Here is a 68,845-nt window from a genome sequence, read left to right as displayed (position 1 = left end):
CCAAACCTATTGGGATCCCAAACTATAAATCTGTCAATTCGTTTCGTTTCGACATGCATCTAAATTCTGGAGTAGAGAATTCATGGACTTGCTTAGCTGGGAAAAACTAATTAAATCTCACCTTTGGAGCGCGATTAGAGTGTTCCAGGCTTCCAGCATCTAAAACTTATCACCTCAGATGTTTGTGTGATTGACTTGACTGGTTATTTCAGTCTTCAGCCTAGCTGAGGGTAGAGTTAGTCGTGCGTTACTGTGCAATATCATGCTGAAGATGAACTGGCAAAAAATGTTGGGGATCCTAAACTGTACATCAGTCAGTTCGTTTCGCTTCGACATGCATCTGAATTCTAAAATAGAGAATTCATGGATTTGCTTAGCTGGGTAAAACTAAATCTCAGCTTTGGTGTGCGATTAGAGTGTTCCAGCTGGCTCTCTGCATCTAAAATTTAGCACCTCAGATGGTGAGTGCATGACGTGTAAACAAAAGTTCAGAGTCATTTTTTTGTGGTAAAAAAGAAACAAATCCTTATATACATGGTTACATAAACATGGATTTGTTTATCCCCTCTCCTTTATTCTTTCGCAAGGTCTATCCGGACCCCCCTCAAAAAAAAAAAGTTCCATCCGGGCCGACAAGCAGGCCGCGTTTGAGGATTGCAACTGTATTAAGGGCAATTTTCGGCTCATGGACCAACATGCAAGCGGAGTAATTCCAGCCAGGCGCTTTTTTCATTTTTATATTTAAAAAAATAAAATTTCAAAAATATATGTCGAATAGGGAAATTTTCAAAAATGGGTGCCTGTCGCCCCCCTAATGGGCGACAGGGTGCCTGTCGCCCATCCAGTGGGCGACAGGACCTAAATGTAAAAAAAATTACATTTAGGTCCTGGAGCCCAGGGCGCATTAAACAGTGAACTTTTAAAATCGATATAAAATTATAGAAAAATTAAAAAATACAAACTCAACTGTTCTGGATTCTATAAAACAAGGTCTACAACTTTTGTTACATAAAGTTTTTCATTTGATCAATGTATCTTGCTCTATTTTAAATACCAGTTTAATGCACTTTTATTTAAATCTCAAGATCCATCCTTTGAATGCATGTCATCTTTGGCCAGAGTGTTGCATATGGTGAGCATAGGTTTGTACAAAATTGGTAGGCACAGAAAACATTTGTAGAATAAGTTTTTAAATTAGATCTTGTAATATGTCTAGTTTAAATGGGTTATTTATCCATGCTGCTATACTGAGTATTAAAAGCCATAACTTTTACAATACTATTATTTTATTTCCTAAGAGCTATAAAAAAAGTTTGGTAAATTTTAGATAGGCACAACTAGACCAAATAAATTAGGGGGGGCAACAGACACATATTTTTGAAAAATTCCTAATTCGACATATATTTTTGAAATTTTGTTTTTTTAATATAAAAATAAAAAAAGCGCTCCAGCTGTCAGTTCAGGACAAATTTTTCCCAGCTGGGCCGATTTATTCATTTCTTTTTCCTACAGCCCAAACTGCTCCTGTTTTGATGGGCCGCCTCACTCTCACCCCGACTCGCACCACACACGACACGACACCTCAACTGCTCCTGCAAGATTTTACGCTCGAGTCATCTACCTAGAAACATTGGTGCTAAAGCAAAGGCCCGAGCTTTACTGTACTCTGGTAATCCAACGGTATCACCAACTGACGTGTGGGGGCAGGCGAGACAACAAATGTAAACCTGGAGCATGAAGCATCAAACATCAACGATCGAGCTAGTTCTGACGTGGGCAGGGGGACCATGGATCGGAGCTGCAGCAAGCAAGCAAGCTCCCGCTGCGCCATTGTCATGAACCCATGCATGATATGCCTATGCTGCTGCTGCTTTCATAAAAGAAAAGGGGAAAAAAATGTATGGCATGATGCCTCCATGTGCAGCTAGCTAGATGTGCTGCTGAGCGGCCTTGCAGCCAGCACTACTGTGCACTCCACACACGACACGCCATTGCACTTTCGGTCTTTCGCTTTTGCACCACACTGCTGGCGGCGGCATTCCTTTCGTTCTGTGGGGGGCGACTCTGCTCTGCTCTGCACCCAAAGTATCTCCTGGAGGCTGGAGCTATAGCTAGTGGAGTAGCTAGTTACATATAGTGTATATACTCCTGCATGCATATACAGCAGCATATGTGGCCCATCATGGATTTGGCTTTCAGAGCGTGCGCACAAGGATCTTCAGTGTCGAGGCCATCAGAATCCCAGATAGATAATCCATCCACCAATCATGGCATCCACATGAGGAGAATTGTTAGTTCCAAGCCACGACATGTAGATGATATGATGATACACAACTATTTAAAATATCCACTGAAGATCTGGTGGAAACCACAATCTTCGTGAAAACTTGTGCAAATCACGACAAAAAAATTATTTAAATTCAAAAAAAAATCACGCATGTAGATGATATAATGATACACAATCATTTAAAAAAATCCTGACCAAACTTGACTTCGTTTGTGAGATATAAAAATAACAAATTTCTTGGCTTGAAATTTGTTATTTTTATATCTCACAAACGAAGTCGAGTTTGGACAGGATATTTTACAAGATTGTGTATCATCATATAATTTACATGTGTGATTTTTTCGTGAATTTAGATAACCTTTTTATCGTGGTTTGTATGGATTTTCACGAAGGTTTAATTTTCACTAGATATGTTCCCCTTGTCCAAAGTCCAAACCAACTTGAGTGGTTCTTACAACAAATGACCATGTCCCACCTTTTTTCAGTAACTTTGTGCATCCAAAGATCATATAACATATCAATCACATTACATCCCCCAACACCAGAAAGACAACAACAAAAAAAACACATAGGAATAGGAGAAGGCAACGTACAGCATCAACAACAAAATGAACAATCAAATGATGAAGGCGAGAGACTGTAGTAATCACAGTTTCGATCAGCTGCGTCGGTTCGATCAGTGGTGGTGGTGGTGGCCGTTGACGACGCGGCAGTGGCTCCTGATCTCCCCCTTGCTGCGCGGCGGCATAGGCAGCTTGCTGAGCTTCACCAGCGCCTCGGAGAAGTCCTCGTCCCACAGCGTCCCGTTCTCGGCGTACTCCTTGACGTGCCCCAGCGCCTCCTTCTCCGTCAGCAGCTGCCAGTCCGAGTTGAAGGTAACGATCCGGGCCAGGTTGTTGTGGTAGTAGCTGTTGTCCAGGAAGTCCCCGCTCCGCCGCAGCTTCTTCAGGAACGACGGGAACGCCGCCGCCACCGCGCGCGGGTCCTCGTCCCGCACGTTGTTCGGCACCACGGGGTCCGGCCCCTCCGCGCACCGCCCGGTCAGCAGGTTCCGGTACGCCGGCACGATCTGGCTCGGCGGCGAGGTCAGCCGCGCGCGGAAGGAGGAGCAGTGGCCCACGCCGACGGCGTGCGCGCCCGACAGGATCACCAGCTCCTCCACCGTGAAGTTCTTGCTCCGGAAGTTGCGGATCAGCTCCGCGATCGTGAAGGTCGAGTCCGGGAGGTCCCGCTGCGCGTCGGCGGCGCGGGAGACCTTGCCGTCCAGCCGCCCCGCCGGCGGGTCGAAGTGCACGTGCCCGTTGCTCAGGATGCTGGACGCGTCCCGGGCCGCCAAGACCACGATGTCCGAGCACGACACCGTGCCGGGGCACCGCTCCTCCAGCGCCGCCTTGATGTCGTCGATCACCTCGAACGCCGCCAGCCCGATGTTGATCGGCGCCGTCTTCTCCGTGTGCGGGTTCGCCGGCGTCGGGTCGAGCAGCACCGACGCGTCGCAACCCTGCGCAACAGTGCCAGGCATCAATTAATGTTGGGTAGCTTAAGCTAAAGGTGGTAATAATGCAGAGATGAACATACGTGATGAGTAGTTGGAAGTGAGATTATTAGTATTATTAAGACAGCATATTAATGAGGATCGGATCGGAGAACCCTACGTACTACCAGTACGTTCTGCGACGATAGATGCAACGAAATTATGGCCCAACTACTAGTTGATAGCAACCAGTATCGTGCTGTTGCTGGAGCGACCAGCGACGTGTCAACTAGTATTGTGCATGGCAAGACATTTCGTCGGGTACTGGGCGTGTAATTATAGCTTTGTATGGACCTCAAACGTCCTCGGCATACATGTTGGAAAAGGATGTTCATATGAAGTAGTGTCGGTAGGGGTGTCTTTTTTTTTAAGAAACGGGAATATATTAATATTCCAGCCGCTGCATGAAACTATGCATATAGTTGTTCATTATTACACTCGAAGTTCTTCCGAACACCAAAAAAGACGACTCAGTTTGAGTGTCTTTTGAATTATTATTGCAACTATTGGACCATTACTCATTGAATTATTGTTCATATGAATATAGATCTTTCTGCAGCAAATAAACTGCTGGTTATATTTCAGGCTTTAACATTGGACGACCGTTTCTTTCAAAAGGGTGTCCACTACTTATAAATAAATACTTCCCGGCCTTTTTTTCAAACAAAAACACTGTTGTTAGTTGGAGCCTTATATAGGTTTCAGATAAATAAACCAGAGTTTTAGGGGCTCGATCTGGAGGACTAGTGCGGTGCGCCCCAATGATTGATGTGGATGTACTAACACAATACTACAAGTGTGTGTGGCTAATGCTAGTCATCTTATTAATATAATTTCTCTTCCTTGTAGCCCTTTCCAGCTCTGCTTTCCATGCTATAAAAGATGAGCAAGGACAAACTAACCAACAGCCTCGTTCCATCTACATCCCATTCATTCCGCGCCACTTGGGTTTGCAAATTAGTGAAGAAACTTGCACATGTGTAACAGCGACATGGCCCGAATGGTATAATGACCAATTCTTGTATGCATAGTGATATGTACTAGCTAGTACTATGTAGTTGATTAGTTCTCAACAAAGATTTACCCCCCCCCCCCCCCCCCCCCCCCCCCCCGCGCCGCGATTGAAAATAAATAATGGAGAATGTATTATAATTAATCAACCCTTGCTTGCATGTTAGTTATAATTTACCGATCAGGAACAGCGCATGCATGTAATGAAGCCGACAAACAGCGAAGGACAAGGACACACCATCCCCGCTGGGGGGCCTACCTAGCTAAAAGAAAGCAGTCCCAATGCAGACTCTACTCGTAGAGTCTTAAAGCCTCAAAGACTCCATCACAAGAAAATATACTTCTCAATGCAAATTGTGTAATAATAATTTCTATACATAAAATTATTTATTATTTTTCTTCTATTACAAGATCCATGGACTCCACGCCCCCTCCACAACGCAAGTCTCCCTGGTTTCTTGGGCATTGAAGGGCGCGTAGACTTAAGGTCTTAGGGCAATCCCAATGCAGACTCCACTCATAGAGTCTAAGCCTCAAAGACTCCATCACAAGAAACTACACTTCACAATGCAAAGTGTGTTACTTTGGTTTATATGGCCTACTTGTCTCTCTCACATTCATTCTTGGTTTGCGTGAAGACTTTGAGTCTAAATAAGACTTGGAGTCTTGGTTTCTCTCCCTTTCTCTTCAATAAATATATTGCAACATCAGCAAAACACAATAAATAGAAGGCTTAGACTCTACGAGTGGAGTCTGCATTGGGACTGCCCTTATCTAAAAACCAAGTCTTGTTTTTTTCCTTCTCTCTTCAATAATTAGGGTGCCACATCTGAGGAACGAGAGTACTCTATCCTGCTTGTGATGAGTGAATTGTCAACACCGCACTGATGAGTGAATTGTCAACCGTGCGGTGTGATCGTGCGCTTGGTCTTTGGATTGCAGGTACACGGGCGTCGAGTGTCGACGGGGAGCTGCCGTGGAGGTGCTGTGGCCGATGGACCGTGCGGTGGACGGCAGTGAAGGGCAGCCGGGACCGGAGCTCGGACCGGGCGGCAGCTGTGGCGTCCACTCCTGGGTCGAGGGCGCAAGCGGCGACGGAAGGCGGGTTTCTTGGTTTGCGCCACAAAACCAAGGAGGCGGACGGCGGTTGAAGACGTCAAGTCGTGGAGGCACGGGCGTTGGTCTCGGGACTGACGGAGGCGACGGGCGTCGACGGCGTCTAGGGCCTCGCTGCGGGCGAGGAGGTGATGGGCGTCGGGTGGCGTCTAGGGCCGTCAGAAGGCCGAGGCTAGAACGGCGTCTAGGGCCACGGCGCGGAGGCGGGAATCTTCCCGCGCGTGAGGTTTTGGCGGTTTTCTCAAAACCGGCCACCTACCCGGGTTTCGCGGACCCTCCAAAACCGCGGACTGGATCTTCATCAAGATGGCGGCATCGCGGAGAAGACTTCGTTTCGAAGAAAGAACCTCGGCCGTCGGATGAGATCATTGTACAGGGGGTGCTGTAGGCCAACCGGTCTGACCGGTCCCTGGCACCGGTCTGACCGGTCCAGCGTACCGGTCTGACCGGTCCCGAGGGTATAAATACCCCTTCACTTGTGTTAGGTCAAGAGCGGCTTTTGTAATCTGTTCGTGGACTCTCTGTTTCTCCAGGCCGCCGCCCCTGTGTTCTCCTCCCCCTGTTTCTCTCTTTAGAGTAGATTTGTCCATGGATTTGTGAAAGTTTGTATTGGATTTGATTGGGAAAGGAGGCTCCATCCTCCTTGTGCCCTCTGGGCTTTTGAATCAATCCAATCCCGTCCCTCTTGTGCTTTTTGTGATGGATTTTCATTTTGGTTTTGATGCACTTGATTGCGACGGTTCGTAGGGCTCTTTGGAGTGATTCCTGTGCTTCTAGCTTCGTGTCAATCCCTCTGGAATCCTGAGCTCTTCAGATTTGAAGTTTTCAAGTAGTTGAGAAAACCCCAATCCCCTTTGATCTCCCCCATAATTCTCAAGAATTGTTGATCTTTAGGACGAGATCTTTTGGGGATATGTTCACGGGGTAGGGGCGAAGCAATCCCTCAAGTTTCACCGATTTTTGTGGTCGTTTGCTCGAGATTCAACGTTTGAATCCAATTTCTCGGGGGTTTTCTGGGTGCTACCGGTCAGACCGGTAGGCACGACCGGTCAGACCGGTCTGCTCTTTTTGAACAGACACGACCGGTCAGACCGGTCCATCGCACCGGTCAGACCGGTCCAGGCAGATCAGTCCTGAAGTTTTGCCACTTTGCTTCCGATTCGCTTCGTGTTTTCGTTCGCTGGTTCGAGGCCTTTTGTGTTGGTTTAGCTCTTCAATAGCTACTCCAAACTTTGGTCAGAACGCTTGAGGGATTGGGCGATTTTGGGATATAGGCCGACGGTTTGAATTTCGGAAGAAATTTTGATCGGCTCCCATTCACCCCCCCTCTGGTCGCCGGCTTCGGTCCCACAACATCAGCAAAAAAAACTATAAATATACTTAGACTCCATGGTAGAGTCAGGATTGGGACTGGCCTAGGTACTCCAAGGAAGGTATAACATTCCTGACGGATCCTCCAGCTAGCTAGCTAAGCCAGAAGGAAGGAAAGGAAAGTAGTCTCTGCGCGCCATGTTGCATTGGGAGTGAACAACCGGCGCACGAAACTCGACCGGCATCAGACTATTCGTGGACGGAAGCGCTAAAGACGACTGGTGAACGAAAGCTGGATGGACGGCGACAGCATGTTGGAGCTAAGCTACAAGGGAGCTTTACTGGGAGGCATGCTTATCGGCAACGAAGCGATGGAGGAGTGTGCTGTTAGGACTCTCTCTCGTCGGTTGTACGTGCTTTAATTTCCAGGTAGGTGCCGTGGTTGTTGAATCGAAGAACAACGGTTGCTATATTATTAGCGTTGACAGTTTCGGTAACCGCTCATGATTAGTACATGGGGTCGTACAATGCAGGGGCTCAGCTTCGGTCGACGGATATGGTGAGTATGGTTAGTCGAAGCCAAAAGGAAAATAAGAGAGAAGGACGGTTTTTGCTCAACAGGCATGTGCATGTATGTACGAGGACTATTTTCGGCGGAACTGTCTTTGCACCTGCGAAAAGGTTTGGTTGCAGTGGACGAAGGTTAGTTACTGCTGCTCAGCTCGCTAGCTAGCTAGTCCCAGCAATTCAGCTGGAAACGATTTGATCTCTGTAGCTAACTAATCAGCTTTATTCGGGTCAATCAACCAAGTCTAGATATATTCTTCTGGAATGGTACAAATTAAATACTTTTTTTTTGTGGAGCTAGCTGAAGTAGGACGGCGGGCGGCGGGGAGCGAGGGATGTATGCACGTACCCTGACGAAGCAGTCGTGGAAGATGAGGCGGACGAGGGCGGCGCCGCTGGCGCGGTTGGCCCGGACGGCCTTGGCGACGTGGTCCTTGACCACGTTCTCCCACCCCCGGCAGGTCTTGGCGTAGTACCCCAGCTTGAGCTCGCTCGCGTCCGCCGCCGAGAGCAGCAGCAGCAGCAGCGCCGCCGCCGCCGCGGCCACCGACACCTTCATCCTCCTCGCCCTGGTAGATCGATGCCGGTCCGCACAACGGCAGGAAAGCGAAGCCGAGCAGCGGAGCGGAAAGCAACTACAGCACCACCGCACTGATGATCACGGCGCGCGGCTGGTTGCGGTTGGTACGGTGGAGCGTGGCGCTTGGCTGCTGCTGCTGCTGCTGGGGCTGGGGGTGTGGGGTATATATCGATCAGCTCGCTGCTGGCTTAGCCGCCGGGCCGGGCTCGGCGTCGTCGCTGCCTGCGGCGGCCCGGCTCGCACCTGCGAATATTTGACGGCTGGAGAGAGAGGAGAGGGGCAGTGGTGACTGGTGAGTCATCTCTCGGGTGACAGGGAACGCCCAACGGCGCGAGGCGCGGCGGACGGGTGCCCAAACGTACGGGTGCGGCGACAAGCGGCACAGTGCAGACAGTGTTGTATCGGTAGTGTACGTGTGGTACGCGTGGTACTAGGACACAATTTGGTACCGGTCCATGCATGGTTTTCTTGGACCTTGGAATCTTGCACTGTCCGTCCCAACAACCCATGCAACTGGATAGCAATCAGAGAAACTCTCTCTCTCTCTCTCTCTCTCTCAAATTTAAATGTTGGGCCAGATGTGGGACCGCCGCGGGCCGGCCGGCAAGATTTCCTCCCGCGCGGGCGGCCGCCGTGGAGTCGCGCGCTTCTCGCTGGCTCCATCGTCTATCGTCGCCGATGCGTGCTAGCTGCCTCCCGGCCTCCATCGGCATCGTCGGTCCGTTCGTTCGTTGGCGCGGCGCCGTCATGCCCCCCGGCCGGCCTGTGCCGCACACACCACCATCACTTGCCTAGCTCCGTCGTCAGCGCGCTAGCTCTTCGTGTTTCATCTGCTGATCCACAGCTGGTGCGGTGGTTGCCACGTTCCGATCCGTCGCGCGTCCCCCCTATCTGCTAGGCCCCCCCCGGCCGCGCGCGTCGTCTCCACGCCCGCCGCGCGCGATCGATCCATCCGTCTCCACATGGCTCGTCTTTCTAGCTCATCGCGACACACACTTTTATTTGGCTGTGCGTCCACGAATGAATTAATGCTTGAATCGACGACGCCGACTCGATCGGGGGCCGTTAGTTGCTCGATTGGTTTTTTTAGAGGAAAGGGTAGCCCCGTTTCATTCAATGAAAGAAACTAGTTCGATACATGGAAGTTCAGGAGTATTCGAAGGCGTGCCCGCCACAGGTTCAACATCAGTAGCTAACATAGTAGTAGGTAACATCCTACTAGGTAGAGCGCCAGTGGTTGATGAACTTTCCGCAATCTCCGGTTGTTGCCAGCTTGGTAGAAGATGAGCATCCAGCGCCAAAGGTTCTCCCCAAGTGATTATCAGTGGTTCTCTGCAGCTTGCATCCAGCCGCACAATAATCTCCTCCAACTGGTGTGCGTTTCCTTCCTTGCCGAGGCAGGTCCATCGTCGGAGCATTCTCACCACCTTGCAGTTTAACATCCTTTCGTCCTTCCATCTTGTCCCCTGAAAACAAATTTCATTCCTCAGTTTCCAGGTCGCCCACATAACAGCAGAGGTGCACATATTCAGAACAAGATGTTTCTTCCTACTAAGCCACCACTTGGCCACACATTCAAAACCTCCCACGAGCTGTACATTAAACAGATCAGAGAAGAAGGACCGGATAGAGTTAACAACACAGCATTCAAAAAAGATATGATTTATGCTTTCAGGATCCGAGCAAAACAAACAAGATTTGTCAGAAACTTCCCTTCTTTTCGCCAGGTTATCTCTTGTTAGCAACTTATTTTTGCTTAGGAGCCATAGGAAAACCTGAACTCTTCGTGGAATGCACAGCCCCCAGACAGCACTAGGATAGATTGGCTTGATTCCACGAAAATTCACCACAGCATAGAGAGATTGGACCGAATAGATACCCTTAGACTTGAAAGACCAGATCGGGCATCAGGTTCATCAGTGAACACAATTGACTCCGCAATCTGGACAATCTCCAGCCAAGCATCAATCTGGACACTTTTATTTGGTTGTGCGTGTCCAGGTTATCAAATGATTGTCTTACCTTTTTCATTTACCAGAACATACAAAGGCCAAAACTGGATAGCTAGGCTAGAGTTCCCAAACCATCTATCCTCCCAAAACCTAATTTTGTTACCATCACCTACATTCCAGGCATACCCCATTTGAGCAGCCTGTTTAGCCCAAAGAACCCCTTTTCAAAAAGAGGAAGTTCCTCTATCAGGGCAGCAAAACAAATTGGGAGCATTGGTTTTATACTTGTAATCAACCATTCTCCTCCACATGGCACTCTCATTCAGGTGATAACGTGAAATCCAAGAGGCCAACAGACACATTCATTTGATGCAAATCAAGAATGCCTAAGCCACCATAATCCTATTTCTGAGAAACTAGCTGCCAATTGGCCAGGTGGTACTTATGTTTCCCCTCCTCTAGATTATTCCAAAGGAAGTGGGCCATTTGGGAATTTACAGACTCAATAGCCCACTTAGGGAACTTGATAATGGACATAAGGTAAGTAGGGATACTGGCTAGACAGGATTTCAAAAGAGTCAGCCGCCCTCCATAAGAGAGTAATTTACCTTTCCAGCCAGCAATCCTCTTTATGACTTTGTCTACCACAGGTTGGATATCAATTCTTCTGAGTTTAGCATGATGCAGGGGAACCCCCCAGTAAGTGAAAGGAAAGCAGTCTACTGGACAACAAAATAAGCTAGCAAAATAGTTACATCTCTCCTCATCTAAGCCTAACATAAGAACATTACTTTTTTCAAAATTAATCTTCATGCCAGAGAGTTTTTCAAAACAGGCCAAAAGCCATTTGAAGTTCCTGGCTTTATCTAAGTCATTTTCCAGGAAAAGGAGAGTATCATCTACATATTGCAGGCTGATAATGCCTCCTGGGAAAGCTTCAGGCATCAAACCTGTTACCAGGTTCTGGTCGGCTGCCTTGATAAGCATTCTGGTAAAAACATCTGCCACCAAGTTAAACAAAAGAGGGGACAGGGGGTCCCCCTGTCTGAGGCCCTTACCAGCTTTAAAGTATGAACTGTCCTCCTCATTAATCCTAACACAAATGGAGCTTCCTCTAACCACATTCCTGATCCAGTCTCTCCACTTTGGACCAAACCATCTAGAGGAGAGCATATCTTCAAAAAACTTCCAATCCACCCTATCATAGGCTTTCTCATAATCAATCTTTAGAACCACACCTTCCTTTTTTTTCCTGGCAATCTCATGAATCAATTCATGAGCTGTCACTACACTTTCCAAGATAAATCTACCTTTTATGAAGGCAGATTGATTTGACGCAATTAATCTGTGGATAATCCTAGTCAATCTATTATTCAAGGCCTTAGAAAAGATCTTAAAACTGTAGTTCAGAAGGCTAATAGGTCTAAATTTCTTCAAGGATTTGGCTTCATTCTCCTTAGGTATCAATACCACAGTGGCATAATTAATTCTTGAGAGATTCAAATCTCCTTTTCCAAAGGCATTAAAAAGCCCCAACAAAATCCTTCTTAATAGTATCCCAGAACTTTTGATAAAAGAGGAAAGGAAGTCCATCAGGACCAGGAGCTCCTTCAGCATAAGAGCCAAAGACAGCCTCCTTTACCTCTGCCTCTGAAAAGTCTGCTTCCAGCAAGGCATTCTCCTCTGCAGTCACTTTCTCTTCCTCTTTCCAAAAAGTATCCTCCAAGCATAACCCTAAATTAGGTTCTGACCCAAAGAGGGTACTATAGTATTCCAGAGCAAGCTTAAACATGCCAGGGGTGTCTTCAACAAGACCATCAGGACCCTCAAGGGCATTGATGGTTTTTTTCCTTCTCCTTTGGTTAGCAACAGCCTGAAAGTAAGTTGTATTCTTATCACCCTCCTTGACATCCCTATCTCTTGATCTTTGTCTTGTCTTTATCTCCTCCATTTTCCAGATCTTATCCAGCTCATCCAGTGTCCTCTCCATATCCTCTCTTTCCATATTTGTGATGGAGCCATTCTCATATTTAATATCTAGCTTGTCATATCTTTCCCTAAGTCTCTGTTTCTCCTTTCTAATGTCAGCATCTACATTCCTTGCCCAACCTCTCAGCTTCTTCCTTAGGAGCCTGATTTTGAACTGCCAGATATCCATAGAATTATCCAGAGAGCAGGGGGAATTCCAAATCTTTTTAACCAGATCAGGGAAGTCAGGTTGGAGAAGCCACCACTTCTCAAATCTAAACGGGCTTTGTTTTGGGGTACTATTGATGCCAAAGTTGATGACCAGGGGAACATGGTCACTACCTGCCCTAGAGGCACTTTTGACACTAGCTAAAGGATACAGCTGGTCAAAGGAAGTGTTAACCAGCACCCTATCCAGGGCAGCCATAATGGGATTCTCTTGGTTATTAAACCAAGTGAAGCCCCTGGAAGGGTCCTTAATCTCTAGCAGGCCTCAAGAATTAATCCAATCATTAAAGGCATCAGTCCAATAATGATCCACAATGCCATTGTTTTTCTCCTCTTGGTGCCTGACTAGATTAAAATCCCCACCTATAATCATAGGACCATTCCAATTATCAAAAATGGAATGAAGATCATCAATGAACTCCTGTTTTCCTTCCTCATAAGGGGAACCATAAACTACACCTAATCTCCAAACTTTCTTGTCCAGCACATTCCTAAAAACTACAGTAGCACAGAATTGAAAATTCTGGCAATCAATAATTTCTAGCAAGCTATTTTTGGCTCCAATCAAGATACCACCAGCTGACCCATTAGCAGGCAGCCAGTGCCAAGAGAAGTAAGGGTTAAAGGCTCTTAAAAGAGCTTCACTAAAGGACTCTTTCTTGGTTTCTTGAAGACCAACAAAACTGAGATTATTGTTAGCAATAAAATCAGCAACACATTTAACCCTACCAGCCTTATTCAGGCCTCTAACATTCCAGAAAGCTCCTATCATTATGACTTATTTTAGAATTAACTAAGTTCTGGCCTACAATCTTGGCCCAGCTCTTTTCCCCAATTTCTAAGCTACCCCCTTTTAAAAGAGGAGATTTAGTGATGTTAACTAGAGGGGGGAACTCCTCAGCATTAATGGATACATCTAGGTTGACAGGCAAGATAATCCCAGGATTACATTCCACAAACTTACTCAATTTAGCACATTTTTCATTAAAGTGATGTTAACATCAGCTCTAGAATTATTGCTACCCATGGACAAGTTAACTTGTCTAGCCATCTCAAGCAAATTGCTATTATTTAAAAGAGAAAAAGAATTACTAGATTTGCTTTCAAAAGCAACTTCCAAGTTCTTGACCATAATGAGATCTTCAGCCTTCTGAAGTATGGTTCTACCATCATCAGTGTGTCTTTTTGGCCTGAGGTCCCTCTGAACAGGGCCCTACTTAGCTTCCTTGGACTTCTTTTTTTCCAGAACTGAAGCAGGAACCTCTTCCTTAGTAATGGAGGTAGGAGGGGGAATGTCCACACAGTTAGAGAATTCTTCAAGCAAATTCTTCCCATGAGAGGTAGGAGATAGATGTTCCTCTGATAAATCCTCGTCCAAATCATCCTCTCCATCAGATGCCACCAACTCCATTTTCTGCAGAAAATCCATACATTCTGCTGATTTCAAATTTTTTTCAGCTTGTTGTTGAAATTCCAGCCATCTAGACACTTGGGACATGTAGTCTTCCTCTTCATCTGGGGCCATCAAAACAGGGCAAATAAGGCTGGCAACTTCATTAGCATTCATACTGTCTTCCAACTGTTTGTCCTGAGCCCTTTCCTCCATAGCAGCATGGGATCTGGAGAAATTGGATCTGTTCAGACTATTATCCTGCTTAGTACCACTGCCTTCAGGTATGTCAACTCTAGCTAGTTTAGGACTCTGGACCCCATCCAGGTCATCAGCTTCTTCATCATCTTCCTTTTCATCATCATTAATATCATTGATCTTTCCTACAGGCATATCAGACTGTTGAATTTGTTCAAAGCCTTCCACAGTCAGAGAGATTAAGAATAGCTTCTTGTTCATCTCATAGAGTCCTTCCTTTGGGATCTTAACCGGATTTCTACACGCAATCTTGACTCTGGCCACCTCATAGAAGGATCTAAAGAGACTTGACCAGTCCATCTCCACCATGATTCCAAAGCCAGAAGCAAGTTGAGCAAAGACCTTCCAAGCACACCATATAGGCGGGATACCTCTGACCTGGACCCAAACCTCCTGTAACTCAGAATAAGGTTCTAGGTTGCCAACCCATTCCAGGACCTCCACTTTGACCCCAGGTTTCCTCAGATCAAAAGATGGGTAATTCTTGATGTCTGTCATTTTCCTATGAGGGGAGAATCTGACAAGGAACTGCTTCACATCCAACTCACGAATCTGCCAGGGCCATTCCTTACAGAATATCTCAGAAAGCTCATTCTCCAACTCAGCAAGAGAAATATCACCTTCCTTAATCTTAACCACCCCACAGTTCTGCAAGTTAAGCCACTTTATAGTCTCACTGTCAGGGACATCCAAATGATAAAAGCCCAGCCCCAGACCAGCACTACCCATGTAAGAGGCCATAGGGGGAGGGGAATTCCATTGGGGGCAAACATTCATGTGATGACCAGGAACATTACAAATGAAGCATATCTTCGGCTTCACACAATTGCCCACAAAATGCCCGGGTTCACCACAGTTGTAGCAAGTCATACTTCTGTATCTAGCATCAATGATAAAGGGGCGGTCATCTGGAATCACCTTAGCCTGTGGAGCCTTTGGGGCCGGCTGCTGCTTGGGGTTGAACTGTTGGCGTACAAGGCCTTGCTGTTGTGCCTGCACCCCTCCCGGGTTTGCTTGAGGACGTTGCTGTTGCAGATTCCGGCCTTGCGGCGGCGCATCATGGCGCGGATTCTGGCGCCCTTGCTGGTCCCGTGGAGGACGGCGGTCCGGCTGCCAAACCCATCTACCTCCCTGGTCAGCCATCCTCGCCTTCTTCAGCACCTCCGCGTAAGAAGCTCGCTGGTTCGCTGAGCACCAGATGTCAGAGAAGTTGATCCGCACGGGATGCCTGTCGAAGCGATCCGATTTGCTCACCAGGAAGAGATCAAGCACTCCAAAGCTTCGGCTCTCTACCAACTCGCGACGGATCCAGAAGAGGGAACCAGAACTAGAGGGGGCGGAAGAGGAGGAACCCCAAACCCTAGGCGGGGATTTGGGGATAGACCAAAGCTGGCCGAAGAACTCCTCCACCACCTCCTCGTCGTGGAGGGTCTGGCCCAGCTCCGGATCCCATCGCACCTGAAACATAGGATCTCCCCCTCCGCTCGATCTCAGGTTGCCAAGTGTTGAGCCGCGAGCGGAGGAAGGGAGGGATGACCCAACGCTGACCTGTGGGGGCAGACGGAGGCCGCCCTGCGCCCCACCCACAGCCACTCTCGACGGAGACGAGGACGGACGCGGCGTCGGTCGCTGTTAACGGCGGCGTCGCCCCCGCCGGAGAGGACGGGTGCGACCGACTCATCCGTATTCTCCCTCTTCGAATAAACGACTCATCCAATTGGGTTTCGGGGATCCAAGGGTTCTGATTTTGGGATAGATTTTCATCCCAATCGGAGTTCCGTTGCTCGATTGGTTTCCTCGGATGCTGTGGTTGCTGGCGGATCGCCGCCGGCCGGCCGGTCGTTGTCGCCCGACTTAACCTCCGTGTGCGTGTCGATCGATCCCTGCAGCCTGCAGGCGCGCATCGATCAGCTGCTCGCCAGCAGTCGATGGCCCGTCAGTAGCAGCAGCCGCGGATTATTCGAGGCTAGCTCTTCCATTCCATCCCAGGATCCATCTCTTCCGTCCGATCGCCGGGCATGGGTTGCATCCATCATATCATCATATCGGTTGCCACATGAATGAGTGCTACCTGCTGAATATCAGTTGCATCGATCAGGCACACAGAGAGATCAATATAATCCACGCGCACGTACAGGGGGCCGTGCGAGTGTGCAGTTGCGCCGGTAATCTTTGCAGCAGGCGACCCAACCCAGCCGATCGATCCATCTGAAAACACGGTGCCACATGCAGTCGCGACATCATATCTCGACGTACACCTCAAGCAATGCATTAATTGCTGTGCTATCTATCTGCAATGCGTTCACCTGCTTGCCACATGGTACGAATAGTACACGTCTACTAGCTAGCTAGGGTACGCGACTGGCACCTGTTCGGACCGTCGATCGGTGTCAGCTGCCTGCCGTGCTGTCTAACGGCTTGTAACCATCGCTCATCGATCGCTGCGTGCGTTTAGCTGCTGGCCAACATAACTGGTGGCTAGCTAAAAGGTGAACTTATCTGTTCCATCATCGATGCGTTCCTTCGTATAGCTAATACGCTTAGGCAGCAAGGTGACCAGTCGCATTCCTGAAGGCTGAAGGGAGATATATTTACAATATCTGGATCAACAAAACGGAAGATGACAGATGACGACGATGATGATAACAAATTAAACTTGAGCGTCAGGCCAGCAGCAGATGGGTACAGATAGAGCTATCGCTAGGCGGCCAAACTCTCTGAACCCCTGGCCGTTTTAACTTTCAACGCGCGTGACGCGGACGCATGCATATCGATCCGTGCCCGCAAGCGAGCGACGCGCGCGCAACTTGTGCGTTCCGTGCGCAAATTGGGCAGCAAGCTTCCAACAAGGCTGCTGCCGGCCGGCATGGGCTTGATTTGCTTAACAACTCCACAGTACAACTGGCATGTGCATGCATCTATATATATCATATCCTCCTGCATATGTAGCTACATGCACACCTGCATCGTCTATATATGATATATCCTTGTGTGTGGTCCACGTCCCTAAATATATATACAAAGGTGTTTGTAAAATGATGGAGAGCATGCAGCAGCCGGGCTAGATGCCGAGGATCGATGCGTGCATATGCAGCTTTATTCCACGCAATTTGGCAAAAGATATATATATATATATATATATATATATATATATATATATATAGCTTTGGTTTTTGTATATCTGCACTGTCATTCATCGTTTACAAATGTTGCAAGTATACATATAATATATACATGTGCACACCACTAGCTACTTGGCAGCTAGCTTGAGCTAGATATGCTTTTCAATTCTCATGTGGATTGAGTACATGCTAATATATATATATATATATATATATATATATATATATATATATATATCGCTAATAATACCGGTTTAGTTGCCAAACCATGGGCAGATTCTGTCATGAGGGAACAAGCAAGGCATGCGACACCCCTTGTATCTTTCTGGATTGTCCAAATTACGCATGTGATCGACAGCTACATGGGGACTAGTACTGCACCGCTATCTAGCTCCTCCCGTATATATACACAGCCAATGCAAACATCCAAACCTGGACAATGCCTTTATTTTGCAACTTTTTTAGGGACGACATTGTTTTAATTTTGTGTAGGAGGTCATCAGGCATCAGCCCCGGCCGGATAAAATGAGTACTCATTTTCACCGAAGATCTGTGCAACTATGCCAATGCCAGTGTCCGATATATGTGATGATAGCTTGCCGCTTGCCTTTATTTGGCCGTGTTTTAAATTTGGAAGCCCTGGGCCACAAGTTTTGTATAGATTTTTTAGTCTGTTGCTCATGTGCAGCCGCGTATATTTTAGTGCACGCGCATGCACTGTACCTTTTGGAACCAAGGAATAATGAGTAAATTCCCTGTATGCCATTGGAAAATGTAACACATCCCTTCTATGCCATTGAAAATTACCTCATCCCTTCTATGCTATTGTTTTTAATTTTCCATTCCCTCTATGCCATTGGTGTCAAAAATACTAACGGATCAGTTAAACTGAAAGACAAAAGGACAATAATACCCCTGGCTCCTATTCCTTGCCCTCTCTCTACTACCACTGACGTGTGGGACCCACACGTCAGATTCATCTTCAACCTTGAACCCATCGGATCCACGATGGCGACGGAGGGCCCGACGCACGCGGCGGAGGCCCGTGCTGCCCCTCCGCCGCGGCCGCCGTCGCGCGAGCCGCCGCACGCGTCGCGCCCTCCGTCGGGTCCCTGCCGCGGCCGCCGTCAAGCGGGCCACCACGCGCGCCGCGTCCTCCGCCACCGACCGCACCCTCCGCCGCATCCCTGCTCCGGCGCCGTCACGCGCTGCATCCTTTGCCGCGGGCCACGCCGCGTCCTCCGCCGCGGGCCGCGCCCTCCGCGCGGGGTCCCTCCCTCCCTCACCTACCCTCGCCGGCGACTCCCTCCCGGCGGCGCGCCCCTCCTCCCTTGCCGCCGGGCGGGCGAGTGCGGCCCTCCTCCCTCGCCGCTGGGCAAGCTCCACGCCGCCGCGTGGGCGGGCGAGCTGCGGGCCGGGCGAGCTGTGGGCCGGGTGAGCGCGCCCCTCCTCCCTCGCCGTTGGGCGAGCTCGCGCCGCCGCGCGGGCAGGCGAGCTGCAGGCCGGGTCAGCGCGCCCCTCCTCCCTCCCCGCTGAGCGAGCTCCGCTGCCTCCTCGCGCGGCGCCGCCCCTCCTTGTCCTCCTCCCTCGCCGCGGGGGACCCCGGCGGTGGCGAGCTCCGCCGAGCTCCTTGAGCCTGCGCGCGCCTCGCCATGGCCGCAGATCCGCGCGGCGGCGGAGCTCGATGGCCGCTACCTCCCCTGCGGCCGGCGGCGGCCTCATGCGCAGTGAATCGAGGCGGCGAGCACGCGCGGGCGCAGCCGTGGGCGTGCACGAGCGGCGAGCGGAAGGCGGCCCGCGTGCGTGCGCGGCGGAAGGCGGCGGGCGGAGCGCGTCGAGGCGTGGCGGGATGGCGGCCGGGTGAACTGCGTCGAGGGGCGGGGCGCTCGGGGAAAAAAATTGCGGTGAGGAAACGGAGGGGTATTATTGTCTTTTCCCCTGTACCTTTTAACGGATCTGTTAGAGAAATTAACGGCAATGGCATGGAAGGGATTGAAAATTATAAATGATGGCATAGAAGGGATGAGGTAATTTTCAATGGCATAGAAGGGATGGGTTACATTTTTCAATGGCATACAGGGAATTTACTCAGGAATAATCTAGTGCGTACTAGTACTTTGCTTGCAGCAAGCAAGCATACATCAACGTTGGAATTTCAGACTGCAGCAGGAACAAGGCAGCAAGCAACGAACTTTCAGTACGTCCAGGTCTCAGTCTCAGATTCGGGTCAGAGTATTGCTGCGTATATGTACTGTCAACTGGGGCGGCTGTCAATTGAAGGCAGAAGCTAGCGCTGCCTTTTTTATATATATCATGCATGACTCATGAGCCACATGACTATACATATATAATTGCCACGAGATTACTGTACTTATTAGCATGCATGTTCCATCAAGGAATGAAGGACTAGCTAAGCTAGCTAGCAAGTGGGACATCTACAAATTAAGCTTTCCGTGAGTTATGATAACCGTAAAAGCTGAGCATCATACTATCCATTCTGTACTTAATCTGGTCATCATAATAAGTTAAAAAAATGCAATAAAGAGATGCTCACACTACGACACCAACAACAATAAAGCAATTCATACAAAATTCATACAGCCATCTGGAAAGATTTGTGCCTATGCAAGTATGCATGCATGTAGTCTGTAGATGGACCTATATGTCATCGTTCGTGCACCAATGATCACCCCAATTAAAGCTGCTAGAGTTGGGTCAGATACTCAGAACACAATGCTGTGATATACTGTATACTAGTCAAGCTTTGCTTGGACCGATAATGATGGTGCCGTGCATTTTTTTCAATTTGGTCAAGGGTCGATCATCGATGATCCGAGCGTCTGCCCCTCCCCCTGGCGTACATGGTTGGTGCGCATGTCTTAATTTGGTTTTTAGAACTTTGCATTGCTTGATGAGCATTGAGCAAGCATTTCATTAAGAAGATCAAGAGTGGGGTTTGTTACATCCTAAAAACTCGGCCTTCTAGTAAAGCAAAATTACAGAAACTTCTATATGACCATTTCCGTACATCACAAGTGCTTGGATCATAACACACAGATTAACTTGTTAATTTAAAGCGTTGATGTTGTACGTTATTTTCCATTGATTAAGTCTCAGTTTCATCCCCTGCTTCAAGGAGTTGCTTAATTTAGAGCCTGCTAGATGTACTCTTGTGTTCCATACAGTATTTGGGGCTAGTAGCTAGTGGCTGATGTCATACCAATAGCGTTGCATTCAATTCTGTACAAAACACTAAAGTAGGTTTGTCATGGACCATGCATGCTTAACTGTAAAGCTGATGATAGTATTGTCCACTACTTAACCTGAGCATTGAAAAAAGAGAACCTAAAGAGTAAAGAAACGAATACTGAAACCGACAAGGCACCCTGCTTTTCAGTTCATAATAAAGAAAAAAAAACAGAGCCATCTGGAAAAAAGATTAGCCATGTTCATGAAAGCACTACATACATAGTTGTTGTTGTATAAGCTGTGTTCATGCTCCAATCATCTTGATAAAATTAAATTAAATTAAATCTGCTAGGACATATCATACCAGTAATAATTTAGCCTGGACGAACGCAGCCTCGCACCAATAATGATGGCGCCGTGCATCTTCCGCCGGCCGTTGTGGTCAAGGCTGCTGGCATGTGCCCGCGCGTCCCGGGCGGCAGATGGTTAGCTGACCTTGACGGCCGATTTGTTCTTTATCGGTTTTAGCAGCTTTGTTTTCAGTAAGGAAAAAAGTTTGTGTTTTGGTCGACAAATCAAACCAAACCCAAACGAGTTTTTTTAGTTTTCAGGATCTGAGAAACGAGCAGTGTGCATATGATCAGGATGGTGATGAGTCAGTAGGATCACGGCATGATGCACAAGTGGGCATGCAGGGGGAGAGGTACGGTGCAGTGGTAGTTGGTGTGTGGACCGGAAGTGTGGCGTGCCACCTTTTTCATTTTTGTAAGTTGGGACGTCGCTGTTGTGAGTGACCGTCTATTTGGTTGCTGCGGCGTCGTCTATGTTGAGAGCAGCGAGCTAGTAGCTAGTGTGCAGTCATTTAGAGGGCTTACCATAAATGGTAACTGTTTAAGTGTAATGATCCATATGATGTGTGCTCTCATATGAAATTTGGAATCTATCCCTTCCCGCATCCCGCTCAGTAACTTTAGTTCTTTTTCTTTTCTTTTTGCAGTCATGCAATTTCGTTTTACAAGAAGGTCGACTCTACATATATATAGGTTGTAGCAGACTTCTGTTCTTCTTATACTTGTTGCTTGAGCAAAAGTTCTTGAAAAAGAATCCCTTCCCGCTCTCTAAATTCATGCACGCACAGTGTGAAGTATGTACTGCTGCAAATTTGAACACTACATGTTGCTGCTTTAATTTTGTTGAGCTGAAGTGAGATCATTTTCGTTAAAAACAAAGAAGAAAATTTTGTGTAATTAGAAAGAGGATCTACCCGGGATGTACGCATGTGAGAAGACCGGCGGGGCAATTACCTCGTCGGTGACTATAAGCCAGAACCAGTGCCCCCGGGTTGTTCTAAAAACAAACCCCTCGTCGGTGACAAGTGGGATGTGGACATGTATCCCCTCGATAGGAACCCTTTTGTAATCACTTTTGCAGACTTCGAAATCAGTTTGCAGGAGGCTTAGGTCCAAGGTATCTCGTCGGCGCGTGCATGTAAACTAGCAATCTTACTATTACAAATTGGAGATTTCTTTTAAACCTTCACGTGAAGCCACTTAAAATCATAAATAAACACTCTAAAAAAATAAAAAATAAAATCTAAATTTTTTCACAAAAATTAAAAACATCCGGCCATCAGTCCGACACCTCTAATCATAACAGTCACAGGGTATGTTGTGGCAGAACCGTTCAAATTAAACCGGCTTAAGTGCGCTAACTATCATCTTAAGCATTAATCAAGTAAACACGCACTTAAAACGGTGTAATCTGGCAACCTGCTGGGTTAAGGATTGAAAACACTGGAAGTCTCGCACGAAGACGAGCACAGATGATTACAAGCAGATAAAAGTTCTCAAATTTAATTTACAAAGCAGAGCTTTACAAAATGTGTTTTAAACAAATTATCAGAGTTCAACATGCAGCGGAATTTAAATAGAAGTTTAGTTTAAAAACCACGATAACTACGATGACGTGCGGACGTCACATCGAGCCCACCAATGTGAATCCTGGTTAGCTCCAACCAGCAGTAGCTACCTGAAAATAGGGTAACAACAAACCCTAAGTATACTAATACTCAGCAAGACTTACCCGACTATGGTATATACTTAGCCGACTCCTAGACATGCAGGCTTTTGGCTCTGGGTTTGTTTTGCTGAAAAGCTGCTAATAGTGGATCCTTACTTTCAATATTTTAGCTCAAATTTATCATACAAATACCAACTAGGTTTGTTTGAATATCTAGCGCACGCATGGTTGATCATATTATCTTTTTAGAGTACCACAGTCATACCTCATAATCTCAACTTTCCAATCTCATTTCAATCTTTTACTACGATGTGACGCAGTGACTAAGATTCTCTTAACCGAGAGAGACGGCGAATCGATCCGATTTAACCTTGCAAGGTGGACCTAACTCACACGACACATGCAAACCACGCCGGGCCACACGCGTCAACTATTCTCATCATTACCCCGACGTCTGAATCACGCCTGCCAAAACCCGGGTGAAGGGCCCCTCACAGCGAACTCTCAGAGAACCCGGAGGCGACATACACTCCAACACCCGCCATCATCCCACTCCCAGAGTAGCAGGTCGCGATTCAAAGTATCGTTGCAAATCAGGTAATTAGCTTACCGGTTTCGACTACCTCCTACTTCCGACATGTGGTTAGTACTGTTCAAACTCGGTCAGCAGGGCCAACAACGGTACGGTCCTCAATCGACACAGGCGGAGGCTTACTTTCCCTCCATTCCATATCCAAAACCCAAAATCATCTCCGCCCGGTCTCCATTTCTCTTTCCTCATTGATTCATTCTCAAGCCACGTTGCCATAAGTAACAGAAACCTATAGCTCGCGAGTGACAGCAATCACTCGACTTCTACCGGATCCTAGTTAAGCATGGCAATACTAACGACACCTGTATACTAGTATAGACTCATAGGTACCTAGGGAGAAACATGCATACTAGGGTTCCATACAACTCCTAAAAACGTAAATGCACAAATACTTAAATAAACATTGAATACTCAAATTAGGGGTTATGCTCCGGGGCTTGCCTGGGATTAACACTGAATTAGTTAGTGTTGGTTAGATGATATTCGCTTGGCGGACATTTTCCTTTGGGTAATGCACATCGGGTCCATCCATCCAGCTTCTGGGTGCGTCCACCGTTACACCATCTTCCGGCTCGGCTGCTGCTTCGGCTTGCGATTCCCCTGCTTGCGGCTCCGAGATCGGCTCAGCGACCAACTCGTAGACGGCTTCGCTCGTGGTGTCTACACGTATGAAAGGATGCCATGCTAGAGTCAGAACCACAGCAATGCATGGATGCTCATGATGCAACGCATTTTGATACAAAACAATTGAAAGAACCGACAGAGCTGACATGCATCGACTTAGTAACCACCACAAAGAAAGTAACAACTAACGATTTGAGTGCTTAGGTGCGGTTCCGAAGTTCAACTCGTTTTAGCCTGAAGTGTTTCCTTCAAAACAACAGCTACTAAACTACTTGGGACGACTAATCGCCCATCTAGAGCACAAGGAAAACATAAAACTACGGACTTAGAATTTACTAACCGCAACAATCGGGGATAAAAACCGAAACTAAGAAATAAATAAAGATCAACATTTAACACACCACAAGGATCTAGTAGCACAACTTTTCTATCATGAAAAGCTACTGATGAGGAGTACATAGATAAATTACCAACATTGATTGATATAGAAAAGTATTTACTTTAACTCTAGAAAAGAAAATCAAACAATAATTTATCCACAAACATGCACATGAGCTATGCACTTGAAAATTTTTCAGTGGACTACACATACAAATATTAATCTACTGAATAAATTTCATAAGTTTTAGAGAAACGGAACAACCTGGATTAATTAAACTAGCTTAAACACAACCCTAATATTTAGCAGGGGAAAAGTGACATTTCCCATGTACAAGTATTTTTATTCTGAAGATTCGATTTTAGAAACCTAACAAAATTTATTTGGTATTTTTCGCATTTTTCTGTGAATTATTATGCAATTATGAAATCTCGGCTGAAATAAAACAAATAAAAAGAAAACATTAAGGGGGGCTGACAGCCGGGCCCCACTTGCCAGGGAGCCCAGGCCCGCCCCCTCCTCTGTTCCGCGCGTGCCCGCGAGTGACAGGGCACCGGCCGGTGCGGCAGCGACGGCGGCGCTGCCGCCAGCCAGCGGCGCGTCGGCGGCGGGGTCCGGCCCGGCCGCAGCCAGGGCATCCCGGCGGCAGGGCCGGCGCCAGGCGAAGCAGAGGCGGCGCAGGGGATTTCGCGCGGCGGCTCATGGCAGGGCTCGCGCGGCGGCGGCGCGTTCCGGCCGCTGCGGAGCAAGGCGGCTGCGGGAGCGTGCGGCGCCACGGCCAGGGGGCCCAGGCGGCCCTAGGGCGCGCGGTGGGGCAGCGCGAGCGCACGCAGAGCAGCGCCGCGGCGTGCGGGCGACGGTGGCGGCGCGAATACGGCGGCGCTGCGGTGGTGGTGGCGCCGGAATCGTGCCAGGAAGAGGTCGGGGAGGGGAATGAGGTCGCGGCCGAGCTCACCAAGGGCTCGATTTGAACAGAGGAGGGCCGGGGATAGGAGATCGATGGAGAGGCGGAGCTTCAAAGAAGAACGGCAATGGCGGACGGCGGCGGGAGCTCGATTCGGCTAGGGAAATAGCTCGAACGGGCATGGGATGGGGGCGGAGGAGGTGGAGGAGGTCCAGGGTGATGCTGCGGGGCACTGGGCGCGGCGAATCGAGGCGGGGTGGCGAGGAACGGCCGGGGTGAACGGCGGCGGTGCTCTGCTCGCGTGGCTCAGCTCGTCGTGAGCTCGGGGAAGCTAGGGGAGCAACTGGAATTGGCTACGGACGTCGAGGAGAGCGGCGAAGCTTCGAGGCGCGATGCTCGCCGCGATGGCCGACGCGTGGCCACGGACGTCGAGAAGCGACGACGGCTTCAGCGCGGCGTGCCGAGCAGCGAGCAGGGAAAGAGATGGAGTAAGGGCGATTTCGTAATTAAAACGAAGTTTCAAAACTCCCGTTTATAAACTCAATTTTTCTCTCTATACTAAAGGTCAAATGAAAAACTTTTGAATACGAAAGTTGTTCAAAATTTTGAGATCTTCAAATTTTGTTTCAGTCACTTTTTCATTTGAACAAAGGTTTGAAAGATAAAATTTAAAACTTGGGTGCATTTGGAAATGTCCTATTCAAAGCAAAAATTAAAGATTTTCTTTAAATTTCGTGCTGAAACTTGAATTTTGGCCAAAATGAAAGTTGCAGAGGAAGAAAAGTTCTACAACATTGATGTTGGGCAAAAGTTGATTTAGAGCTCGAATTAGGGAGAAAAACAAGATCGAACGTAGCTCAGTCGAAAGTTACTATGCGAACTCGATTAGCGCTAAAGACGATGATTAGCCTCGATTAGCGATTAAGCACAATGTTAGCGTCAAAATTAACACCGGGGTGTTACATATGTCGTCTTTTCTAATAAATTATTCACCTATGCTATTATGAAAATAGACTAAAGCAACCCTCTAACACATGTATCTAAATTACTAATCTCTGCCATTATAAAAAAATATAAAATAACTCCCTAATCTTCGTATAAATTACCCAGCTATGTCATTATAAAAATAATGCAAATAATTATCATTATTAATTGCCCCATAAATTTGCATATAAATTATCCAATTATATTATTATTAAAAGTTAAAATAACATTTAAATATGAATCTAAATTATATAATTATAATAAAATAGTAAATTGCAATGAAATAAAATTTTGAATTACTATTTCTATTATTATTAATATATTATTTATATTATTGTAAATATGTGTGACCATGAGATAAGAATACCAATTTTAAAAAAATAGTTCAATTAAATAAATATCAAACAATTGGACGTGTGATGCCAAATGAAATGGCAACTAGATAATGATAAATATATATGTTAAGTAGAATCCACGAAAAAAATAGCGCGCTATTTTCGTGCTATAGCGCCGGTATAGCGGGCGAAGCAAGTGCCGTGACGCTACTGCTAATTTTTGCACTATTGGCGCTATTGTGCCGCTAAACGCAAATAGCGCCATAGTGCCGCTATTTTCCCGCTATTGCTACCAGGCCAAAAATAGCATGTGCGGCCCGTTACTTCATTGTCTTTATGGCTGTTTAGTGTTTAGTGTTTGCTGTTTATGTGTGTGAAACTATGAACTTATCTAGCTTTTATCTAGCTTTTATTGCCTTTATGACTAATGTTATCAAGTATCAACTTATCATCGATTATGTTGGCTGTTATTATATTGAAAACTCATGGATTATGTTGAAATTCATGGATTATGTTGGCTGTTATTATGTTATCAATTTATCATAAATTTTTATTATAGCGACAGCAATCCGCTAACGCTACTCCGCTTAGCTGCCGCTATAACGCGGCCATAGCGCCGCTATAGCGCCAATAGCGGCCAGAAAAGGCCAAATGCTATTTTCAATAGCCCACGATTTTTTCCGTGGGTTAGAATATTTAATAAATGAAAGAGGTTGTGAAATATATAGTTATAATTATTTAGCTATAATATTTACTTTTAGGAACAACAACAACCTTAAGCACAACTTTGGGAGCTTGCTTCGAGCAACAAGAAAATACTTATTCTAATTAGCCCGTGTGTGAGCACGGATTTGATAGGCTAGTTTTTTTTAATTCCAACCATTTCCGGCTCAACAATTTCAGCTGCCAATAAAGCACAACGAAGAAAAAAGCAAAACAGAGCGAAATGGATAGGAACAGAGGCCTCATCTTTTAAGTACTTCGAGGAAACTAGCCCACCCAAGTCTAAGCCCAGAACAGACAGAGAGGCCCGGCTGCTGTTTCGTCGGCGGAAAAAAGAAGAAGAAGAAAGCATGCTGGCCCAGTCGCTGACGCTTTGCTTCTTCCGCAGCCTCGGCTCGGCTCCCCCAGTTCGCCGCAACTCCCCATACCCCTCGCCGCCTTCTCGAACCTTCCCTCCCCGCGCCCGACGATGAGCTCCACACCCGCCGCGGCGTCCGCCGCCGCGGGTCCGGCGGAGGCGGCGCGGACGGTGGCCTCGGCGGTGCTCCGCGTCCAGATGGCGCTCCTCGACGGCGCCGCGGCCTCCAACGAGGCCCTCCTCCACGCGGCCGCCTCCGCGCTCCTCTCCCGCGCCGACTACGACGACGTCGTCACCGAGCGCACCATCGCCGACGCCTGCGGCAACCCCGCGTGCCCCAACCCGCTCCCCTCGGCCGCCGCGGCCGGCGGGCCCCGGTTCCACATCTCCCTCCGCGAGCACCGCGTCTACGACCTCGAGGAGGCGCGCAGGTTCTGCTCAGAGCGCTGCCTCGTCGCCTCCGCGGCCCTGGCAGCGTCGCTCCCGGCCGATCGCCCCTTCGGGGTCCCGCCCGAGCGGCTCGACGCCGTGGTCGCGCTCGTCGAGGGCGCCGGCGTCGGCGCCGGGGAGGGCCAAGGGTTAGGGTTTCGGGGTGCGGATGGGATGAAGGAGGACGAGGGGATGAAGCTAGAGATCAAGGAGAAGGAGGTCGCCGGGGCAGGGGAGGTCACGTTGCAGGACTGGGTTGGGCCCTCGGATGCCATCGAGGGGTATGTCCCGCGCCGCGACCGCACTTCCGATGGTGAGCATTCCATAATTTGCTTGCTCATAGCTGCATTCAATTTTGTAATTGCGATTTGAAGTATGGAAGGATGCGAATAGCCAGGTACTGTTTCCTGGCGTTTTAGCTAATGGAATCCGGATCGTGGCTCCATAATGGAGGATTGGAGGTTGCTTCACCCTTGGTGTTTTAGCCAATGGAATGCTCTTGATATCTACTGCTGCATTTGAATTTTATAAAGATCATGACTGTGCTACTGAGGCGGTTCAACCTGCGCTTGCAAGAATATTTACAGTCCGTTAGGATTCCTACTATTTTTCTTAGGGAACTTGCACTGTAGAAGCAAACTCTGGGTTCTGAAGGCATTATGGGTTAGTCTATGGTTTTGTAGAATAATTTTCTAGTGTAACAATGTCTACAAGAGTAACGGTAGTTTTATTTGCAGGCACATTTCTGTACATGAAAGGATGCTTAACTCCATTCTTGCGCTTTGTTCGGCCTGTCTTAAATTTCGAACAATTGAAGAAACAGTGAGCTTGTGTTCTGTTTTCAGGGCAAAAGCCAGCTGTGCAGAACAAAGTTGCTGGAACTGAGCTGTCCAGAATCGAGAATGTGGATTCTAGGAATGCTGCTCCTGGTGAAGATGGCATGACAAGTACATCTCCATCAGTTGAAACACATGTGAGCTCAGAAGTAATAGCTGAGAAGATGGGCAACATGGTTCTTAGTGATAATACAAAGCCACCTAGAAAGGAGACTACTAAAACCCCATCGAAGATGCTGAAGCAGGAGGAAGATAACAATATGTTGTCATCTTGCATATCTGATTCCATTGCAAAGCAGCTGGAGGATGTAGTTCTGGAAGAGAAAAGGTCTAGTAATAAGAAAACAAAAGCAAGTAAAGCGCCATCAAAGTCACAGAAGAGTAAGTCTAGAAAAAGGCCTGGTGGAAGTGATGGGCATGAGGTGGACTTTACAAGTACAATCATTATTGGTGATGCCTCGACAAACATGGAGCAAGGGACGATGAATCAGTATAACTACTTGTTAAGTTCTATGTTGACAGACAATTACGCCTCATCATCTCAGTGTGCAGCAAAAGATTCAACACAAGCTTACACTGAACAGCTATGCAAAGAATTTAGCGAAACAGTGAGCACTGGAAAAGATGAGACATGTGATGAGAAGATGAAACATGTACTGAAGTCTTCAATGAAGCTTCCTGGGTCTAAGAGCGTTATGCAGTCTGTGACATGGGCGGATGAGAATGGAAGTGTTCTAGAATCAAGCAAACTATATGAAAGCCCTTCAAGTAGTATAAAACAGTCTGAGGAAGGCATAGACATTTCACTAAGGCGTGCATCTGCAGAGGCTTGTGCTGCTGCACTTATTGAGGCGGCAGAAGCTATTTCTTCAGGCACATCAGAAGTAGATGACGCAGGTGAGCTTATGTTCACTATAGTCTATAATTCAAACATTGATATAATTTGAGGCACATAATTTCGTCATTTTGATTGGTACTGACTCATACCTTTTTTAAGTTCAGTTTCAAAGGCTGGAATCATCATATTGCCTGACATGCTTCACCAGAAACAATGCAGCAATGACAAAAGCAGTGGCGGGGATGAAGAACCTGAAATTGATAGGGATGTCTTGAAGTGGCCTAAGAAGACTGTGCTTCTGGATACAGACATGTTTGAGGTTGATGATTCTTGGCATGACACGCCTCCAGAAGGTTTCAGTCTAACAGTGAGTATTCTTGAGGGAAAAAAAACTATGCAACTTTTGCTTCATTTGATTCAATCTCAGCATAACATGAATTTATTTACAGCTGTCCGGTTTTGCAACAATATGGGCCGCGCTATTTGGATGGATCTCCCGGTCTTCTTTGGCCTATGTGTATGGGCTTGATGGGGGTTCTGTGGAAGAGTTGTTGATTGCCAATGGGCGGGAATATCCTGAGAAGATAGTTCTTAAAGATGGGCACTCGAGGGAAATAAGAAGAGCTCTAGACACATGTGTTTGCAATGCCCTGCCAGTACTTGTATCAAACTTGAGGTTGCAGATCCCGATTTCAAAGTTGGAGATTACTCTGGTGAGAGTCGGATGCCTCGAGGAACTAATATAATAGCCTGACCAAGAATTGATATGCACTAATTTGTAGGTTAGCTTGATACCAGTATGCGCGGAGCCTTTTGGATCATCTTATGTGATGTGTTTTATCTATTTGCTACCAGGGCTACTTGATCGACACAATGTCATTTTTTGACCCGCTTCCTTCTCTACGATCAAGGCAGTGGCAAGTGGTGGTTCTGGTACTGCTTGATGCGCTCTCCATTCACCAGCTTCCTGCCCTTGCTCCTGTTGTCTCAAATTCAAAGCTTGTGCAAAAGGTGACCAGCTGATTTTACTTTTCCTTGACGATATTTGTGTGAGTACAAGGATGTATCTGCTTTTGCTTTCGAGACACTTGATTTGTTTCCCTGTCGATGTGTGCTGCAGATGCTGAATGCAGCTCAGGTTAGCAGAGAGGAGTATGACTCGATGGTTGATCTCTTCCTCCCTTTTGGAAGGTCCATTCAGACGCCCATGCTGATTTAGCTTCAACGAGAAGGTGTGTAAAAATGGCCCTCTGAAAGCTGCGCAGACTAGCTGCTGCCCTGCACAAGATTGGATGTATGTTGATGTCTGAACAGACAAAAGAGTAAATACAAGCTGCTATCTACGAGTCGTGATAAGCTATTGAACCAAACTGCACCTGAGCAATTTCAGTGGAGCCGAAACGCCTGTGACCGTGACACCACGTTGTCGCTTGCTATATTCCTTCTGCGCCTCCGTAGGCTATGAGGACAGGCAATCTTCCCTGTCGCGGCCAGCAACTGTTTAGCGTTAGTGTGTGGGGGATAGTAGCGAGCAAAAGATAACTCACTTTGTCATGGATGTTTCCGTAGTAATTTCACTGAATTGGGACTGACCCATCGATATCTGTTCGTTTTTTTTCCTTTCTGAATCAAAATTATATTATTATAATAAAATCTTAAAGTGCATCAACATAAAATTCTAAATTATTATTTTTATCATTGTTACTATATTATTTATGTTATTATTTATATAAAAATACTAACTATAATCTGTGTGTCACCATATATTCATGTATAAGGTAAGAGATAGGAATACCAAGCTGACTGACACTGATATATATTCGAGTTATCCGTGCATTTTTCGCTGTTATCCTGTATATCTGCTAGTATGTGCGTGGATTTGGCAGCCGTACCCATAGTTTGTCCCGTTTGACTTATCTAACCCGCTGGTCGCCGGTGAATTGGTGATTGGCACAGGTGCCTACAAGTCCACTTTCATCTGCTACCTGCTCAACTAAAGACAAAGCTGATTGATCCCCTGCGTTATCCTGGGTCCTGGCACTTGGGTGGTCAAATGCAGTGGCTGTGCCTGCTCCCTGCTTTCTCACTCAGGTTGTGCCTACACGAATGAACCACGTACGTAGCTGCTGGCTGCTGCTCATCTGGTTTTCTATTTCGCCATGCCACATGTGAAACGCTCGCATGTCCTACCCAGACCAGCGAGACCTTGACATTGATGAAGCTACTGGTGGGACTGATGAACATCAGTCACCACTGAGACAGGACGCCTGTAAGCCTGCTTAGTGCCACGAACCTTACTGAACACAGGCTTTCACGGCTTTCAGGCCGAGTAAAGGCTATAGCCTATAGACTCCCAACAGTTGCTTGCAAAACGACTCAACAACTGGCTGCTAAACCACCAAGCGATTCAAGGTTGGCATGACCAAATGAGCTTTTGATGAAGTTCCGGCATCACAAAAGAAACTACTTGCAACAGATAGTTGCAAATGAACCATACACGGATGGCAACAACTTCAATAGATATATGTACAACAGAGAGGTGTCAAGTGTTAACAATAACAGCAACGGCTACTGAGGGGTAAACGAAAGAAAAAAAAAACAAAGTGAAAAATAACCTACAAAACTGCTGGCTGCTGCTGCAGCTGACCTGCCTACTCGGCAGCAGCCTCTCAACAAATGGTAAACTAGAACCCAGCGCCTCATGATCCGTCAACCAGTGTTGTCAGCGAGTTGTATTTACACATCCCAAACCAATCCGTCCTTCCTCCATGCTAACCCTCTTCCTCTAGCGGTGGTCGGTCTCAAGCCAGCTCCTCAGGTTGCACAGTGCCTCTGTTGACAGGCTCTTATAGCCCCTCGGCCTCGCCGGCTGCTCCTGCTGCTGCGCGCCCAGCTCCGACACGAAGCAGACGACAACAACGGTCAGATTGTCGGCTGTCTCTAGCCGCTTCGCCTCCATGACAAGCTCCCTTGCGCACCGTGCAGGGTCATCGTGTTGCCGCAGGCCCTGCCGCACGAGGCTCACCGCGTGCTGGCTTGTCATCACATCCCAGATCCCGTCACAACCCATGATGAGGAACTCGTCATCCTCAGTGAGAGTGGCCTGTTGGAACTCTGGCTCCGCAATGAGTGGGGATGCTGAGGCATCAGGGGTCTTCATGTCCCAGTCCCCAAGGGCCCGGGTTACGGACAGGACGCCGTTGAGGTAGCCATCCTCGATGTATCCACCAGACGCCGCAACCCTTTCACACTCCTCGACATAGTTAGCCCTGTGATCTCGGGACATCTCCATGGCTACACCTTTCCGGCATAGGACTGCCCGGCAGTCCCCAGCATTCGCAACCAACAGTTGCCTGCAAGAGAGAGGAAGCCCAGGCATGTTAAGACAAGGCCAATGTGATTCAAGTAACAGCAATAACCAACTTCAATCACCGCAGTGCACCTTACCTTCCAAAGACTAATGCGGTGAGCGCTGTGGTTCCAGAAGAGCGGCTGATGTCCAAATCATCAGCCAGAGCAAGATCAGCCTGCAGGAAAGCTCTTCGAACAGAGTTCTCGACAGACTGAAGGTACAACTCATCGACTCGTGATGCTTGTGGGAACTCACTGTCCTCGAACAGGAACCTCATTGCATGCCTTTTCATGTAGGCTGCAGCATCTGGACCTCCATGTCCATCAAAAACCTGAAATACAGGTGGGTGCAGCTAATTGATCAGTTCAGAGCTTCAGGTGGTGTTGACGAGGATATATAACATAAGCAAGCATCAACAGTGAAAAGACAATCACTTACTCCATAGAAGGCGCTCGGCAACGGGCAGACCAACAGCGAGCCAAGATGAGCAGAAAGATCATCTATCCGGATATGTTCATCTTCCATGTACCTCCTAGGCCCAATATCAGCAAAGCTACCAGACCGGATGTTGGGCACAAACTGTAGCATCTCCACAGATACACTCGGTGCAGCATCAGGCTGCTCCAGTCCCTATACCAAAAACGAAGACAATTAGTGCCTCGTTTGCTGAATAGTAGAAAGCAATAAGAAGTTTAGCCAATGTTACATCCTAATTGATAAGCTAAAGCCCTGTGTCTAAGCCTCTAAGGCCTATTGGCCTAACTATGTCAGTTTCCAAAGAAGTTCCTATTTTTGCTGGTAAGATTAAGAGTATACTCAGTTGACAATCTGCGCACCTATTCAGGTAAGGATATACCACAGACACATATGGTTCACCCACTAGCCCACTATACACTGAAACAGGCTATGAAACTGTGGAGCAGCGAAATTTCTGTTGCAGCAATAGACCAACGGTTAATGATCAGATTAAGAACCATTAGGACAAACTCATCTGATAATCGGAACTTCTGCAAAAGCATGAATCACAACTCAACAACCACCACGCACTACAGCTACAGATATGGGTTCAATAATTTCACCACCCACTTTCTCATCCCCGAGGGCTACAACTGTGCAACCACCACACTAGACCTCCCCCTCTAGAAAGAGCTAATTTTCTCAAGCAAGTATATCAGACTTTTGCATCCACACGCAGAACTTTTCCCCCAAAACGAAAAGGAAGATGGAAAGAAAACTTCCTGAGCTTGTCCTACAGACTTCAATAATAGTATCACAACAGTAATTCATAACAGCACCTAGCATAACATGAAATTGATTACAAACTTGCAAGCAACCCTGCATCCTCCAAAAAAGGCTAAATGTTCTCAGTCTGACGATTCCCCAAACAAATGACTTTTTTATATATCAATATTACAACAGAAAGGCCGAGCTTGAGTAACTCACCATGCGAGGCACCTCGACGGCGACCTCGACCTCGACCTCAACCTCCGTCGGCGTGGCCACCGCCGCCGCCGCCGCAGACATCCCGACGACCTCATCGACCCCCTTGGTCACGCACCGGTGGTACTGCACCTCCAGCACGGGCACGGGCGCCTGATGCATCACCTCCGCCTCGGCCACCATCTCCGCACCTTAACAAGCTAAACAACTCCCGATCCAAGGACGGCCGCCGCCGCCTGCTCGCCGGCAACCAGAAAAGGAAGAGCAGCCCGATCCGGAAACTGAACCACCCGTCGTGCCGGAAAAAGCACGGGAAGCTCCGAAAGCCGCCGTCTTTGGACGATCTGAGGGGTGGGAAGGGCGCTCTCGATGGTTTCTAGGACACGGTTTCTTGATCTGAAGAGGACGACGACGAGGAAGGAGAGGGGAAGAAGAAATGCGCAAACGGGAGGGGGTGGTTGATATTTATCCGTGGCGTGTGCGTGCGCGGAGGTGACCGGCGGCGACCGGTGGGAGCGGGCCGGTGACCGGGTGGTGGCAGCGCGTTTGGGGCGCGCGCACGCGGCTGATGCACGGACACGTGGCCGTCGCTTGCCCGTGTGATTGGCTGCCGACCACCGCACAATCCCCCCCCCCCCCCCCACTTTTATAAGACGATTAGAAACAAAGAATAATAATAATTTTAGTGTGTAAGTAGAGGTTACTTGTTACTTAGCCTCTTAAAATAAGCTTATCATTAGGTTCATGATTATTTAAGCATTTAAGTTTGATTGAAACATGTTTTTGGTTTGATCAAAACATGCTTTCTTTTACTACTTGCAGGGGAGAAATGTGTTTCCTGCTGTGTATTTATGGAACTATTACCTGCAAGTTGCAATTTTATTTTTATTAACTCGTGGTAAAAGCATCAGCTGTCGCTGTGCTTGTTTCTGTTTTTAACAAGGAACTAGCTAGTTGCTGACCTGCGCGCGGTTGTATTTAATAAAACACAGGTTATATTTATCCTTGTTTTTTTGGCGGGAGAAGAGTGAGGATCACATGGTAAAGATTAGTGGAACGTAGAAGCCAAGTGTTTCTTCTTTCTTGCACGGCAAAAGGTGAACCTCTGGCATTTCCTCGATGTATTCACTGTCCACCCTCAAGTAATCTATAAGATATGTGGCATGCCTTGATTTCGTATAGTAATTAATTGGAAGTTATAATCCATGCAGCTAGACCCTCAAGTAATCTGATATGGACATATGGTGGTTCTGATTTCATTTCGACCACCTCATTTAGAGGAGTTTTGAGTGGCCTTAGACCCAAAGAAAACATTTCTTCCCATCCCTATCCTTAACATACCAATGTAAAAAAAAACATCAATTAACAGCCAATGATGATATATCGTAAGGTATTATTGAGCTTGATAAATATAAAGAAAAACTATGCAGACCATAGCATAGTAACAACAAATTAATGCCTGCAAGGTGTATTTTGTTTGTAAAATCAATCTTTTATAACTTCTTATTACAGTACTCCCTTCGTCCCAAAAAGAATGTAAATCTCGCTTTCCGAGGAGTCAAACAATTTCAAATTTGACCGAATTTATACAAAATAGTATTAATATTTGTGTTACAATATAAGTATATTTAGATTAATCATGTAATATATTTCTATACTACATCTATTCGGAGACACAAATGTTAGTAATTTTTTGAATAAATTTGGTCAAAATTGAAATAGTTTGACTTCTCGAGAAACGAGATTTACATTCTTTTTGGGACGGAGGGAGTAACGATTAGTCAAACTATAAATGGTGCCTGCAAAAGTGGATCAGTAATTTACAGCGAAGGGAAAGAAAGAAGTAGCTCTTTTACTTTTTTAAAAAAAATATCTTGATGGAAACCATACTGTAGCTCCCAATGTCCATGCGTCAGCGTATGCTATTGAACAATTTTTCAAAATTCCCTACCATAAAGAAGTAGAGTGATTTCAGCGATATGGTACGGAGCAGAACGTGGTACGTGGGCGGCCGAAGAGCAGCGTGCCCACACTTGCTGCAGATCGAATCGTGCAAAAAGCTAAAGTGTGCCCCGTCCTAAGTACGTGTCGCTCCTTACAAACAAAGGGCGTGTTTAGTTCCATTTTCCAAAAAAAATTGGAAACAGAATCTTGGCATTTAGAAGTACTAAATGAAATTTATTTATAAAACTTTTTACACGGATGGGTTCTAAATCGCGAGACGAATCTAACGAGCCTAATTAATCCATCATTAGATATTATTTACTGTAGTACGCCGTTGTCCAATCATAGCCTAATTAGGCTTAAAAGATTCGTCTCGAAATTACACCCGGGGGTTATGGAATGAGTTTTGTCAGTTATCCACACCTAAGACTTTTAGTTAGTGGTCAAACGTTCGAAATTACTGTAGCACCGGAAATTTTTTGGAATTTTAAGGGGAACTAAACACGGCAAAAGTCAAAAAATGAAGAGACAATGCAACGTCGTCTGCAAGAGTTACTCTGCGGCCCATTGATTTGCATTGGTCACTCTTTCCGGGTAAAAAAACTTTTTGGTCAGTCATGTCCTCCAAAGAAGAATGTGCGAGACATGGATTTTTTTTTCTCCTAGTGCGTGTGAGACAGAGTATATGTGATCATGCGTTTAGCTCGTCATCAATAAAATTGGGTCATCATAAACATATAGAACAAGGCACACCTAGAATATCCAGTTGATCTATATGGGCATAATCCTAAACTAAAGTTAACATTTGCAAGTTTGACTTTATGATGCCACTAGCTATATTGCTGCAACTCTGGCGCTTATACTTCCTTAGTCCCCTACTCTCCCATGAACATGTACTCTGAGCATGTCGTATGCTTCAAGCTGTTTTTAGTTTAAAGTAAAAATGACAAATAATTTGAAATGGATCATGGTACTTATTGCTGCTCTATCCGCCAAGAGAGTGACACACTTCGACAAGAGATTTACACACAAAAAATGATGGTATTCATCAAAACACCTGTGTTCAACCTATGCTTATTTTTTTCTCTCTTTTACCGCTGGGTGTCCAATGAGAGAGCAACAAGCAGTCACCACCAAATATTAGAGTAGTTGTGGGTGACAGGTGAGGAGGAAAGATGCCCTTTCCCTCCTCCTCCCTGTCCTCTCGAGTTCCTTCCTTTTCGCTGGCTACAGTGTTGGTTGAGAAGATCGGCAAGCACAAGTGTCATCACCATCGCAATTTATTCTGGCCGTTCGTGCCGGAGGAGAAATTGGCGACGTGGCACTCCCCCTGCTCCAGCTTGTGGATCACAAGAAAGAGAGAGTGGTATCATGATATGTTCCTTCGGATCTTCAGTGGTTTGCAGACACAAGATTCGGGAAGTTTCCAGATGTTTATCTCTATGCACAGGAAGCTTCTAGGATATTCTGTTTGGATTATGGGGGAAGATATGGGTAGGTCTTATTGACCTGAATTTTCTGATCAAGCCTTTGAAGCTGCAATTTTTCCATAATATGATGCTAAACAATGTCTACGCGGATAAACTAAACCTCCATTTCATCAAAGAATGATGCTAGAACTATTGCTTGATACCACAACTTGTATGATTGAGGGCCGGTAGAACTCGTAGTTTTTTCTTCAGCAAAGTGCTTCCTCAGTTGTGTCTTCACAAAACTATAGCGTTGAGTTTACAGAGGATGCGCTGTAGAAGTTGAATTGCAGGTACTCGTTTCCTCTTTGTATTGTACAGGCTCCTTGATCCTTATAGCAGCTCAGGCAAATCTTATCCACATCATCTGATAACGCAATTTAACAACCCTGGTGAAAATGACACTGCAAATGGGATTAGTGGAATGCTCCAATGCGTTAAAGTGGACAAGAACAGTTTAGAAAAGAAAAACCGCACTGCTAGGCCTAGCCCAGCCCAAAAGTCTACAAAATGTGTCCACAAATGGCCCACGTAAAGGTTTCAAAGTACGTGCTCAATATTTTGTTTTACAAGCTAATCGATAGTCTACAGTGTTTTCTTTAAAAAAAGTCTGCACAGTAGCATCAACAAGCTGTCTGTTATAAATTTTTTGAGGATTATTTCATTTTATCTGTTTGTTTATACACGTGGTAGTCACCAGATTGTTGTTTAATACTATATGTAAGTCTATCCATTTTCATATGCAAATTAAATCGCTTTTGCTTAATAATGGGGCGAGCAAGCCAAGGTCAAGCCCATCACTTTCACATTCTACTTGCTAACTCCTTAACAACCTAATCCATTCAAGAGCAGCTTTGAGAGAAAACCTTGCCAAAAGTTCAATGCATGCCCCCCTTTGTCAACTGTCATGTATTTTTGATGTGAAAGTATAACTACTTAAGATGCTGCTAGCTAGTGTACTAATATAACTTGGATTAGTTGTACCAAAAAAAAATGAAAAACACATCCAACTAAAAAAATCAGAAACGCATAATCCTTCTTTTGACATGCCAATCAAATCCGCGTACCCATCTTTAAAGATGAAGATGCCCCACAAGTTTATCGTGAGAAACCTCCGTTCGAATTTACTGAAGACAAACGGATAAATCAACATTTGAAACTGATCCGCTAAGTTGTCCTTCAAATTTGATCGCAAGCGATGGTTGATTCGGTGGAGCGATTTTGAAACAACTAATAGCACGTTGGTTCAGCCAAGCAAATTTGAAGCGACTCAAATACCGGGGGGCCCTGCTGCATAAATTTCATACCAACGAGTTGTCAGGATCACTGCAATCTGCTGTCATAAAAAAAGGCAACCGATTCTTCTTCCCCACATGCCAACTGCAGCTGACAAATTAAACCCAGCTTTGGCCCAGCAGAAAATTTCAAACAATTGGGGTCTCAATTTCGCTTTGCTTGACAGTTGATACATGGCATGGCATGCTATTCAAAGTTCAAACTTTGCGGATTACATGCATGCCAGTATGAAAACAATGACATTTCCAGCTGACAAACTATTCTGTTAACAACATAAAAAAGCATTTTGGCCGGACTAATTGCCGTGTTCTGAATTGTTTAAGATCCGTCGTGCCGGCCGTGAGCGGCCGGTGATGAACGACATAGCTGCACTGTCATGTCGGCCTGGGTCTTGGTCTCCTGCCTTTTTCTTGCTTCTTGATTTCTGCCAAATTTTAAATTCTTGATTTCGACGGGTTCAGTTAAAATTTGATCATGTCAGTAATTTAGTACGGCGTGATTGGACAGTCAGTTACGCTGGCATTATCAGGGGAATCCATGTTGTTTAATCGAGACGAGGACGAAGGTTGTAGTATAATACTAGGAAGTTGTTTAACTCTGTCGGGCCCGTATCATTCATGTAGTGCGATGTTCTCACTGATAGATAAACAACACCAGATCGTATTCTACCTGATGTAAATGTACGCCATACATGTGACGGAAGTAGACGACACGGTACGTGTCTGCTCATTACAGCTATAATATTGGTATTTATAAATACAAAAATTTGGGCAAGTACCGTGCTTCATCCACTAAGCATATTGTTCAGAAGAAAACAAAGAAATAGATTTTGTAGTGATGCTTGATGGTTTTGGTGTAAAAAGAATATAAAATGCGCCCCTGAAAATTCTTCTTGCATTTCAAACAGTTGCTGCAAATTTCTTCGAAGCATAAGTAGCTAGCTCAGTTGGGAAGAAAAAGGTTTATGAACACAACAAAAGGTGCCATGAGAAAAAGACTATGCAGAACTAGAATATCCAAACTTTTTTCTCGACAGCAATGATCACCAAGCATCAATGAGTAGATGCACTCGCACTCTCGCCGAACAGCTTTACAACACAAAGAAATAAGCATATAGATTGCAAGGCCCAATGATCTAACGAGGAAAAGTGAGCGAAAAGGTTGTTGAAAGATTTTTCTGATGATTACTGATAGAGTCTGGTGACCGGCCTAGCCACAATGTTTATATATACACAAGTAGTATTTGCTAGCTAAGCTACAATGGCATGCTTTTTTTCAAGTATCTAATGGACTTGTTTTTGTTTTTGTTGTCTGCAGGCAGGGAGGAAGAGGGAAGAGAGAGAGAGTGGGTTCCACGCCCCGACCATGACAGCCTGTGCCGGACCCCAATCATTTGCTATCTTCACTTCAGCTTCACACCCCTGACTGAATTATGAATACGTGTCCTCAACTGAACTCGACATATATGTCCTCGTTTCATCGAAAAATGCTTTTCCGAAAAAAAAAATTGTCAATAAATTTACACAACTGTTTTGAGGAGCATTGCTAATAGACGTATCTTGAGCTGCTTTTCTCTCTCCATTTCCTTTAAAAACTTGGTCACTTTTGTTTTGAGGAGGGAACTTTGTCACATTTAAAAGAATGTGGGTTGCGATTTCCCATTTCAGGATAGTCACACATCAAGGCTTAAACAAAATAGGATTGCATATCTCGGAGCATTAAGATTGATAGCTTGCAAACAAACTTGCAATATGATGCATCACCAAGATGAGACATACACAAGATATCTCGTCGAAAGGAGCATAAATGTTGTACCTTTCAACTAGAAGAGAGAAACAATGTGAAACCATATCCGACCACATGAAAACCACTAGTTCCTTCATTTCCAGCTTCATTCTAGAGTATAAATAACTGCATAACAAGCTGAAAATTCAACTCTTGCATTCTTGCTCATCCCTACAGATTCTAAACAGTAAGAGGCCAAATCTTTAGGAAATGGTGAAAAGAAAAAGAAAAGAGGCTCTGGAGAAGAAGAGGATGAATGCATTGGCGCAGCTGGACCGGAACCTTTCAACGGTCAAACAGCCATAATAATATGAGTAAAAATCCGGTCTTTTTTCTCTCCAATTAAATAAATAATAATAATTGATTTATTGCTGTGCTGCAATTTTCTTGTGCGTTATAACTTGCCTTTCTTTCCCCGGCGTCGCCTCCCTCCCTTCTTCCTCCATTCCGCCCCCCTCTCTTCTTCAATCCTCCCCGCGCCGGAGTTGGAGGGAGAGGGGAGACGCTTTCCGCCGCCAACCCAGCGGCCCGTGTCGCCGATCCGCGCGCCGAGCCGATCCGGTAACCCTCTCTCTCTTTCTCTCTCTTTTTTTTCCCACTCCCCGCGGCAGCGCTGGTCTCTTGCGTCTCTTCTTGGATCCGGGGATGTGGGGAGGGCGGCGGGCGCTTGATTCCGCCGCGGCTCCCGCGGTTGTGGTGGCGATCCGTGAGATAGATGGGCGGTGGCGTTATGGGGCGGGCGAGCGTTCGGTTTGGTTCTATTCCGGAGGAGTAGACAGGGAAGGTGGTTCTTTCCTTTTATCATTTTTTCTGGTAATTTTCGGAACAAGGGTGTTTTGGGGTTCCCTCGTTTGTTATTGCTCGTGCTGATTCTCCTCTTTCATGCGTGAATAAATGGAGATAGATTGGTGGGGAAAGGTGGCAGCTTTGGCGCGAATTTGGTGATCTGCGTCGAGAATGTTTTCTTTCCTTTTCTTTTCGATGATTTATGCTCCATGGTCGGTTAGAAGCTGCCAGATGTCGACTCTGTTGTGATGTCTTCGTTTATGATCAGAGCTGAATTGCTCTCGGGAAGTGGATAATCTGGACAGACAGCGTTTCTAATTGATTAGGATAGGGGCAAGAGACTTCCCGATTTGGAAAGGAATTGTCTACCTTTGTCGAGTCTCCCAGGTCTATCTAGAAGTACAGCATGTCTGCAAGTGAATGTGTTTCCAGTGAAAATTTCGTAGAGCCACATTTCTCGAGTGGAGCATCCTAATCACCATGTGTTTTTTTGACTTTCCATAATCATGCTGTTTGCTTGCAGGTTGATCGAACACATCACTGTCTTTACTCTTTAGGGAAGCCCATTGAACAGTAGTTTGTACCACAAATCAGATAATTCTGTCACAGCATGGCCTCGGCAGGGGTGACACGCTCTTCTGTGGGATTTCAGAATGACACAAGTTCTAGCAGTGATGCAGATCGACTTCCGAACGAGTTGGGCAATATGAACATTAGGGATGATAAGGTAATCAAATTCCCTCAAGTAGTTTGTAAATTACTTTTTGGTGGGTTATCAGTTTGTAGTCGGTTTTGGCTTGGAAATAACGCAGGACATTGAAGATATTGTGGTCAATGGCAATGGGACAGAGCCTGGTCATATCATAGTGACTAGCATTGATGGGAGAAACGGGCAGGCTAAGCAGGTATTTTGACAAAAAATATATATATGTTATGTCATAGACAATGGGATATCCCTTTCTATCTATTTACTGCTATCTCATAAGTCATAACAAAACAAGTATTATGTACTAAATTTCTGAATTATACATGTGCACTGCAGACCATTAGCTACATGGCGGAGCGCGTGGTAGGTCATGGGTCCTTCGGGACTGTTTTCCAGGTTCGTTACTGAATAATAATATTGGTATCACCTTGAGTTGCTCAGCTTTCTATTTTAGTATTACATTTCAGGTACTGACTAATGGCTCCTACACCTTTTTTTTGGGTAAATAAATGATCTTGTGCAGGCCAAGTGTCTGGAAACTGGTGAGACTGTAGCTATAAAAAAGGTTCTTCAAGACAAGAGATATAAGAACCGTGAGCTGCAAACTATGCGAGTGCTTGACCACCCAAATGTGGTTGCTCTGAAGCACTGTTTCTTTTCAAAGACTGAGAAGGAGGAACTTTACCTCAATTTGGTGCTTGAGTATGTGCCAGAGACTGCACATCGTGTCATTAAACATTATAACAAGATGAACCAGCGCATGCCTTTGATATATGCAAAACTTTATATGTATCAGGTAAAGCTTATTCTGTTGGAGTCATTAATTTGTCCACGTATAATTGCATGATAGTCATGCCATTTATAACCTTGTGATTGACAGATTTGTAGAGCATTGGCATACATTCATAACTGCATCGGAGTGTGCCACAGGGACATTAAGCCACAAAATCTCCTGGTATATCTAGACTAATCATCACTATCTGTTTGAACACTTACAGGAGCATTCATCTTTAGTCAATTATAAATGCAGCTTCAGATGGTTTGATGCATACTATTTCTACCACAGGTGAATCCTCATACTCATCAGCTGAAATTGTGTGACTTTGGCAGCGCGAAAGTTCTGGTATGGTCAAAATCAACTGACATTCACAGGAATCCTCGTATTTGTGCGTGCCTAATTATTTTTTACTATTTTAGGTAAAAGGAGAACCAAATATTTCTTACATCTGTTCTAGGTACTACAGAGCTCCAGAGCTCATATTTGGTGCTACTGAATACACAACAGCAATAGATGTTTGGTCTGCTGGCTGTGTTCTTGCTGAGCTGCTTCTAGGGCAGGTAAGGGATCACACAATTTACATGGCTCATGGGGGGACTATCCAGCTTATCTCTGCCTACAATCTGATTGTGTTTTTTTTAACAGCCTCTATTCCCTGGAGACAGTGGCGTTGACCAACTTGTTGAAATCATCAAGGTAATTATTATCTGCATCCCAATGAAACTGCTTCCTATTGGTTGCTTTCCCTTTGTTTTAATCTCATTTTTCTCTCAGGTTCTGGGCACACCAACACGTGAAGAAATCAAGTGCATGAATCCAAATTATACTGAGTTTAAATTCCCACAAATCAAAGTTCACCCATGGCATAAGGTATGTTGTATTGGACTGCAGCAGCTCTCGTCCTATCCCTAACCTCCACCAAGGTTAAGATCTTACATTATTGTCATTTTGTGCAGATTTTCCATAAAAGGATGCCTGCTGAAGCAGTTGATCTTGTGTCCAGGCTTCTGCAGTACTCACCTAAGCTTCGGTCTACTGCAGTAAGTACAACTTGATTGTGGGAGCAAACACGGGGCATGGCATTTAGTATCCTTCCTTTATCATTGCTGTTTCACTGCTTTAAGCATTATTTAGATAGCAAGTTACTTTCCTATCAGTTATAACTGCATTAGACAGTTTTTTCGCAAGTTTTGGTTACTACTATTTACACTGCAAGTTGGTTACTCATTACAGTTGGAAGCATTGATCCATCCATTCTTTGATGAACTTCGGGATCCAAACACACGCCTACCAAATGGCCGTTTCCTTCCACCTCTCTTCAACTTCAAGCCCCATGGTCAGTCTGTTATACTGACTTCACTTGTTCTGATTAAAACCCTAACTCCTGATCAACTAATCTTTTCTACTACTCTGGTGTTATCAAAACAGAGCTGAAGAGTGTGCCAATGGACGTCCTGGTGAAGTTGATCCCTGAGCATGCACGGAAGCAATGCGCCTTTGTAGGATGGTGACATGGGACTGAGAGGATGGCTTGAAGGATTAGTTAAGGACCAAATTGATGTCTGTTAGAAACCAGTGGAGACCGACATTGCCTGCTGTGCTATAAGATGGGCAATGTGTGATTTTTTTGTCCGAGATTATCACCCCTCACCCCTACAAAGGAAAACAAAATGTTGATCATCAGCCGTTCTGTAAAGTATTAGAAGAGTGTTGGAGCATGCCCCCTGAGTCCATGTATCAGTTTGCGCTGAATTCAGTTTGCCTGATTTGTACTAGCTCCATGCAAGGATGCATCCTTTGTATGACAATGTTCGGTCCAATATTTGTTTTGGATCGAGGCTATTCATCATTCATTTGTACTCAATTGCTCTTCGTTCTACCAGCGATCACTATATGATGTCATAGGCAACCGTTGAAATTTTCCCATCTGGTATGATTCTGGCAACATTTTTTTTTGTCAAAGAGGCAATCTGCTTTTATAGAAAAAGTTTTGGGGGTACAAGCACGCCAACGTTGGGGTCACCAACCACATTCACATGCAAAAAGAGGCTACTGCTTAAGCTATGGCACTAGCCCTGCTAACCACACACCCTAAGAACAGAACAACGGACAGCACAAAAGTCTTGCACGCGCTCCCGACTTATTATTATCTGTATTCATTCAGGCTGCAAGCAGCACCATTTAATCTTCCAGCATCTTGCAATCAGGGCCTCACAGTAATCGAACACTTCTGCATAAAACCTGGATTTTTTTTTAGATAACAGGCTCTTGGCCCAACTTTATAAGAAAGCAGAACGTCTCACTGGGGTTGTGTACAATTTAAAAGGCACAGGAAATAACATGACGCAACAAAGCGCCAGAATGCAACAAAATCCACCCTCTAAACTCTCTAATCCTTCCAAAGAGGTAAGAACACAACAAGCTAACTGGATCGCCAGGACTGGGTTTGTAGCTTCAAGCACTGGACCTGGACCTGGACCTGGACCTCCTGCTCTATCTGAAGATGCCCATCTTCCTTCGCCAAAATGGCCCATCTCTGCATGAAAGAAATTACATGGAAAATACCCACATTAGGCGAAGACACTATTGCATTTTTAAAGACACAGTCATTCCTAATAAGCCAAAGGCTCCAAGCAAAATCCTGGATGCTTTGGATACAAGAAAATATTACTCATCGTATACATGAAATCGGAAAGAAAATATTGCTCATCGTATACATGAAATTGGAAAGAAAATATTATTGCTGCTACTACAAGCAAATTTTTGGTGAAAGGAAACAAACTCTTTTCACAGTTCAGATTCAGAGATAGTAGAATCCATTAACTGAATCAACACTAAGGAAAAGAAAACCTAATTTAAAAAAATTGTTTTGAAGGCAGTGAAAGCAAGTATGGCTCAAGAAATAATAGATTGATTATGGAGAGACAAATCTCGTGTACATATACGGACAAGGATGTCCTAGGATTTGGTTTATAGAATCAGCAACAATTAGAGGAGATCCATGCCTAATACAAATCCATCTATCTATCCCTTGATGGGGGGAGCATAGCAAGGGGCCCTGTGCGGCAGCCACCCATGGCCCAAGGGCCTGTCTAACATAACCCATGCAAATAGGCAGGAGTCAGCTTTGAGGGGGCTTCAAGTTGGGATGATCCACACAGATCAATGATAGCTATACGTTGAGACTTATACACAGTAATCAACTAAAAAAATGAGAAACAAACAGGCATAAGAAATATTAACCCACCACATTTAAAATTCTACACTTGTGCACAATGTAAAAGCTAAGGAATATGTCAAAGTTTACTTGTACCACCTACATTTATAGATCACAAAATGCTAGAAGGCAGTTCATGCCAATTCGCTAAGGAGAGAGAGAACTCACTAAAGATGGAAAACATGGAATCATATCCATTGCTAATTAACTCCAACTTGAGTCCTCACTCTCTTAACAACACGGGCATATTCGAAGAAGTGGTTGGAATCCATGCCCATCGTTGTATTTACTGTTGTACCACCTTTACAAGAAGTATAATTCCCACCAATAATCAGGTCAAAACCACCAAACTCAGTGATCAAGTCTTCAATCACTTGAGTTTTCAGCTTCCAGATTCCATGCAACTGCCTCAGCTCCCCAGTCTGTTCAGTTTTGAGCCACCACCTTCTCAGAATTTTCCTATTCACATCAGATTCCTCAACAGACACCACACACTTCAAAGGAATACCTAGCCGATGGAGCGTTACTTCAGCACCTCCAATTCCACTGTAGATGGATAGCACTCTGATCCCATCTGGAAACTGGTCTTTCAGAACTGACAAGAAGTATGCCAAAGTGTCAGTCTGAAACGCATATCTCATCACAGCAAATCTATCAGGTTGATTTAGTTCAAACAGATTTGTATGGTTATGTGGGTAGCCCAGTATTCTTTCCACTTGATGAGGCTCCAACGGGCTTAACTTGTCCCGACCCACCCAAATAAGGTTTGAAACCTTGCATTGGTGCATAATCTGCATCTGCTTTTCTTCTGAAAGCACTCCTCTTGACTCTCTAACCATCCTCCCCAGTCTATCACATGTCTGCTCAATCCCAGCAGCCTCTATAGCAACAACACTAATATGCTTCCTTGTATCCCATGAGGGCCACCACTGTCTTGTGAATGGAAGTGCTTCTTCAATAGTCATCGGTGACTTTGGAACCACAAAACGTCTTCTATCGATTGGAAGGTTATGAATGTAACCTTCCTTTCTAGACAGAGCTGAGAAGAACTGACTGTTCACAAACTCAGGTTCCACATTGTATAAAAACTGTGTGAGTTGATGCCATGTGTCTTTTGGGACCTCAACAACATTTCCATACAAGAAATATGGGGGCTTAGCAAGGTCACCTCGTACATTTGCACGCCGGCCTGGTGTCGTTGCCTCAAGTTCTACCTTAACAGGCATATCACTGGTCCTTGCACAATGCCCCATAGACCATGGATTGACAGGGTGACTACTGGAGGCCCCTCTGTCATCCATAAACATATTCTTAGCCCTTTTAACATGTGTGCTGTTGTCGTCGTCATCATAACAGCTCGCAGCAGAGTATGAGGGCTGGTACGTCGAATAATCAGTTTCTGCCTCGCCTAGAAAGTTGGATTCAACTTTTACCTGCATAATTGTAAGAGGCCAAGATTAGAACGCAGAGTCTGAGAGAAATGGACAACAATTCTGCAGCTACACGAGCTGCTTTAAAGAACAGTGTTTCATTGACCATCAAACTGAGACCCTGTTTGTTTGAGCTTCTGAAAGCTTTTGTATAACTATCTTTCAGAATGTCCAAAAGCTAAATGCACCCAAAACTCAGAAGCTGGAAAGCTCATGGCAAGGTGCTTTTGGTTTCTGGCTTCCAAGAGCATTTGATCTTTGGAGATCCCAAAAGCCAATGATCCAAAAGTGCCCAGAAGCTGAAACAAATAGGGCCTCAGTTGTTACAGATATACATGTTCTGATAGATCAAGTTACAATCTAGAAAATCTTCAGGGAACATCAAACAGGGTACCATATAAATCATTTAAATCTGGAGACCGATGGTAAATTCTGCACCATGCTATGATATAATATGCAATATTGGACAAGAGTCTCCATATGAGATGATTTTAACATGCCATTACAAGCTTACAGTAGTAAGAATAAAACACCATTCAATTACCTCTTTCTGCTCAACGCTATTGGCTATTCGCCTTGCCAAAATTGAGTCAGACAGCATCTCAACTGTTGCTCTCTGACCTGAAAAGTACATGCATGTGCCATTTTAAACATTTCCGGATGTCATCAAAACATTGAGCACAATTTGAAGCATCTTTTAATCCTTGGTTTACCACAATTGTCAATAGCTGATGACACCTCTTCCTCGGTAAAACCCTTCTGTAGCAAGCTAAGTGTTTTCTCCATAACACCAAACAGTGCTTCAGCCTTTCCCTGCAAAAAAATACCATTTTAGTTTATAACTTTTGACATTAAGTTTTAGAACTAGCAATCACAACACACATCTCTAATATATCCAAAATCCAAAATAGTCATTGGGTGCCGAAAAAATCATATCAAATAACTATAATAGCTAGAAATATTTCTATTATAATCAATCGAAGGAGTGGCAATGTATGCCAACAGAAAGAGAAATAGAAGAAAAATAGTGAGTATCTCAGTTTATATGACACAAGCCACAACCTCCAAGTATTGAGATGAATAAGGGAAGTCTAAAAGATTGGTGGGGAAAGATGAAAGCAAACTGCAGAACAGGGGCAAGATGTTTAAAAGAATATAATGATAATCCTTTCAGAAACACCATGATATAGTACAAACTGGAAACATCAGCGCAGAATTGGGCAAGTATGCAATGTTCTAGCTTCGAACTAATAAGTAGTATAGTATGTATAGTATGCAGCATAACAAATGTTGCATAGAGTGAAACATTTTACCAAAAAATATTTCTTTAGAATGTAAATCCATATCTCGAAGACTTCTATAATAACTATCACACTTCATGTGTCAGGGGATAATCCATATACATAAACTACATAGAATCAAACAAAAAAGCAACAGGATAAAGTATGAACCTCATTTGTAGCATCACCATTTTCCAGTTCTCCAGAGAATCCTCCTGATTGAGCACTGACAATGCAGTCCACGAGCTGTTCTAATGGAGCTTCATCACCTGAAAATAAGCATGTTCCGGAGTATTACTATATTGCATACTGAGTATCAAGAAAAACAAGTTGGATGTCATACATGTTTCTAAAGTTTTTAATCAGTAGTCTTGGAGCTGTTCCAAGATTTTGCATAAAGTCAAGCAACAGCACACAATCTAAACAATCAAGGACAAATTTGTCAGTTGTGCAAAAGCATGTACATACCTAGTTTCTTGAATGCTAAATCAACTTCTTGCTGTGAAAAGTACATTGTTCGGAGTAAATATGACCACTTTTCTGAGAAAGAATCAGGCTCCGGCTGAAGATAGAGAAATATTCTTAAGATTGATTCAAAGAATTTCAAATAAGTAGTGCAACGATCAACATCTTGTGCTAAGAGATCACCTTGATGTCTTGGTCGATTCCTTTCCTAGACTCTAAAGGAGAATTGTTTTCTTCGTTGTCAGAATCAAATAGACTTCCCAACGAACCTGAAGATTCAGATCCTGACTGCTGAAGGTCCTATCATATAAATGAAGGTGAGTTTCTTCAAGACAATATCTTATTTGATCACAGTTAATAGGAAGTTAGAGCTGTGGAGACGCACGTTAGAGTCGAAAGGGTTCAGACTTAGTAGGACCAAGACCGAGTACATGATGTGCGATTTCAACGCGATTAGGCATGAGGGGGGAGACGTTAGTCTAGATGGGCAAGTGGTGGTCCAGAAGGATACGTTTCGGTATTTAGGATCGGTGCTACAAAAGGATGGCGACATTGATGAAGATGTTAGGCATAGAATTTCAGCTGGCTGGTTGAAATGGCGGCAAGCTTCTGGCATCCTTTGTGACAAGAGGGTGCCACAAAAGCTAAAAGGCAAATTCTATAGGACAGCAATTCGTCCGGCGATGTTATACGGTGCTGAATGTTGGCCTACAAAAAGGCGACATGTGCAGCAACTGAGTGTAGCATAGATGCGGATGTTGCGGTGGTTTTCCGGGCACACAAGGAGGGATAGAGTCCGGAACGAAGTTATTCGGGATAGGGTCGGGGTGGCACCAATTGAGGAGAAACTTACTCAGCATCGGCTGAGATGGTTTGGACATGTCCAACGAAGGCCTCCTGAGGCGCCGGTGCGTAATGGGATCCTTGAGCTAGTCGATAATGTAAAGAGGGGTAGAGGTAGACCTAAACTGACGTGGGATGAGTCGGTTAAGAGAGACTTTAAGGATTGGAACATCTCTAAAGAGATAGCTTTGGATAGGAGCGCTTGGAGACTAGCTATCAATGTGCCTGAACCTTGAACTTATTTCTTTCGGGTTTCATCTCTAGCCTACCCCAACTTGCTTGGGAAAAAAGGCTATGTTGTTGTTGTTGTTGTACTGCTAGCAGCATCAACTAGACATGGAAATTGGCAAAGCACTTACAGAATAGGACAAAAGAGATTCCAATATTGTGTTCGAATCATCGTCACCTGCGTGAGATAATATATGCAATTAATTCGTAGACTACAAGACAAAATGTTAGGCAGGTTTTGACTTTGGCGATAGTTTCACATCACTATACATGGCAAAAAGAGGCATACCATGTCTCTGGAGCACCTTGTCTACCAGCTTTGGTGAAAACCCCATCCCAATAAATTGTAGTCTTAAACTACTGGACGAAGAACTTGGTTGACCCTCCTATAGTGCGCACCACGTCAGTATCATAACTTACTAAAGCAGAATTAATGCACTGAAATGGCTGTATTCTTGTGAAAGTAGAAATGTCTAGTTATGTTTGCAATTTCATAGATAGTATCCCAGTTACTTCCAAATATTCGCTAACCAAAAACAAAACAAATCTCATCTTTATTGGTGTTAAATAGCAATCCAAAATCTTAAGCATATATTAAAGTCCATAATTCATTTAGTTGTGTTTGGAATGACATAATTCATTTAGGTCATGCTGAATTCGCACTATGACAAGACATATTATTAAGAGTAAAGTCCATCACCGGTCCCTAAACTTGTACCGCTGTGTCATCCCGGTCCCTAAACTTGCAAATCGACCGTTTAGGTCCTCAAACTTATTCATCTGGGTAATCTCGATCCTCAAACTTGTTCAACTATGTCATCCGGTCCCTAAACTTGATTTTGAGTCTCATCTAGGTTAAAACAATACGATCTAAAACTCTATATCAAAAACTAATTCATAACTTTTTCATATAAACTCGAATGAAGACAAACTTTATATCAAAATTGTATCCCTCAACGCGATATATAACTTTATAGTTGAAAAGTTTCTAGGGTCCCAAAATATTGTTCTAAGTCTATAGATTTTGAAATTTAAAATTAAATTTTGGGACACTAAGCGACTTCAAATAAAAAACTTTTCAACTACAAAGTTGTAGACCGTGTCGAGGGCTATAATTTTGACATAAAGTTTATCTTCATTCGAGTTCATATGAAAAAGTTATGAATTATTTTTTTAATATAGAGTTTTTAGATCACCCTGTTTTAACCCAGATGAGACTCAAAACCAAGTTTAGGGACCGGGATGACACAACTGAACAAGTTTGAGGACCTAAACGAGTGATTTCTAAGTTTAGGAACCGGAATGACATAGCCGAACAAGTTTGAGGACATAAACGGTCAATTTGCAAGTTTAGGGACCGGGACGACACAACCGAACAAGTTTAGGGACCGGTGATGGACTTTATTATTAGTTCTCCAAAGCTAAAAATGGATTTCACCACTGATTCAATTAGAAGCTACTTTTTTAATGAGAAAAAAAAAAGAAATTAGCAAAGCGTATAACTCGAGCACAGCTTTCTTGCAACTGGCACCAAATGCAGAAATTAGCATTGTTCCTTAACTACAGGTGTGTCTTACTAATTTTGCATCTACGACAGGAACCACACCCCACAAGCAGTAATTGTCAAGGAGCATATCACCTCCTCCTTCAAGCTGGCATGCACCGAGCCAGGCAGTAGATCCACAGCAGCCCCCCTGGGATCCCTGGCATCAGCATCTGGGCCGCCGTCCTCGGCATAATCTTCGAGTTTAACCTGCACTCACCAAGAACCCAACGAGTAAACACAGTATACACAGAGAAGAAACAGCACAAGCATATAAGCAGGGCAGAGAAGAATGTTTTGCCATCACCATTTTCGATCAACTAAGGCTCCAGGCTCGCGTGCCCCTGCAAGACACAGAAAAACAATCAGGCAACGTCGCAGCAGCAGGGTTCGCTGGGAAGTCGACTAAACGTGGGCCGTGGGGATTAAGCTGAAAAAAACGAAGGGGACTAAACGAGTGCCAGCACTCCATCGCGGCACGCAACAAAGAGATCGAATCGCGAGTCAGGAGCGGACCGAGCAAAGGGCATGTTTGTACACATGCACACCCAATAAATTTCGCAAAAAAAAAAATCGAATTTAGCATGTGAAATACACGGTCAAAATCGAATGCAAATAGCATACATTAGGGTTTTGGGTGTTCGATTTAGCACAGGAGCGGAAGAGAAGGGAATGGCGGGCGAACCTGCCGGATCCTCGTCGCCGGCGAAGCGCCCGACGAAGAACCGGCCGAGGGCGGCGCGCCGGTGCCTCTAAGAAAGGGAGGCCGTGACGGAGAGAGAGGGGGGGGGGAGGCCTGGGAGAGGAGAAAGAAGGGCGGTTGACCACAGTCCACAGCTGGGAACCAGTGGGGTTTTCTTCTAAAGAAAAAAAAAAACATTTGACCCGCCACTCTTAATGGCGGATGTTTACTTTACATGCAACACGGAATTGAAACAGTTTCGGTTTTCCAATGATGTTTGCGTATTTCCGTTTTCCCGCCTTCTACCTGCTTGAGAATCTGCGAGTCCTCTCGTGTCTCAGGAGAGCCGAAGAGCGGCGGCGAACCGAGTCAACTGAAGACCAAACCTCGCCGGCGCGCCGTACAACCGCCGACGACTGCACCATGTCGCCAGCATCCTCTGCCGCCGCCGCCGCTCCCGTACCCGGCGTCCTCATCCGCCAATCTCCGTCGACCCTGCGACCCTCCTTCACCGCCCGCCTCCTCCCCTCGGGGGCTGCGAGGCCGCTCCAAGCGACGTCGGCCTCCCGTCGCCTCCCTGCCTCGGCCGTGCGCGCCCAGAGCGCCGCCGACCCAGGTCAGGAGCCTCTGCTCGGTTCGTTCCTGCCCAAATCGAGCCGGGCTTGTTGGATTGCCGCTGATTGCGCTGCCTCGGTCGGTCGTTTCCTCAGGGTACTTGCCTGAATCGGAGTTCTACAAGATCGAGGCCATTGTTAGGTTTGTGCGCTTCACGGTATTTGTTGATTGCGATGATAGAATCTGGTTGGTCCTTGCTGAAGCGTGCGGAATTTGTGCAGGCCGTGGAGGGTGCCGCACGTGTCCTCGGTGAGTGCAGCTCCGTGGTTCTGGATCCTTGAGTTGCACGCGAGCTGTTCGGTCCGACAGGTTTGGGGATTCTGCAGGGCTTGTTGGAGATGGGGATCAGAGGTGTGACGGTGTCGGATGTGCGGGGATTTGGAGCGCAGGGAGGGTCAACGGAGCGGCATGGAGGTACGGCTTCGCTCCTGCCTATGGCTATGCACTTGCGTGGCTCTGCCTGCCATTGACTGCGGTTTTGCATTGTATAGTTTCTGCATCAGTTCAGTTATACTCCTAGAATTGGGCAGAAATGTGTTCAGAGGAGCATGTGGCCTCGTATGTTGATCGTTAGTTTACAACTCTACTAGTACCGAGAATAGTATTAGCCAGAAGTATGTTTAGACCAGTTTCAACGCCACACTGCTACAATGTTGTTTCGTGCTTTTATCAATTTTGACACCGATATCTTGATGGCTGGTGTACAGATATCTACTAACAGGATTGGGGATAATAGTTCCGCGATGTTGAGAAAATTTTGAGATTCGCATGGTTTTAAGATATCAATATTGACGCTTGTTTTGCTTTGAGTATTCAGGGTCAGAATTTTCGGAAGATACATTTATTGCTAAAGTCAAAATGGAAATAGTGGTTTGCAAGGAGCAGGTAATTACTTTATTTACTAGTGACTGTGACCTTAACAGTTATACTTCTAAAAGAAGACTGCATTGACATACCTTTCATGACAGATTGGTGATCATTTTTTCCCTTCTCTACTTTTCCTGTAAATGTCTATGACATTGTTACAATGTTATCGCGGTCCATTCTGTATGGGTTTTATTGGTTTCCTCTTGCATCATCATTAAATGTTTCTTTTCCACCAGGTTGAAGCGGTAATCGACAAAATAATTGAAAAGGCAAGAACAGGGGAAATTGGCGATGGGAAGATATTCTGTAAGTGCATCGTGCTCCTTGTGACCTTTTTAGAGCCACAGCTGCATTTTTATCCTAGTCCAGGACTCGTGTGTAATTGGCTTCTTTTCATTTTTACTTGCAATATCTTAGTGCCTATTGTTCACTTGCATGGGCTTTACTGCCTTGTTCATATGCAGGCATATAGGAGCTTTCTATTGTTCTGCTCATTTTTCCTCCACTTGTTCTGTTCTACATCTGCCAGAAATAGAAATGATGACTAGTTCTTGCTCTTTTAAATTGCTGGTTGGTTTCTGTAAATTCTGTTATCAGAGATATGAATGCTACAACGGACAAAGTAGTCGCTCCTGTGCTAGCTCACAGTCTTCAGGAGCCCTGCCATACTATCACACATATGCACCTGTAATCTTTTTTGACTCTGGTTTTCTGACATGGTGGTTTCTTCCTCAGTGATCCCTGTCTCTGATGTGGTAAGAATCCGCACCGGCGAACGCGGGAAGGAAGCAGAGAGGATGACTGGAGGACTGTCGGATAGGCTGTCCTCTGTGGTGTCAATCTCCTGAGCCAAACAGATTGGCTGCCTGTTGCGAGGTCAAGCGCGTCCCACCCCCCTGCACTTGCAATTGTAAACTTGCGCAATAAACTGCACACAGTGTGCTTCTTGCAAGTGCCGCCCGAATCATGCAGTGTGCGCTGGGCCTGATCAATAAAATCCGATGGAATTGATGACAATTTGCCCTCGCTGTTGTTTCTTAACCTGTGTATAAGATGATGATAGTTTGGCAACAGGGGGGGGGGGGGCAGCTGGCTGCAATGAGAATGAGCTGGGCTCTGTTGTAGAGTTTGGCGGCCCAAAGACACGGGCCCAAGTTACAGATGTGGTGCATTTTGTTTCGTATGAATCTTGAGGGGCCTAATCTCTCTGCAAGGCCCAGGCATCTTGCAGACCACTATTTCCATTTGTCTGGCCCAGACCTGAGGAGCCACGGATGGACTAGGAATGTCCGAATGTGAGCGTGCGTGGATGATGTATGGAAGCCTCTGGAAGCATCGGTACGACCACGACGAGCCGGACTGAAGCAGCATGTTTTTTTTTTTTTTTTGAAGAAAGCAGCATGTTTGTTGAACGCGCAACGATGGGCACTTGGGCAGAGGTGGTAGGCAGCAGCGCAACACTGGGGAAATCCGTATGGCCTTCTTCTGCCACCTCACGACGCCACGTGTGCCTGATGGTGCCACCTTTGCAAAGGGCTGCAACAATTAACCAGTACTATACTGTTTCTGCAGGGAAGATACTCGCCCTAGCTAGTCCTACCCTATATTGCGATAGTACGAATAAATGTAGACCATTTCCCGTGAAAATAGTATCTGTGGTCATTGTAATTTTGTCGCTACAAATTAATGTTACATATATACCCTAGAATAAATTGTATGTCAAATGCTATACCAAGCCGTGTTTAGTTACTTTGCCATAAATTTTTTGAAAAAGAATCTTGCTATTTCGAAGCACTAAATAAAATCTATTTATAAAACTTTTTGTACAGATGGGTTGTAAATCGCGAGATGAATCTAATGAGCCTAATTAATCTATAATTAGCGAATGGTTACGATAGCATCATTATTGCATATCATGGATTAAGTATGCTCATTAGATTCGTCTCGCAATTTACAATTCATCTGTGTAAAAAGTTTTGTAAAATTTTTTTATTTAATACTCCATATATGTGTCAAATATTCGATGTGACAGGTTTAAGATAAATTTTTTGGATCTAAACGCAGCTTTACCCAATCAGGCGTGTCATCATGGTCATGGATGATGCAAACATATATGCAAATGCTAGTGGCGCTGCACCCTAGCCGCGCGCAGAGCTCCGGTCAAGCAAGCAAGACAGCACGGGCAGCATCCATCATCGACGGCCACCTTTTCCGCTCCTTTCAAACCCAAAAAAGGCCTTTGTTGAATTGAATCATCGCCACCATCCGGCTCCTTTTCCCCGGACGACGAGTCAAAACTCATCAAATCCCATCAAATTACGACGCATCTATCGCCGAGTCCATCTTGGATTCTTAGTTGTGCCTGCCGATGGGATACGGAGAGACGATGGATGGCGACGGACCAATGCAATGCAAGCAGGCGTGCATATCTCTGCTGGTGTGGATAAGGCAGGCAGGCTAGGGGAGATCCTGTACGCGTTGAACTCAGCCAATCTAATTAATGCGATCATTAATTATTTACATGTATCTTTGTAAAGCAGCTCTAATCTATGTGGGGGTTTAGTAGTACTATAGGGTTGGCTCTCTAATCTCCTTATTTTGTTATTGGGCAGGGTTCATAAGCGTCGCCGTAACGACAAGAACACGTACGGGCTAGGTGCCATCCATGATTAAATTTGACATTTTATTGCCCCCAACTTTCTATCTGCCCGTGTTCATTGACTTCCATTTTTGACTTACTGCAAAGCTAGCAGCATCAGATATTTTTTTTACTTGATCGAGAGGAACAAAAGAGAGTTGACTACCATAATGGTAAGGAGGCTTTGTTGGGCTCGAGTCGTACCACTTGTATATCTGCGCCTTGGAGTGTACGACATGAACAAACTCGTAAAAACTATTATTCCATATTCGTTGATACGATAGTTCTAGGGTTCTACTGTCGAAATATATACAATATGCAAGTATTGCAGTTCTTCCTCTTAATAAAATATGTGCCAAGTCACGTTCAAAAAAAGCAATATCGTCGCAGTTTCATTTGTTAACCACTTCACTAAATATAACTGAAATCTCCATTTGTCAAACGGTGATGATCAGACTACTAGCCATGCTATAAACATCTCCATCGATGTCTCGTCTCGATTGGAAACTCTCGCACTCCAAACAGTGCAATTTTCAACACCCCCAAAAGAGCTTGGACATTGGATGATCTCCATCGCCTCGTCACGCATGGGCGCGTCACACCAGCTCGATCATCATCATCCTGCTGACTAACTGAGATTAGTCACTCGAAGCGCTAGTTTCAGCGATGGCATTGCTGGCATGGAAACACGTGTGGCGAGGAGTGCGCGTACGCACTGTTGGTAGTGGGGTGTGAGGGAGGCTTGGCGTGCCGCTTCGCTTCGCATTTTGGCCGGGGTCATACGGCTAGCTTGCCTTTCTGATGCTTCATTCCTCTTGCAACCCAGCCAAAGTCTCGTGTGCTTGTTAGCCTTGCCAACCAGCAAAATGCATGAATGATTGAAACTACCGGCTCTACGACGGCAAGCGCCACTTGAGAGACAGTTATCTGCACACATGTATCTTTGTCTCAACTCTCTGATCAAAGTCTTTCGACTGCTGTCCACTCAACCAATGCAAGCATCCTAGCTTTAATTTTGTGTAGGACGAAAACTAATAAATTAGTGTGTATGGCAACAGGGCATGTATAGGTTTGTAACAGTGATCACCTACTCCTATGGGTGGATGAACACCTACCATAGACCTTCTAGCGAGTAATCAGTGTATTTCTTTTTAACTCTTGTTGTGGGGCTTTCCGATGCCCCAGCCTGCGCCGATTACTTATCGGCTAAGGCTTTTGTAACTGCTGCTCCTTCTTATTAATTAAAACCCAGAACCTGTCCTGGGTCTTTCGAAAAAAAAAATCAGATTCGGTGATGAGCCTGTCGGAAGGCCAATCAAGATTTGTTTCAGTTAAGTGAAACATGTGTTTTTCGGTCCCTTTAAAACATATATCACCACTTTGGTCAATAATCTGATTTTCTTTCGTTAGAAAATGGATTTTCGTCTAGAGCAAGGTATCAAGCTGATAGTTGGAACATTCTTAATAAACACCATACCCCGTGGTGATCATCAGCTCCCCGTCCAAGCTACAGAATAACGAGAACATATCTAGTGTTACAACTTACATGCTATTTGGGTGTTACCATGTTATCAACTTTAATTACATTTAAATTTGGTGCATCTAAAATTCTAAAAAAAATGTTAATGGATAGAGCATACAAGCATCTACCATCGTGCAAAATTTGAGATGCAAATGAAATTTGTGCAATGAGAAACAAAAAAGATAAATCGGCCGATGAATAGTAGCGGGTTACAGGTTTGAGATGAACAGCTGAACCCACAACTATTTTAAGTGCAAGATTCTCTTTTTTGTCTCTTCGTGCACAAATTTTTGTTCAACCTCAAACTTTGCATGATATTAGATGCTTGCATGAGCTATCCATTTATATTTTTGTTAGAATTAAAGTTGGTAACACGGCAACATCCTAATGGCCGGTAACACGGGAGATGTTCTCACAGAATAACACCTCTCTCCAACCAACATGCAGGCTTGCACATAACCCTATCAGCCTATCTTTGCCAGACTGTTTCAAGAGTTGGGGATATAATGTGAATCAGGAGAGCACTAAAGAGCAAGAGAGATACAAATGTGGATGTAGGAGAAGAGAGAAACACCCAATGATGAAACTGTAGGAACTTTGGCATTGTCATTATTTTGGTCTTGATAAGTAACTTTTTACCAGCCTAGCCTAGCTCAACAGAGCTTAATCCTCTGTCAGATATTGGCCAAGTTCAGTACATTGTGATATTTTCCCTAGTAGACCAATCACGATCACGCACTTTCTTTTTTATTCAAGAACCCTAAATCACCCTACCCTATAAGGTGAGAATTAGCCAAACTTTTTTTTTGTGTCGAAATATGCCAGAGAACCAGTGATAGATATGAGTCGTCTACCTAGCTACCTAGCCATTGCAGGAAGACAAACAGACCGGTGGCTTTCACTAGGCTTGTCTCCCAACTAATCCCATCTATGCTAGATTGAGAGAATTTTTCGTTTTAAAAAAGCTATAGAGATTTGACTCATGCATGCATGTTGCATTCCCAGCAGCCATTGCTTTGACCACAAACATATCTTACCATTGTTAACACCACAGTGTTGAGAGTGTTTCAACGCATAGTGTCATCATCTGGAAGCTTCTACTCCTAACTGTGTTTCAAACCGTCTGGTGGCAGCTAAAGTATACTGGAGTATGTGGCGAAGCAGACCTCTAATTTTTCATAATGTGTGTGGCCTAACATGGCATTATGAAAAAAATACTGAACCAAAGTCATACTCACTCTGTTCGGCAGCTCCAGCAGTCTCCAGCCCAACAGTGTTTTCCTCTCACACCGCTCCAGCACCAGCTTCCAGCCACCAGCCAGCCAACAATATTTTTCTCTCACATCACTCCAGCTACTAGCTCCAGCTCCAGCCCAACGAACAGAGTGACTGCTGCTTCTGCAATTGAGCCTCTATTAGTCTTCAGAATCCTAACACCAACAACCAGTGGTCAACCAATTAACATTTGTTTGCCTCATGACAACAGCGAGAACAGGCAATCTTTAGTTTCTAGTAGGTCAAATCAAAGCATCTGGAACAAATGGTTCCTTGTGAGTCAAACTGAAGGCTGACTTCGATTAATGTATCCAGTAGTCTTAATTGGATCGTACCATCCGACACTGGTCAACGAGTTAGCCTTGGAACCAAGCAAGCATGTAGCAGCAGCTAAGGGACCAGTATGACAGGGTGTTGAGTTGAATCCAGTTCACAACACGACACAGAAATATATATTTGCATTGACTGGTCAAAAGATTGCAAAAAATAAGGTGGGAGGAATTAGTGGGCGATTAAACAAATGCAAAGGCTTTTTTTTGTTGCTTTGGCCTTATTTGAAAATTGATCAGCTGTGTCAGCTTAGTCAAAGTGGCTGCAACTCACGTGCTTAATCATTAGCAATGCGTAGTTGGATGAAGCCAATGGCCAACGAGTTTAAGGTTCTATGGAGCAATTAAAAAGATCTTTTTTTCCACAAAGGAGCAATTAAAGGGGTAACGGGAAGTAGTGTGTGCTAGGATATGACAAAGTTAGTTGCAAGCGTTGGTTTTAGTTGTAGTTTGTTGCGGACACATGGGGTCCAGCCAAAGGAATAATATTTCTGGAGTTTGTTGTTGTTGGGGCATCTTTGTGTGGTACCTTTCATCTTTTAGTGTCATGACTGATCCAGAGAAAACAATAGGCGCAGGGGATGGATCCATATTTTACCTCCATTTGACATAAGAAAAAGAAACAAAAGACTGGGGCACTTTCACCTTCGTTCTCTCTGTGGATCTCTTTTATATATTTATATATATATATATATATATATATATATATATATATATATATATATATATATATATATATATATATATATATTCTAAACATTACGAATAATTGCAGATGGGGCCATTCCTATCTAGTGCTTCTAAAAACGTGTGCAACCGACTTTTCTAGAACATTAACCACTGATTTACATAAATGGTATATTCGTGTTTTTAATCAATTTTATCACAAACGATGTCCAAAACGACAAAGAAAACAAAACGTCTGCAGTAACCTAACTAGTGAACCGAGCAGCGCAGCACTATGCATGGATGGCATGGACTCACATCAAAGTTTAACTTCAAATTAGATGCGTACTGAAATATAGTATGAACGACTAAGATTCATCATCATCCATAATTCAAATTACCGACAGCTTAAGTTATGAGATATTATTGGTCCAACTCTCTCCCCTCTGCATGAAAAAAAAAGTTGGTCCAAATCTTTTCACTCGTTCTAGTCTTCTCACTAAACTAGCATATCTTGGCCGGAGAGGGAGAAGGTGAGAAGCCAATCCATAACTCGCATGAAAAAGCAAAAGAATTACGCACCCAACAAGGGACGACAGAGTTTAGTTTACTAGTGGCGCCCCTTATTCTAAGAGATGGAGCGTTCAGACGCAGCCGCCGCCATGGCCTGGTCATGGATGAGATGACGAGCGAGCAGCTTGTAGCCGGCCTGAAAAGAAGCCAGACTTTAATTTGTTGCGACGCATCAGAATTCAGATCAGGGGAGGTGCATCCACTGCTTCAGTCCTCTCAAGTCTTTTCTAGCAAACCATCTAACTAACAATTTTGTTTCTTTCAGCTTTGGATCGTTCAAACGCATGTTTCACTTGCTCCTAATATGAGTGGCCAAGTCAGTCTACCAATGATTTCGACACACTCTACCTAGTCTATCTCATGACCCAATTTGACATCTAATTAATGCGCCTCATGATCCTTAGTATGGAAGCTTCGGTTCTTCCGGGTGATGATGTGGCCAAGACCAGCCAATCCAGCATTATTCCAGCTGTGCGTGCGTGGACACGTACGTGTTGGACATGTTTAGATTGCGTGGAATAGAAGGAAGTTGGGCATGCATCATCAGCAACAATTCAGTAACAGCTAGCTAGTACGGCCAGAGCAACTCCGGTAGGGAGAGCAAATGAGCTTCCATTTAAAGATTTAGTTGGTGGACATAAAAAATCAATCTCCAGTAGGGGGAGCAAATGGGCTGCCATTTTGGTAGGCCTTCCAAATTTCTCCCCCCCCCCCAATTTGGTGGCCTTCTATTTGGACTACCAACTGTGGGCCCCACCAATTTCTCTTTTTTCTCACTCTATCCTCCACCTCAGGCTAGAAGCTGAAGCCGGCACGCCCCCGTCTTCGAGCTCCTCGCCGACGCCCACGGCCGCCCCGCCATCCTCTTCCTCCACCCCCACCTCGACGGCGGCGGCCTCATCCTCTCCCTCCCCGAGGACGTCCTCGCCTTGATCTCCGCGCACCTCCGCCCACGCAACCTCCTCGCCCTCTCCGCTGCCTCCCGCCGCCTCCGCCACATGCTCTCCGGCGCCGACAAGGTCTGGCTCGCCCAGTGCCGCCGCCGCCTCCCCTCGCTGCCCCACCTCCTCGCCTGGCGCGCCGCCGCCGGGAACTCCTCCCTCGCCGTCTGACGCTTCCTCCACTCCGTCGCACCACTTCTCGGCGCCCTCTGGGCCCACTAGATCCCTGAGCTCGGCAACCTCGTCGTCCCGGGCTTCCTTTTCGTCGTCGCTGCCCGCGCCATCCCGCAGGACCTCTCCCCTGCTGAGGTGGACCCTGATGAGCGGCGCGCCACCGTCGCCCGCCTTGACGTACTCGAACGAGCACTGCCCCGCCAAGGGCAGCGCTAGCGCCGGCTTGCTCCTCCCCCTGCTCGCGGGCGCGGGCGCGGCCGACAGCGCGATGAGCGTGGCGGCCGACAGCGCGATGAGCGTGGCGGCGGTGAGCACCTTGACGGACGGGGAGCGCGCGGCGGGGAGCACGAAGTAGGTCCAGCCCGGCAGGAGCTCCTCGGCGCGGTACATGACGAGGATCAGGAGGTTGACGAAGAAGGCGTCGGCGGGGCAGACGGTGTGGTAGGGCATGGGTGAGTGGGAGAGGTGGGTGGGGTTCTGAGGGAATGACAAGTAGGGCCCAATTGTCAGTTGAAAAAAATGGAAGCCCAATTTACTCAGCATGCTGGAATGGAGGCTCATATTTGGGTGAGTAAAATTTAGAAGTGGGCTTCTAAATAGGCATTTGCTCACCCAAATTTAGCAGCCCTACCGGAGTTGCTCTCAGGTACTGTCAGCTAGCTAGTACGTATGTTGCTCCCTCGTGTTTGGCCAGAGAAGGAGACGACGACGATGTACTGTATACTCCCTCCATCTCAAATTACTTTCAAACTAGGAAGGCCACCCGCGCATTTGCGCGGCTAGATGTTACCATCTCTAGTGTTATATTTGTAATTTTTTCTATTTGTTGCTGCTAATTTTTTTATATATAAGGTTACATTTTTGTCATTAGCTATCATATAGTAGCAATTTTTTGTCAAACAAAATAAAGCCTTGTTACCCGTGCATTTTCGCGGCCAGATCTTACCATCTCTAATGTTGCATTTGTAATTATTTTTTTGTATTTATTAGTTTTGCTAGCTGCTAGCTTACGTATATGGTGGCGACGCCGGCGGAGTTGCCCTCGGGGGGCTTGATGTCGTTGCCGATGGTGCCATAGAGGTACGTGTCTTGCTGCACGTCCAGAGACTGCGCCAGCACCTCCTTGTCTAGATACATGTCTCTAGATTAATTAATCTGCAATACCAAGAAGCCGATGAATCGTTGTGAAGACTGGAAGACGCTGGGGAGATTAATCAAACAATGATTGCAAGACGCCAGTGCCGAAGAGAAATCAGTTTATGACTTCAAGACGCCATAATCAAGAATTTGAGAGGCTGCATGGTTGAAACAGCTTCGAGGAATCACGGCCGATCACAACCAATCAAACAGCGGTGGTTTGGACAGCGGACGCCACGGCGGTTGTGGATGTCCTGCTTGGTTCCGCATGACTGGGACAGAACTACGCCGGCGAGATGCGGCTGCTGATGTTACCTATATATTTAAAATAAGTAAATTGATCTCCTATATATATATATATATATATATATATATATATATATATATATATATATGGACACGTGATGATACAATATTGTCTCCTAGCTAGGTGACTCACGCTATGATGGATATTTTTAGGGTGTGTTTAGTTGGTGAAAAAGTTTGGGTTTTGGTACAGTAGCACATTTCGTTGTTACTTGACAAATAATATTCAATCATGAATTAATTAGGCTTAAAAGATTTATCTTGTGGTAATCAGTTAGACTGTGTAATTGGTTATTTTTTCAACTGCACTTAATGCTCCATGCATGTGTCCAAAGATTCAATGTGACGGATACTATAGGAAAATTTTTGAGAACTAACCAGGGCCTTAATTAGACATAGGGGTATTTTAGATCAATTTTTGTCATAATAGCAGTGGTGGGTAATTTTTATTTTTTTCTTTTTCCTTCGATTAACGTGAGAATTTCTAGACCTTAAAGCTTCTTTTGTTGGTCAAATAATAAGATAATAGATTACAGATCGTTTAATTTTTTAATTCCAAATTTGATCACTCGTCTTATTCAAAAAAAATTGTGCAAATATAGCCAAATTTAAGTCATTCTTGAAGAACTTGTATCGATAAAGCAAGCCACGACAAAAGAAGTGATATTTTGCATAAATTTTTGAATAAGATGAGTGGTCAAACTCAGACTCAAAAATTTTAAATGACCTATAATTTGAAACGGAGGGAGTATATAAAACTGCGTGAGAACTGAACGACGTTGTCTCAATCTGAATTGCCTCTTGCGAAATTTTAGTGTCGGTTCAAAAAGATGAATTGCTTGCATGGTGGCAACATTTGTTGGAATCTCTACACGAAAAACAAAAGGAGAGCCTTAATTATGAACAGTAGTGCATCAACAAAAAAGATAAGCATACAAGCATATCCAGGAAACAACGCCGCAGAAGCGTAAAACTAGTGCAGAAAGTGGGGGGGATGAAAGATTCTTGAATGAATAGTAAACTACAAGTCATCAGTCTCTGCCAAAAGCAGGATTAAAATGGTTCCACGTATATCTTGTTGATCCGCCTCTTGAACTCGTATTTAGGGAAGGGCATATGGAGATTCTACTTTTGAATTCAAGCGGAACATGGAACAAGTTCCGTTATGCTGTTCAAAGATGCCCTGTGACCGTCTTCTCTTAGCAATAGTAATTCGCATTGGTTCGTCCTTACCCATCACCTCTCTTTCGGCAATCGAACCCACCGATTAATAATGTTCACAAAGACAGTTAACACCTGGATCTGTAATCATTATATCTCACCTCAAAAAATAATTAGTAATTAGATGTGGCCAGTAAATCTTATATAGAATATCACGCAGAGAATGGGAAGAAACAATTTGGAAAGAAACAGAAAAAAAACTAGTTTGCTATTACACATGTATGGGGGAAAAGGTAGATCATGACTTGTTTGGGAGGCATTTTAGATTCTTTTTGTCCTCGAAACCGAAGAAATCAGCAAAAACAGTACTCCCATTTTTTACGTTTATTAGGACAAGCTAATTAGTTAAGAAATAAGTTGATTATATTACACTATAAACATATTTTCTACTAATCCCTTCATTCTAAATTATAGGTCGTTTGACTTTTTGATTTCAAATTTGAGCACTCGTCTTATTCAAAAATTTGTACAAAATATTACTTCTTTTGTTGTGGTTTTATTTATCAATATAAGTTCTTCAAATATAACTTAAATTTGACTATATTTGCATAAATTTTTTTAACGAGTGGTCAAATTTAGAATTAGAAAAATCAAACAACTTATAATTAGAAAAGTCAAATGATTTATAATTTGGAACAGAGGAGTACTAGCTAGCAGGGTGTAGCCCCTGGTGCCACAGTGCCGATCACCAGTCGGAGGGTTGCGCGGCAAGCCGAACGGCGAGGCCGCGGACTGACCGGCGCCAGCCGTCGTCGTGGCCGCCCGCGGCGCGTCAACGGTCAGAGCTCTGGCAGCCTGTTTCCCTGATCCGGTTGAATTAACAGTTGTTTAGTCGGGCGCCACGCGCACGCGCCCTCCTCCACTTTCGGCTTTACCCCTCCTAATTGCGGCCTTAACCACACTAGCAGCAAGCGTAACTGCTGATTGGGTCCCCGGGCCAACCCCACGTCCCCCCGCCCTCCTCGCCTCGTCTCTCCGATCACCTATAGGCTATATATACCGCCCCCTCGCGGCCTCGCCTCTCGATCCCTTGCCCCGATCAAGTCTCCACCACACTCGCTCCAAAGCAGCAGCAGCTCACTGATCGTCCTCTACCTACCAACAATCAATCCAGCCTTGCTGCCTAGCTAGCCAGCAGCGTCAGCGGCCACCGCCGTGTTGAGCATGGACATGGCCGGCGGCTTGGACGAGCTGGAGGTGCTGGCCATGAGCCCCGGGGGCTCGGCGGCGTCGGCGGCCGCGGCGGGCAGCGAGGACGTGGCCGACCTGCGGCGGGGGCCCTGGACTGTCGAGGAGGACCTCCTGCTCGTCAACTACATCGACGCCCACGGCGAGGGCCGCTGGAACTCGCTCGCGCACTCTGCAGGTATCTATCCCCACCTTAATTCAGTTCATCAGTTCAGCCGCCGCTCGATCGGTCGATTCTTAGTGCCCTGCCGAGATGTAACGTCGTCTGTTCGATGACGATGATCACTTACTAGGCCAAAGATAACGAACACACTTTCCATCGCCACCGTAGGCAGCATAGCTAGCTCTCTAGCTATGGCTTGACATTTGCTAGTTGCAAAGTTAGCTCGGCAGCCACTGATCGAATCATCGAACAACTTGTGCTGGACTAGTGCTATCGCTCGTCATCTAGGCCCTCGCAACTCCTGCGTTTTGCTCGCCGGACCTTATTGCTTACTGATCGGTGACACACTGACACATGCAGGCCTGAAGCGCACCGGCAAGAGCTGCCGCCTCCGGTGGCTCAACTACCTGCGCCCCGACGTGCGGCGGGGCAACATCACGGCGGCGGAGCAGCTGCTCATCCTCGAGCTCCACTCGCGCTGGGGCAACCGCTGGTCCAAGATCGCGCAGCACCTCCCCGGCCGCACCGACAACGAGATCAAGAACTACTGGCGGACGCGCGTGCAGAAGCACGCCAAGCAGCTCCGCTGCGACGTCAACAGCCGCCAGTTCCGCGACGTTGTGCGCCACGTCTGGATGCCCCGCCTCGCCGAGCGCGTCCAGGCGGAGTCAGCCGGCGCCGGCGCGGGTGCTGGCCAAGCGGCGGCGGCGGCGGCGGCGCCCGAGGCTGCGCCGGCGACGACCACGGCGAGCGCGCCGCCCGCGTACCACCACGGCCCGTACGGCGGCCACCGGCAAAGCGCGGACGTCCTCGTCCCGCCGAACAAGGCTCACGGCGGCTACGCCTACGCGGACTACTTCTACTACAGCTACAGCGAGCCGGGCCAAGCGGCGGCGCCGGCGGCCATGAGCCCCGACGACACCTCCAGCGCGCTGCGCTCGACGCTGACGGACGCGTCGGCCACAACCCCGACGAACGAAGGCTGCGGGGCCGGTGGCGCGGCCGCCGGACCAGCGACGGACGGCGCCGACGACGTGGTACAGGAAGAGGAAGAGGACGTTTTCGCCGGGACCTGGTCCGAGCTCCTCGCGACCACCGGCCGCGACGATGACTCCAAGATCGGCCTGCCGGACTTCGAGTTCGGCGAATTTGAGGATGACCTCTGGAGTCTGGAGGATCTTTGCTTACAGCAGCTGTTCTGATGCAGAGATGCACATGCACGTATGCAACTACTACTACCAGACAAGTTACTGAGAGGGACACAGCAGCAAGGCACAAAGTGAACAATTATATTCAACATGTGAAAGAATATTATTGTCGGAGACCCAAAAAAAACACAAGATAAATTAAAGAAGCACATATATACATGATACACATCAGCGAGGAAATATCGTCGACAAGTCACTGGTTCATAGAATGGTCTATATTATTACTAAGATGACGAATTCCAAACATGTGCATAGTTTTCCTACTCAAGTAGAAGCCAGGTTTTGTATCTGCGCTAGTTCAGTTTCAGTTTTGCGCGCATGCGTCCATATATAGAGAATTTATTTACAAACTTTACATTCATATCCTGTCCGGCATCTTCGATCATCAACTGTATAAAAATTCATATGTACTTGAAGTAATTTAGACAGTGAACTTACCGTGTTTCTTGAAATCTAATGTAAGATTCCTTTGCATTTTTGAAAATAAATAAATTATAATTTTTGACAAAAAAAAAGTTTTAAGTTAAGACCGTCCTTACATATAGTTTCCATTTAGGGTATTTCGTTCGAACAAATATATATCTGGTAGTCAAATATAGATATATGTAGTTCTATACATTTACATGATCTTCAATATGACCAAATAATATATATCTAGAAAACAAATCTATTCCATAGTGCTGTATACTTAGAATCAGAAAAATAATACAAATTACTCACTTCGTTCCAAAATTGTAGGTCGTTTTGACAAATCTAAATACATAGCTTTTGTTATGCATCTTGGTAAAACATTGTGTGCGAGACAATAGAAAAAACTATACATCTAGATTTGCTAAAATAACCTACAATTTGGAATGGAGGGAGTATCTTACAACAAGAGGGGGGGGGGTATAAATCGGAGGTTGTGTTGTAAAGGTCATGATGATCTTCTTGAACATGGCGCACGAAAGTGGATTCATTTTAGATTTTCGGTTTTCACAATCAACCGGATATGTCTTTTATTTGCATTGAGTCGTACATACGCATAGGGAAACCAATGTTTATTGTACATTTGTATAGGACGAGAAAACCGCTCAATAATGCACGCAACACGCATGCAAGCTACGTACTCCCTTCACTCTCCTACAAGAAGTTAATTAGCAGCTAGCAGACCTAAGAAGAAGTTAATTAGCAGACCTAAGAAGAAGTGTATACTAGCTAGTAGGTCCTTGTCTTTCTTTTTGTGCAAGCTAATAAGGATATAT

The 68,845-nt window shown here is 45.5% G+C and overlaps 7 protein-coding genes across 9 annotated transcripts; 4 read left to right on the top strand and 3 right to left on the bottom strand.

Moving 5' to 3' along the window:
* Positions 1-2,716: 2,716 nt before the first annotated feature.
* LOC120697370 (peroxidase 2-like) lies at positions 2,717-8,710 on the bottom strand. The gene is made up of 2 exons (XM_039980566.1): positions 8,176-8,710; positions 2,717-3,788 (listed from the first exon to the last, which is right to left on the bottom strand). The coding sequence occupies exons 1-2, from the start codon at positions 8,383-8,385 to the stop codon at positions 2,964-2,966; spliced, it is 1,035 nt and encodes a 344-aa protein (XP_039836500.1). The 5' UTR covers positions 8,386-8,710; the 3' UTR covers positions 2,717-2,963.
* An 18,729-nt stretch (positions 8,711-27,439) lies between these two features.
* On the top strand, positions 27,440-31,136 carry LOC120697368 (putative RNA polymerase II subunit B1 CTD phosphatase RPAP2 homolog). The gene is made up of 6 exons (XM_039980564.1): positions 27,440-28,173; positions 28,706-29,593; positions 29,699-29,901; positions 29,984-30,247; positions 30,390-30,545; positions 30,655-31,136. Exons 1-6 carry the CDS (start codon positions 27,543-27,545, stop codon positions 30,751-30,753), a joined length of 2,241 nt encoding a protein of 746 aa, XP_039836498.1. The 5' UTR covers positions 27,440-27,542; the 3' UTR covers positions 30,754-31,136.
* Positions 31,137-32,011: 875 nt separating this feature from the next.
* LOC120697369 (probable protein phosphatase 2C 47) lies at positions 32,012-34,764 on the bottom strand. Its single transcript, XM_039980565.1, has 4 exons — positions 34,330-34,764; positions 33,325-33,516; positions 32,982-33,217; positions 32,012-32,887 (listed from the first exon to the last, which is right to left on the bottom strand). The coding sequence occupies exons 1-4, from the start codon at positions 34,507-34,509 to the stop codon at positions 32,320-32,322; spliced, it is 1,176 nt and encodes a 391-aa protein (XP_039836499.1). The 5' UTR covers positions 34,510-34,764; the 3' UTR covers positions 32,012-32,319.
* A 6,440-nt stretch (positions 34,765-41,204) lies between these two features.
* On the top strand, positions 41,205-44,954 carry LOC120697366 (shaggy-related protein kinase alpha-like). Its single transcript, XM_039980561.1, has 13 exons — positions 41,205-41,381; positions 42,130-42,333; positions 42,419-42,511; positions 42,649-42,708; positions 42,836-43,108; positions 43,193-43,267; positions 43,379-43,435; positions 43,510-43,650; positions 43,736-43,786; positions 43,865-43,960; positions 44,047-44,130; positions 44,324-44,426; positions 44,519-44,954. Exons 2-13 carry the CDS (start codon positions 42,217-42,219, stop codon positions 44,599-44,601), a joined length of 1,233 nt encoding a protein of 410 aa, XP_039836495.1. The 5' UTR covers positions 41,205-41,381; positions 42,130-42,216; the 3' UTR covers positions 44,602-44,954.
* Positions 44,955-45,318: 364 nt separating this feature from the next.
* On the bottom strand, positions 45,319-52,934 carry LOC120697364 (probable inactive DNA (cytosine-5)-methyltransferase DRM3). Of its 3 annotated transcripts, none has more exons than XM_039980558.1 (13): positions 52,782-52,934; positions 52,404-52,440; positions 52,193-52,306; positions 50,843-50,939; positions 50,685-50,731; positions 49,666-49,782; positions 49,486-49,579; positions 49,189-49,286; positions 48,451-48,550; positions 48,282-48,358; positions 47,902-48,036; positions 46,476-47,740; positions 45,319-45,626 (listed from the first exon to the last, which is right to left on the bottom strand). In XM_039980558.1, the coding sequence occupies exons 2-12, from the start codon at positions 52,404-52,406 to the stop codon at positions 46,508-46,510; spliced, it is 2,115 nt and encodes a 704-aa protein (XP_039836492.1). In that variant the 5' UTR covers positions 52,407-52,440; positions 52,782-52,934; the 3' UTR covers positions 45,319-45,626; positions 46,476-46,507. The 3 variants fall into 3 exon arrangements, with proteins under 3 accessions (XP_039836492.1, XP_039836493.1, XP_039836494.1); XM_039980559.1 differs by having other exon boundaries at positions 49,666-49,773; XM_039980560.1 differs by lacking the exon at positions 47,902-48,036 and having other exon boundaries at positions 52,782-52,932.
* Positions 52,935-53,044: 110 nt separating this feature from the next.
* On the top strand, positions 53,045-55,283 carry LOC120697367 (nitrogen regulatory protein P-II homolog). The gene is made up of 7 exons (XM_039980562.1): positions 53,045-53,394; positions 53,489-53,534; positions 53,615-53,642; positions 53,720-53,807; positions 54,211-54,278; positions 54,497-54,566; positions 54,996-55,283. Exons 1-7 carry the CDS (start codon positions 53,049-53,051, stop codon positions 55,106-55,108), a joined length of 759 nt encoding a protein of 252 aa, XP_039836496.1. The 5' UTR covers positions 53,045-53,048; the 3' UTR covers positions 55,109-55,283.
* Positions 55,284-66,082: 10,799 nt separating this feature from the next.
* LOC120697363 (transcription factor MYB2-like) lies at positions 66,083-67,960 on the top strand. The gene is made up of 2 exons (XM_039980557.1): positions 66,083-66,408; positions 66,754-67,960. Exons 1-2 carry the CDS (start codon positions 66,207-66,209, stop codon positions 67,593-67,595), a joined length of 1,044 nt encoding a protein of 347 aa, XP_039836491.1. The 5' UTR covers positions 66,083-66,206; the 3' UTR covers positions 67,596-67,960.
* The last annotated feature ends 885 nt before the right edge of the window (positions 67,961-68,845 follow it).

Source organism: Panicum virgatum, chromosome 3K, assembly GCF_016808335.1.
Source record: "Panicum virgatum strain AP13 chromosome 3K, P.virgatum_v5, whole genome shotgun sequence".
In the NCBI taxonomy this organism is placed as follows: Eukaryota; Viridiplantae; Streptophyta; class Magnoliopsida; order Poales; family Poaceae; genus Panicum; species Panicum virgatum.
Note: the sequence above shows the minus strand (reverse complement) of the source record. Positions and strands in the feature narration are given on the sequence as shown.

What these genes read in the sequence shown, in the direction of transcription:
- LOC120697364 (XM_039980558.1), bottom strand. An exon ending in ATCAGCTATTGACAATTGTG is followed by an intron (nt 48,359 to 48,450) that starts GTAAACCAAGGA and finishes TGTACTTTTCAG; the next exon opens with GTCAGAGAGCAACAGTTGAG. An exon ending in ATAGCGTTGAGCAGAAAGAG is followed by an intron (nt 48,037 to 48,281) that starts GTAATTGAATGG and finishes TATTTGTTTCAG; the next exon opens with CTTCTGGGCACTTTTGGATC.
- LOC120697369 (XM_039980565.1), bottom strand. Translation starts at nt 34,509, where the DNA reads ATGGTGGCCGAGGCGGAGGTGATGCATCAGGCGCCCGTGCCCGTGCTG. An exon ending in TGCCGAGCGCCTTCTATGGA is followed by an intron (nt 33,218 to 33,324) that starts GTAAGTGATTGT and finishes CCTGTATTTCAG; the next exon opens with GTTTTTGATGGACATGGAGG. An exon ending in ACCGCATTAGTCTTTGGAAG is followed by an intron (nt 32,888 to 32,981) that starts GTAAGGTGCACT and finishes TCTCTCTTGCAG; the next exon opens with GCAACTGTTGGTTGCGAATG.
- LOC120697366 (XM_039980561.1), top strand. Translation starts at nt 42,217, where the DNA reads ATGGCCTCGGCAGGGGTGACACGCTCTTCTGTGGGATTTCAGAATGAC. An exon ending in TGAACATTAGGGATGATAAG is followed by an intron (nt 42,334 to 42,418) that starts GTAATCAAATTC and finishes GAAATAACGCAG; the next exon opens with GACATTGAAGATATTGTGGT. An exon ending in AAGTTCACCCATGGCATAAG is followed by an intron (nt 43,961 to 44,046) that starts GTATGTTGTATT and finishes CATTTTGTGCAG; the next exon opens with ATTTTCCATAAAAGGATGCC.
- LOC120697370 (XM_039980566.1), bottom strand. Translation starts at nt 8,385, where the DNA reads ATGAAGGTGTCGGTGGCCGCGGCGGCGGCGGCGCTGCTGCTGCTGCTG. An exon ending in TCCACGACTGCTTCGTCAGG is followed by an intron (nt 3,789 to 8,175) that starts GTACGTGCATAC and finishes ACTGTTGCGCAG; the next exon opens with GGTTGCGACGCGTCGGTGCT.
- LOC120697368 (XM_039980564.1), top strand. Translation starts at nt 27,543, where the DNA reads ATGAGCTCCACACCCGCCGCGGCGTCCGCCGCCGCGGGTCCGGCGGAG. An exon ending in CCGCGACCGCACTTCCGATG is followed by an intron (nt 28,174 to 28,705) that starts GTGAGCATTCCA and finishes TTCTGTTTTCAG; the next exon opens with GGCAAAAGCCAGCTGTGCAG. An exon ending in CAAAGTTGGAGATTACTCTG is followed by an intron (nt 30,248 to 30,389) that starts GTGAGAGTCGGA and finishes ATTTGCTACCAG; the next exon opens with GGCTACTTGATCGACACAAT.
- LOC120697363 (XM_039980557.1), top strand. Translation starts at nt 66,207, where the DNA reads ATGGACATGGCCGGCGGCTTGGACGAGCTGGAGGTGCTGGCCATGAGC. An exon ending in CTCGCTCGCGCACTCTGCAG is followed by an intron (nt 66,409 to 66,753) that starts GTATCTATCCCC and finishes TGACACATGCAG; the next exon opens with GCCTGAAGCGCACCGGCAAG.
- LOC120697367 (XM_039980562.1), top strand. Translation starts at nt 53,049, where the DNA reads ATGATGTTTGCGTATTTCCGTTTTCCCGCCTTCTACCTGCTTGAGAAT. An exon ending in GGGTGCCGCACGTGTCCTCG is followed by an intron (nt 53,643 to 53,719) that starts GTGAGTGCAGCT and finishes GGGATTCTGCAG; the next exon opens with GGCTTGTTGGAGATGGGGAT. An exon ending in GTCAACGGAGCGGCATGGAG is followed by an intron (nt 53,808 to 54,210) that starts GTACGGCTTCGC and finishes TTGAGTATTCAG; the next exon opens with GGTCAGAATTTTCGGAAGAT.